Genomic DNA, 65,473 nt, shown 5'->3' with positions numbered 1-65,473 from the left:
CTCCCTCCTCCCCGCTGCCTAGTGTCCCGCTGCCTCTCCCTCCACACCGCTGCCTAGTGTCCCGCTGCCTCTCCCTCCACCCGCTGCCTAGTGTCCTAGTGCCTCTCCCTCCCCCCCGCTTCCTAGTGTCCCGCTTCCTCTCCCTCCACCCCGCTGCCTAGTGTCCCGCTGCCTCTCCCTCCACCCCGCTGCCTAGTGTCCTAGTGCCTCTCCCTCCTCCCCGCTGCCTAGTGTCCCGCTGCCTCTCCCCCCCCCCCCCCCGCTTCCTAGTGTCCCGCTGCCTCTCCCTCCACCCCACTGCCTAGTGTCCCGCTGCCTCTCCCTCCACCCCGCTGCCTAGTGTCCCGCTGCCTCTCCCCCCCCCCCCCGCTTCCTAGTGTCCCGCTGCCTCTCCCTCCACCCCACTGCCTAGTGTCCCGCTGCCTCTCCCTCCACACCGCTGCCTAGTGTCCCGCTGCCTCTCCCTCCACCCCGCTGCCTAGTGTCCCGCTGCCTTTCCCTCCACCCCGCTGCCTAGTGTCCCACTGCCTCTCCCTCCTCCCCGCTGCCTAGTGTCCCGCTGCCTCTCCCTCCTCCCCGCTGCCTAGTGTCCCGCTGCCTCTCCCTCCACCCGCTGCCTAGTGTCCCGCTGCCTCTCCCTCCACCCCGCTGCCTAGTGTCCCGCTGCCTCTCCCTCCACCCGCTGCCTAGTGTCCTAGTGCCTCTCTCCCTGATCGCCGCTGCCTAGTGTCCCGCTGCCTCTCCCTCCTCCCCGCTGCCTAGTGTCCTGCTGCCTCTCCCTCCACACCGCTGCCTAGTGTCCCGCTGCCTCTCCCTCCACCCCGCTGCCTAGTGTCCCGCTGCCTCTCCCTCCACACCGCTGCCTAGTGTCCTAGTGCCTCTCCCTCCACACCGCTGCCTAGTGTCCTAGTGCCTCTCCCCCCCCCCGCTTCCTAGTGTCCCGCTGCCTCTCCCTCCTCCCCGCTGCCTAGTGTCCTAGTGCCTCTCCCCCCCCCCCCCGCTTCCTAGTGTCCCGCTGCCTCTCCCTCCTCCCCGCTGCCTAGTGTCCTAGTGCCTCTCCCCCCCCCCCCCCCCGCTTCCTAGTGTCCCACTGCCTCTCCCTCCTCCCCGCTGCCTAGTGTCCCGCTGCCTCTCCCTCCTCCCCGCTGCCTAGTGTCCCGCTGCCTCTCCCTCCACCCCGCTGCCTAGTGTCCCGCTGCCTTTCCCTCCACCCGCTGCCTAGTGTCCCGCTGCCTCTCCCTCCACCCCGCTGCCTAGTGTCCCGCTGCCTCTCCCTCCACCCGCTGCCTAGTGTCCTAGTGCCTCTCCCCCCCCCGCTTCCTAGTGTCCCGCTGCCTCTCCCTCCTCCCCGCTGCCTAGTGTCCTAGTGCCTCTCCCCCCCCCCCCCCCCCCCCGCTTCCTACTGTCCCACTGCCTCTCCCTCCTCCCCGCTGCCTAGTGTCCCGCTGCCTCTCCCTCCTCCCCGCTGCCTAGTGTCCCGCTGCCTCTCCCTCCACCCCGCTGCCTAGTGTCCCGCTGCCTTTCCCTCCACCCGCTGCCTAGTGTCCCGCTGCCTCTCCCTCCACCCCACTGCCTAGTGTCCCGCTGCCTCTCCCTCCACCCGCTGCCTAGTGTCCCGCTGCCTCTCCCTCCACCCCGCTGCCTAGTGTCCCGCTGCCTCTCCCTCCACCCGCTGCCTAGTGTCCCGCTGCCTCTCCCTCCACCCCGCTGCCTAGTGTCCCGCTGCCTCTCCCTCCACCCCGCTGCCTAGTGTCCTAGTGCCTCTCCCTCCACCCGCTGCCTAGTGTCCCGCTGCCTCTCCCTCCACCCCGCTGCCTAGTGTCCCGCTGCCTCTCCCTCCACCCCGCTGCCTAGTGTCCCGCTGCCTCTCCCTCCACCCCGCTGCCTAGTGTCCCGCTGCCTCTCCCTCCACCCCGCTGCCTAGTGTCCCGCTGCCTCTCCCTCCACCCCGCTGCCTAGTGTCCCGCTGCCTCTCCCTCCACACCGCTGCCTAGTGTCCCGCTGCCTCTCCCTCCACCCCGCTGCCTAGTGTCCCGCTGCCTCTCCCTCCACACCGCTGCCTAGTGTCCTAGTGCCTCTCCCTCCACCCCGCTGCCTAGTGTCCCGCTGCCTCTCCCTCCATCCCGCTGCCTAGTGTCCTAGTGCCTCTCTCCCTGATCGCCGCTGCACCTACAGTACAGTTAAAAATGGTGCACATTTTTTAACATATAAAATTATAAATATAATTTTAAAATGTAAAATAATGCTGCGCCATTTTTAACTGTTCTGTGGGCTGTGGGCACTAACTGGAATCACAACCCATTGCATCATTCTGCATAACATGGGCCTAAGGTCCTTCATGGTAGAGATCATTACAGAATGCAAATACTGCTATTTCAGTAGCATTTTACTAACCCTCGCTATGCTCTGATCTAACCCAAGTAAGGGTGCATACATCTGCCACCAACCTCTGATGGTCTGACTCACAAAGAGGAAATAAATATTGTGTTAGTCGATAACTCCTTCCCTTTTGATTGAAACAGTCTGTGTAGGGTGTGTCAGACACCTAAACAAATGAAAGCAGAATTACAGTTTAGCATAATACACAATTAAAAACCTGTCTTGTAACTCCTCCTTGGCTATATATACTCACCTTGCTGGTTTTTAGTTAAAAAAATGCCTTCTTTTTGTAAAATGTCAATTAATTGCAGCTGGTTATAGCCAGATAGTACTGAGAAAGTCATCTTGGCTAATGTAATGTAATGTCTCTTGCCGTTCTCTTGCCGTTCATGGATGTGTGAGCATGTCCATGATTTCACAGATGAATGCTAGTCTTTGATCCTTTGCAGATTGCGGTCTCATGTCTTCTGAGGGTCGACAGTCGATGTGTGTTTATACTGTGTGCCTCCGAGGAAGTGGTCTTTGACCCTGAAACACGTGTCAGCAGGGCCGGGCCGAGCCATAGGCTGGAGAGGCTCCAGCCTCAGGGTGCAGTGTAGGAGGGGGCGCAGAATTCATTCAGCTGTCATTCCTAATTGTGTATGAAGCAGAAAGAAATAAGTAAAGGGGATACATAGCAGTGACTGCAAGCCAGATAACTAGAGATTAAGGTGTTGGGTAAATTGTGGGCCCTGTGGCACCTCTTAGTCTAATAGCAATTAGTGTGTGATGGCTGGGGTGGGAGGGATGGGGGAGGGGCCTCTTAGTGTAATAGTAATCAGTGTGTGACGGCTGGGGTGGGAGGGATGGGGGAGGGGCCTCTTAGTGTAATAGTAATCAGTGTGTGACGGCTGGGGTGGGAGGGATGGGGGAGGAGCCTCTTAGTGTAATAGCAATCAGTGTGTGATGGCTGGGGTGGGAGGGATGGGGGAGGGGCCTCTTAGTGTAATAGTAATCAGTGTGTGACGGCTGGGGTGGGAGGGATGGGGGAGGGGCCTCTTAGTGTAATAGTAATCAGTGTGTGACGGCTGGGGTGGGAGGGATGGGGGAGGAGCCTCTTAGTGTAATAGCAATCAGTGTGTGACGGCTGGGGTGGGAGGGATGGGGGAGGAGCCTCTTAGTGTAATAGCAATCAGTGTGTGAGGGCTGGGGTGGCAGGGATGGAGGGGCGCACTTTGGTGTCTCAGCCTTGGGTGATGGAGGACCTTGTCCTGGCTCTGCGTGTCAGGCAGTCCTTTTGTGATGTTGAATTCTGGAACTGTATTCACATGTTTGTCCGCAATCTTGAAGAAATTTTAAGAGGAAGAATAAAAGACTAATTGTTCATTCAAGCCCCGTATTTATGTGTATAGGACTATCATTGGGGGTGGAACAACATTACTCTGTTTTAAGTGTCATTGTATTGCTTTGGCTAATGTAATGCCCAGTTCAAGCAGAAAGCACTGCAGTCAGGAAACAGCAGTTTGCTTCTTACAATCAGTTTAGCTTGCTCACAGAAGCTCCCTCCCTGCTAATGAAAACAGTGACCTTAACAAAATGGCCACCAGGTAATCCCCAGTCCCTGGAGGCCACCCACATTACAGTGGCAGAACGAGCGGTTTCCCACACAGATAGGGGGTCGGGGAAGGGATGCTCTGGTACCCCAATCCATGTTGGGAACCACTCATTCTGCCACTCCGGGGATTACCCAGTGGCCATTTTGTTGATGTCACTGCATGCCGAAAATTCTTTTTTTGGAAGCCATATTTCGGGAAGCCACATTTCAGCCTTATTTTATACACAGGGGGTGGGATAAGCAGCCATTTGTTGCTACATTTGTTGCTGGGGCCTGTGATTGGTGAAAACGTTCTACATTCAAATTGTAACACAGAATATGACCACCTGTACCGCCACTGGCCCACAGATTACCAGGCAGGAATATTGTTTGTTCACTACTTGACATCACTGTTTGGCGAAAATTCATGTTCAAGCTAATTTTCACTTTTCCAGGCTATACAATCCCGATTGCAGAGGCAGTCTATGGCCATTCAACGACAGAAGTTCGGCGGGTGCGTGGGACCTCCTCAGAGTATACTTGCACTGAATGGCCTTAGACAGCCTCTCTATTTTGTATTGCATTGGCTGAAAACCTGAAAATTGGCTTCAAAAACAAGTTTTCGGCACACAGTGATGTCAACAAAATGGCCGCGGGGTACTCCCCGGTCCACGGAGGATGTATACATATGTATAATGTAAGCATGTGTGTGATGTATGAATGTGTGTGATGCATGCATATGTGTGATGCATGCATATGTGTGATGTATGCATGTGTATGATTCATGCATGTGTGTGATGTATGCATATGTGTGATGCATGCATGTGTGTGATGTATGCATGTGTGTGATGCATGCATGTGTGTGTGATGCATGCATGTGTGTGATGTATGCATATGTGTGATGCATGCATGTGTGTGATGTATGCATGTGTGTGATGCATGCATGTGTGTGATGCATGCAAGTGTGTGATGCATGCATATGTGTGATGTATGCATATGTGTGATGTATGCATATGTGTGATGTATGCATGTGTGTGATCCATGCATGTGTGTGATGTATGCTAGTGTGTGATGTATGCATGTGTGTGATGCATGCATGTGTGTGATGCATGCATGTGTGTGATGCATGCATATGTGTGATGTATGCATATGTGTGATGTATGTATGTGTGTGATGTATGCATGTGTGTGATGTATGCATGTGTGTGATGTATGCATGTGTGTGATGCATGCATATGTGTGATGTATGCATGTGTGTGATGTATGCATATGTGTGATGTATGCATATGTGTGATGTATGCATATGTGTGATGTATGCATGTGTGTGATGCATGCATATGTGTGATGTATGCATATGTGTGATGTATGCATATGTGTGATATATGCATGTGTGTGATCCATGCATGTGTGTGATGTATGCTAGTGTGTGATGTATGCATGTGTGTGATGCATGCATGTGTGTGATGCATGCATGTGTGTGATGCATGCATATGTGTGATGTATGCATATGTGTGATGTATGCATGTGTGTGATGTATGCATGTGTGTGATGTATGCATGTGTGTGATGCATGCATATGTGTGATGTATGCATGTGTGTGATGTATGCATATGTGTGATGTATGCATATGTGTGATGTATGCATATGTGTGATGTATGCATGTGTGTGATGTATGCATGTGTGTGATGTATGCATGTGTGTGATGTATGCATGTGTGTGATGCATGCATATGTGTGATGTATGCATGTGTGTGATGTATGCATGTGTGTGATGTATGCATATGTGTGATGTATGCATGTGTGTGATGTATGCATATGTGTGATGTATGCATGTGTGTGATGTATGCATGTGTGTGATGTATGCATGTGTGTGATGTATGCATGTGTGTGATGCATGCATATGTGTGATGTATGCATGTGTGTGATGTATGCATATGTGTGATGTATGCATATGTGTGATGTATGCATGTGTGTGATGTATGCATGTGTGTGATGTATGCATGTGTGTGATGCATGCATATGTGTGATGTATGCATGTGTGTGATGTATGCATGTGTGTGATGTATGCATATGTGTGATGTATGCATATGTGTGATGTATGCATGTGTGTGATGTATGCATGTGTGTGATGTATGCATGTGTGTGATGCATGCATATGTGTGATGTATGCATGTGTGTGATGTATGCATATGTGTGATGTATGCATATGTGTGATGTATGCATATGTGTGATGTATGCATGTGTGTGATGTATGCATGTGTGTGATGTATGCATGTGTGTGATGTATGCATGTGTGTGATGCATGCATATGTGTGATGTATGCATGTGTGTGATGTATGCATGTGTGTGATGTATGCATATGTGTGATGTATGCATATGTGTGATGTATGCATATGTGTAATGTATGCATGTGTGTGATGTATGCATGTGTGTGATGTATGCATGTGTGTGATGCATGCATATGTGTGATGTATGCATGTGTGTGATGTATGCATGTGTGTGATGTATGCATATGTGTGATGTATGCATATGTGTGATGTATGCATGTGTGTGATGCATGCATATGTGTGATGTATGCATGTGTGTGATGCATGCATGTGTGTGATGCATGCATGTGTGTGATGTATGCATGTGTGTGATGCATGCATGTGTGTGATGTACGCATGTGCAGGGTCAAAGATACACCATCAGTGACAGGAGGCTGGGGTGGGGCCTAGAGAATTCTAGGGCCCTGCCAGGGGGGTTCTACCATGAAGCACATAAAGACACTTATCAGACACTTGGCCAGAGCTGCAAGCTCTGAGAAGATGCTTGCTGGTATAATCATGTCATTCAATAGCAGCACCAGCTTTCCTTTTCTCACAGAGACCTCTTGACCCCCCTCCTTGTGAATGCATCTTCTCATCATTATTCACTTCAGTCTCCACCCTCCCCACATGGAGACAGTTTGAGTATCCAGAGCAGAGAAAGCTGTAACTGATTTCCTTGCTGGCTGTTTACAAACTTTACAGCTCTGAACAAAGCTGATAACCAGAGTTATGCTAGTATGCTACAAGGAATTCATCATGACAGGGAGACAGTGAGGAATACTGCCTGTGTGGGAGGTATGCATGTAGCATGTCTTTGTATTTAGTGTGCTCTAGTCTATAGACAGTATGTACAGATGGCTGTGTTGGTTTTGGATCTGAGATCTCATGTACACTTATAATGCACATGTGAATGCATTGATCCTCAGTTGTTTTGTCACTGTCTCTGCTCCTCAGCCCAGAAACACAAGAGATTAGCATGTCACAGGGGCGTTTCTAAGGTCCTTGGAGATCGGGGCACCTGTGGGCACTAGGTGGGGAGGTGCGCGTGCCACAGCAAAAAATGGGCGTGGCAATGAGGTGAGTAGGTGGGGCCAAATGTACATGAACTTAGCAGCGGTGTAAGCTACAGATAACGGGCCTGCCCATCGAAATATTGGATGGAGCCCCCTGTCCTTTATTTAGATAATTTACAATTAGTATAGGCATAGATCAAAGATGTATACGCACATACAATTTTGATTGGTCAATCACTGACCAATTTTACCACCCCTGTGCAGTAAGTGGGCCAACAGACAATGAATTTGATGAACAGAGCTAACATTGGCTAATCAAAATTGTATGTGTGTACCAGGCTTTACAGCTAATACTGTACATACTGAAAGTAGCAGGGATCAGCATACAATACAGCTGGTTTACAATCAGTAAAGGCACAGAATAACACCTTACACTGTACACACTGGAGGTAGATCAGCACACAGTGCAGGCACTAGAGAACAGCTTATACTGTACATACTGTAGGCAGCAGAATTCAGCACACTGCAGCTAGCGTGCCAACAATATGAGGATCACGTTGTGCGGCGTGCTTATCGCGCCGCACCGAAAAATGGGTGGGCCATGGACCAGAATGTGGGTGTGGTAACGGGTGGAGACAAATTTACATGAACCTAGCAATGGTGGGACATTAGATTAGGACAGTGGTGGCGAACCTTTTGGAGGCCGAGTGCCCAAACTGCAACCTAAAAGTCATTTATCTATCGCAAAGTGGCAACAGCATTTTAAAATAAATACTGTACAAACGTTTTAATTCATACATGAACATTATGGAAAATCCAAGTTGAAAATAAACTGTGAAGATAAACAATTTCATCCATCCTACTCCTGAAAAATGTATTCAATTTTTTAGAACCTCTCAGTTTTATTTTCTGTTTTAAAAAGCTAAAAAAGTAGGTTTAATGATATTGTCTCATATGATAAGGATTCAGCTTTTCCCATAGTCTCGCAGTTAGCAATCATGTGACCCCCAACAAGACAAATTCAGCAATCATGAGGCCCCTATCAAGACAAATTCAGCAATCGTGAGGCCCCCGACATGACAAATTCAGCAATCGTGAGGCCCCCAACATGACAAATTCAGCAATCGTGAGGCCCCCAACAAGACAAATTCAGCAATCATGAGGCCCCCAAGTTAAGGTAGCGACAGAAGCCCCCCAGTTTAGGTAGTGACAGGCGCCCCCCAGGTTAGGTAGTGAGTGACAGGGACCCCCAGGTTAGCTAGTGAGTGACAGGTGCCCCCCAGGTTAGGTAGTGAGTGACAGGCGCCCCCAGGTTAGATAGTGAGTGACAGGGACCCCCAGGTTAGATAGTGAGTGACAGGGACCCCCAGGTTAGATAGTGAGTGACGGGACCACCAGGTTAGATAGTAAGTGACAGGGACCACCAGGTTAGTGAGTGACAGGGACCCCAGTTAGGTAGTGAGTGACAGGGACCCCTGTTAGATAGTAAGTGACAGGGACCCCGTTAGATAGTGAGTGACAGGGACCCCAGTTAGGTAGTGAGTGACAGGGACCCCCCTCACCTCCCTAGATCAGCGGGTCGACCCGACCAGATAGAGCGGGCGCCGGGCGCACCACGCTGTACATGCGGAAGTGATGTCACTTCCGCATATCAGTGGTGTACGCTAGGTCCTAGCGCCCACTCTATCTGGTCGCCCGCTGATCGAGGTCTGACGCTCTGGCAGCGTGGACAGCCGGGGGGGGGGGGGGCAGTGGCGGCCAGGAGGGGGCAGCGGGCAGTTCCCGGGCACCCCTGGAAAAGAGATCCGGGGCACCCCAGGACAGATTGGGGCATGTGCCCCCCAAAATAGGGCTAGCGACGCCCCTGGCATGTCATCTGTTAAAATACATCCTATTGTGGTTTAAATGAAAGCTTTATATGTCCATGCACATCACAGAGCATGTGAAGTACATGAAAGTTAGCTGGTGTGTGTGTAAAACACACACGCCCTTTTTCCAGTGCATGGACACACCCATTCGTGCGCCGCAGGTCATAAGCTATCCTAGATGTTGGTCTGGCACCTGCATAGCACCCTGGAGCCGCCCCTGCTGTAAGCACTTTGTAGGTGATTGCAGCTGCATTTTCCAGCGATTACACTAGCTCATATACTGTGTATCTGTGTACAAACGCTCACAAAAATCTGCATGTCCTGCGATTATGATTTCCAAAATCGCAATCTTTCTAGTGGGCTCAACACCGCAGCCTGGCATTAGCAAAGCTTTTTAACAAAGCACTGGCAATTCTCAAAACTCTAAAATCATTCCAAAAAGTGCTCTAGTGTGCCCCAGACCTTACAAATGAAAGATGAAAACAGGCATAAGAGCGCCCGTGTGTTCAGGCATTTAAAGAGCGTTTTTTGTAGATTGTGATCGGACATGAGGGAGGCCCAGTTGGTTTTCCTAGTAAGGGGCCCAGAAATTTCTAAAGGTGGCCCTGTGCATGTGTGTGATGTAGGTATGTGTGTGATGTATGCATGTATGGCTTCTAAATGATTTGGTAATTATTTAAATCTAAAAAAACTCAATATAATATTTGGACTATGATAAGTTTAAATACCCCCTGAGGTGCTGTTCTCAAAATGTACCTGTAAGAAAAAAAAAGTGCCCCAAAGGGGTCTTGACCTCAGTAGAGGGCTTCCCCTGCCCCCCTCCCCGGGCCATCTCAGTGCTGCGCCCCCAGAAAGACCTTAGACAAGTTCCTGTGAACAGCTCATGCCTGCGCAGGCAGCAGCATGGACTGGATAGGCATACCTCCCAACTTTTTGAGATGAGAAAAAGGGACACTTAAGCCATGCCCCTGCCACGCCCCTGGCCACGCCCCCACTATGTCCCTAGTCACGCATACCATAAAGATTTCATAAGAAAAATATGTTATTTTATCATTCAAGCCACACTGGTCCTTTCTATCCTGGTTCATTTTCCTTCATAGTAACATTTTAAAATGAGTAATATATCAATTTAAAGGATGTGAATAAAGTTTAGAGTCAATCAAACACATTTTTAGTATAGAAATATATATATATTATATAGAAAGAGGGACAAAGTCCTGAAAGAGGGACAAATGAGAGGGAAAAAGGGACAGAGGGACAGGGATCCCAAAAAGGGACTGTCCCCTCCGAAAAAGGGACAGTTGGGAGCTATGAGGATAGGGCTTCTCTTTTTCTGCTGCTCTGAACAGGTCAGTGCAGCCTGCAAGCTTTCAGGGATCTCAGCGCTGGAATGGCCTGGAGCAGGAGGACAGGGGAGGCTTCTGGAGGAACCAGAGGTAAGTACCCCCCTGGGGTCTGTGTCCCATGTGATGAGAATGTAGGCCATAGGCCATCTCTAACCATCTTACTCCACTAAATCAGCAGAATATTATTCACAGCAAAGTCATATCACTTCATGATTTTTAACCCCCCTGGCAGTAACCCCGACCTGAGCAAAGGCTCCGCTTTGTGAGCGGAGAGAGGTAGGCCCGAGCTCAGGTCTGGCTAGTAAAAACCGCAGCGTGCGCACAGTTTCTGGGTCCCGATCATCGCTGCACAATGGGACTCAGGCTTCTCCCTGTGGCCGTCTACCATTCTTTTTGGTCGCTGGGATCCCCATGTCCCTGCTATTCTTCCAGGGACCCAGTGACATTGGCAGGGGGCAGGACTAATTTTAAAGCTGAATATTTTTTTTAGGCAGAGGAAAAAGAGTGCGCCATGTGTGTTGTATATGTATATTTGTGAATATATATATATATATATATATATGTATATACTGTATATTATATAAATTCTGCTGCCTGCACCGACATCTGCCTGGATTTTGACTACTCTCTTCCTGCCGCCTGCACTGATCTCTGCCTGGATTTTGTCTACTCTCTGCCTGCCGCCTGCACCAACCTCGGCCTGGATTTTGTCTACTCTCTGCCTGCCGCCTGCACTGATCTCTGCCTGGATTTTGTCTACTCTCTGCCTGCCGCCTGCACCAACCTCGGCCTGGATTTTGACTACTCTCCGTCTGACTTATTTGTACAGTTTTACAATTTTTTAAGTTTATTCATTAAATTAAATTAAATCAACAAATTTGTGTTCTATTCTTTTATTTATATGCAGAATGTCTATGTAACGATCGGTAAAACACAGAGAGGGTCTGATTACCGGTGAACTGCAGTATCACCGAGAATACAGAATATACCCGATTATTTATGATCTGCAGTATCACCGATAATCAGATATATCTTCTAACCTCTGGACACCTGAGATAACAAGTGAGTGTTAGGTGCAACAGTAATACTTTGAGTATTGCACAGAAGTATGTTCCTTCCGTTGGCCTAGACACTCCCTTGGGAGGAGCTAGGCTGAGAGTAGGAAGGACAGAGTGTGAGTGACACCAGTGAGAGGGTGTCACTAACAGGTCTGGGAACTGCCTCTAACAGTAAGGTCAGTTCTCGAGGTCGGGCAAGCCAGGTCGTTAACACACAGACAGATAAGGTACAGATTCAGGAGACAGATACGGAATCCAATGAACAGGCAGGATTTGGCAACAGAGTATCAGAATAGCAAGGTACAGAATCAGGAGGCAAATACAGAGTCCAGGAACGAGCAGAGTTTGGCAACAGGATATCAGAAATAGCAAGGTACAGAATCAGAGTTCAGAGGAATAGTCAGGCAGGCAGAAGGTCATAACAAATAATACAGTTCAATTCCTAACGCTAAGGTGTTCCTTGGTTCCTAAGGTTCCTTGATCATCAACACCTTTGGAAACTATGCTAGAACACAGATACAGACAAGGTCTGAATGCTACCACGTAGTGATCGCAACGCCAGACACCAGAGAAATGACCAGCACCCAGTATATATACTATAGTGCTCTCCAAGTGCTGGACCAATGGAAGGTGATGAAAATGTCAGCTGACCAGCTGCTTCTCTGGCTGTCATATAAGCTCTGCCTCTCAGCGCGCGCGCGCGTCCTTCTGAACCTGTGTGGACTAGCAGTCCCAGCCACACCAGACATGTTTTGCAAAGTATCAGCTGATTCGGGCGCGGGAGCCGCCGCACTGCTCTCCAAGCAAGCGGTGGCTTCCCCGCGTCCAACCACAATGTCAGTAGTATTGCTATGCGCGCAATCCGCCGCATCCAACGCGGACTCCACCGCTCTGCCCATGCGGCATGCGGCGGTTTCTTTGCATTGTGCCGCCACGTTGGACGCGGAAACAGCCGCCTCACTCTGAGTACACGGCTTTTCCGCGTTTCCTCACAGTACCCCCCCCTGAGAAGTGGAATCCGGACAGCTCCTACCAGGCTTCTCAGGATGCAACGCGTGGAACTCCCTTCTTAATTTGTCAGCATGCATGCGACATTCAGGTACCCATGATCTCTCCTCAATACCATACCCTTTCCAATGAACCAGATATTGTACTGAGTTCTGAACTATGCGTGAGTCTAAAATCTTCTCTACTTCGTACTCAGGTTGGTCATCTATCATCACAGGAGGAGGAAGAGTGGGACCCACATGGACTGCTGGCTTAAGCAGGGACACATGAAAGGATCTCACGCCACGCATACTGGCAGGAAGATCAATGGCATAAGTAACATTGTTGATCTTTCTAGTTACTGGAAATGGACCCACAAACCTGGGCCCCAACTTGGCTGAGGGCTGTTTCAAGGTCTGGTGACGTGTGGACACCCAGACTAAGTCTCCGGTTGAAACCTCCACTCTAAGGAACGTTTTTTTGTCAGCTTGACCTTTTTGACTTTGAAACGCCTTCTCCAAATTATTTTTCACGATCCACCACGTCTTTAAATGACCTTTGCCAGGCCTCCAGAGCTGGAAACTGAGTGGAGGTGATTGGCAATGGGGAGAATTTAGGCAACTTCCCGGTGACTATCTGAAATGGACAAAATCCCGAGGAAGAACTTTTCAAATTATTGTGCGCAAATTCTGCGAAGGGCAAAAACTTGACCCAATCATTTTGCGCTTCTGCAACGTAACACCTCAAAAACTGTTCCAATGATTGATTGACTCTTTCAGCCTGACCATTGGTCTGTGGGTGGTAGCCCGACGAAAATGACAGTTCCATGCCCATTTGGTGACAAAATGCCCTGCAAAATCTCGAAACAAATTGGACTCCCCGATCTGACACTATGTTTTCTGGAATGCCATGCAATCGGAAAACGTGGCTGATGAACAAATCGGGCAACTCCTGGGCCGAGGGGAGTCCTTTCAAGGGCACAAAATGGGCCATTTTACTAAAGCGGTCGACTACCACCCAAATGACCGACATGCCCTCAGACCTGGGAAGCTCACCCACAAAATCCATGGACAAGTGGGTCCACGGCTCACTCGGGGTGGGCAAGGGCTGCAATGTTCCCACAGGTGCCAGCCGGGAGGGCTTACTCTTCGCACACACCGCACACTCTCTAACATACTCCTTGCAATCTGTTGCCAGAGAAGGCCACCAAGCGCACCTGGCAACAAGATCCTGTGTTCTGGAGGCCCCAGGGTGTCCCGCATTTTTGTGTGAGTGGAACATCTGTAAAATCTGAAGACGGAATGGCAGTGGTATAAACATAACCCCTTTGGGCTTCCCCTCCGGGACGTCCTGCTGAAAGGGACCTAAAGTCTCTGTCCAATCCTCCCAAGTCTCAGTTGTTGCTAGTACCAGTTTCTGTGGGACAATGGTCTCTGGGGCAGAGGGCTGTGCTGTCTCCGGCTCAAAGCATCTGGACAGGGCATCTGCCTTAATGTTTTTGCTACCCGGAGTGTACGTAATTATAAATCTGAACCTCGAGAAGAACAATAACCATCGAGCCTGACGGGGGCTTAATCTCTTAGCTCCCTCGATGTATTCCAAATTTTTGTGATCAGTGTAAACTGTAATCGTATGTTCTGCTCCTTTCAACCAATGACGCCATTCTTCAAAGGCCAATTTGATGGCCAGGAGCTCCCTGTTGCCTATATTGTAGTTTCTCTCTGCCGGAGAGAACCTACGAGAAAAATAGGCACATGGGTGCAATCTACCCTGCAACCCTGACCGCTGGGACAGCACAGCCCCTACCCCGACCTCCAAGGCGTCCACCTCAACAATAAAGGGATAGGAGGTGTCAACGTGTCTTAGGATGGGTGCAGAGCAAAACAAATCTTTCAAAGTGGAGAATGCATGCAGAGCTTCTGGAGACCAGTGGGTAGTATCTGCCCCTTTCTTAGTGAGACTGGTGAGGGGTGCAATGACAGTGGAGTACCCCTTTATGAACCTTCTATAGTAATTGGCAAAGCCTAAAAATCTCTGAAGAGATTTTAACCCCACTGGTTGAGGCCATTCCAACACAGCAGAGACCTTGGCAGGATCCATAGACAGGCCCGAGGTGGAAATTATGTACCCTAAAAAGGTGACAGATGTTACCTCGAAGATGCACTTCTCCAATTTAGCGTAAAGCATGTTTTGCCTTAGTTTGTCCAATACAAACTTGACATGTGTCCTGTGCTCAGAGAGGTTGTTTGAGAAAATAAGTATATCATCTAGGTATACTAACACGAATTTGCCCAACACCTCCCTGAATACCTCATTAATTAGTTCTTGGAAGATGGCCGGGGCGTTACACAGCCCAAAGGGCATCACTAGGTACTCGTAATGGCCGTTGGGCGTGTTAAAGGCCGTCTTCTATTCATCGCCCTTTCTAATCCGCACCAGGTTGTATGCACCCCGTAAATCCAATTTTGAAAAGATCTTAGCGTCGGTAACCTGTGTAAACAAGTCATCTAATTGGGGCAAAGGGTAGCGATTCTTCACTGTGATTTTATTCAGGCCCCGGTAATCAATACATGGCCGCAGGCCTCCGTCTTTTTTCTTAACAAAAAAGAACCCTGCGCCAGCGGGCGACTGGGAAGGATGAATGAACCCCTTGGCTAAATTTTCACGAATGTACTCCTGCATGGCCACTTTCTCTGGCCCAGACACATTGTAGAGATGACCGCTAGGGGGCATACAACCAGATCGGAGATCGATGGGACAATCAAACGGGCGATGTGGAGGTAACTTATCAGCAGCCTTGGGACAGAACACATCTACAGTAATACTCGGAATATGGTACTGGTACACCCTCCAAATGAATCCTGGTCTGGCCCAGGGTCACCCTCCCTAAACACTGCTGAAAACAATGAGTTGACCAGCTAGTTAGCTGACCAGTAGCCCAATTGATCTGTTGGGAGTAAAGGTGCAACCATGGCATGCCAAGGATGACTGTGGAGGTGGTCATGTGTAACACAAAAAAACTGCAGTTTCTCCTGATGTAGCACCCCTATAGTGACTTCCACCTCTGGTGTCTGAGACAGCGGATGATCACTTTGCAGAGGGGAATCATCTACTGCCGTAACCTGAATGGGTGGTTTTACCGGGGTGAGCGGAATACCCAATTTCTTTGCAAATTCGAAATCCATAAAATTAGCTGCAAAGCCTGAATCAACAAAAGCCTCAGAAACCTCAGTTTTATCTTCCCACGTAACAGTACAAGGAAGAAGTAACCGTTTATCTTCTAGGGGTAAAAGTCGCGCGCTTTGGGTGTTACCCCTTACAACTCCTAGGCGGTAGCGTTTCCTGACTTGTTAGGACAATTACGTACTCTATGACCCCCCTCTGCGCAGTAAAGACACAGCTGCTCAGACATCCTACGTCTTCGCTCCACTTGGGATAGTTTCGACCGACCAATTTGCATTGGTTCGGGTGGAAGCGAGACGGGAGGAGGTGGAGTTACTAGAGGCGCAGCATAGGACACCATTCTTACATGACTACTACCCTGGGTCTGTTTCTGATAGTGCAGCCTGCGGTCGACTCGAATGGCCGATGAAATGGCCTCATCGACTGTTTTTGGTTCAGGCAGACTTAACATGAGATCTGAGACCTCATCTGACAACCCTGATAAGAAACAATCTAAGAGGGCATAGGTGTCCCACCTGGCTGAAACTGACCACCTCCTAAATTCGGCTGCGTAATCCTCGACCGGACCCTTGCCTTGACGCAAAAGCTTGAGCTTCCACTCAGAAGTCGCAGCAAGGTCTGGGTCATCGTAAATTACTGCCATAGCTTTAAAAAATTCTTCCACTGATGTGTGGGCTAAGTCTCCGGTGGGCAAACTGTACGCCCGCGTCTGAGAATTGCCTGATAACAAAGTCTTAATAAATGTGACCCTTTGGGCCACAGTTCCAGAAGATCGGGGTCTTAACTCAAAGTAAGATAACACTCTACTATTTCGGAAGTCAGATCTGTGACCAAAATTTCTCAGGTACAGGCAAACGTATGTCAGAGCTAGGAGGGGATCGCACCTCATCCACTGCTGTCTGGAGGGTTTGTAAAGAACCAGACAAGGCGTCAATCATAGTCTGGTGACTACCCAGCACTTGGTTGATGTTTTCCACCGAAGTGGCAAGTGCGCCCAGACGGTCAGTGCGTGCGTCCATTTGCATTTTGGTCTGGCGTTCTGTAACGATCGGTGTAACACAGAGAGGGTCTGATTACCGGTGAACTGCAGTATCACAGAGAATACAGAATATACCCGATTATTGATGATCTGCAGTATCACCGATAATCAGATATATCTTCTAACCTCTGGACACCTGAGATAACAAGTGAGTGTAGGTGCAACAGTAATACTTTGAGTACTGCACAGAAGTATGTTCCTTCCGTTGGCCTAGACTCTCCCGGGGGAGGAGCTAGGCTGAGAGTAGGAAGGACAGAGTGTGAGTGACACCAGTGAGAGGGTGTCACTAACAGGTCTGGGAACTGCCTCTAACAGTAAGGTCAGTTCTCGAGGTCGGGCAAGCCAGGTCGTTAACACACAGACAGATAAGGTACAGATTCAGGAGACAGATACGGAATCCAATGAACAGGCAGGATTTGGCAACAGAGTATCAGAATAGCAAGGTACAGAATCAGGAGGCAAATACAGAGTCCAGGAATGAGCAGAGTTTGGCAACAGGATATTAGAAATAGCAAGGTACAGAATCAGAGTTCAGAGGAATAGTCAGGCAGGCAGAAGGTCATAACAAATAATACAATTCAATATTCCTAATGCTAAGGTGTGAGTTCCTTGATCATCAATACCTTTGGAAACTATGCTAGAACACAGATACAGACAAGGTCTGAGTGCTACCACGTAGTGATCGCAACGCCAGACACCAGAGAAATGACCAGCACCCAGTATATATACTATAGCGCTCTCCAGCACCACCCCTAAGTGCTGGACCAATGGAAAGTGGTGAAAATGTCAGCTGACCAGCTTGGTCAGCTGACTCTTCTCTGGCTGTCATATAAGCTCTGCCTCTCAGCGCGCGCGCGCGTCCTTCTGAACCTGTGTGGACTAGCAGTCCCAGCCACACTAGACAAGTCTTGCAATGTATCCGCTGATTTGGGCGCAGGGGCCGCCGCACCGCTCTCCAAGCAAGCGGCGGCTTCCCCGCGTCCAACCACAATGTCAGTAGTATTGCTATGCGCGCAAATCCGCCGCATCCAACGCGGACTCTACCGCTCTGCCCATGCGGCATGCGGCGGTTTCTTCGCGTTGTGCCGCCATGTTGGACGCGGAAACAGCCGCCTCACTCTGAGTACTTGCGGCGGCTTTTCCGCGTTTCCTCACAGTCTACCAGGCTTTTATTCTGTCATATTTTGGTGAGTTATGACTTAAGAATTGGAGGCCTAAAATGCTTGAAAATATTTTTGCCACTTTTGACTCATAATTCCAGACAGAAATGCACCACCAGGGAGGTTAAACTTCTTTCATGTAATGAAGAAAAGTATTTTATGTTTTGTGTTTTTTTAAAGCAAGCCTTTAACTAACAGAATCTTTATCAATTCAGAGTTCTTTGACTTTTTTCATTTTCCTCCACAGAACTCGACGAGCAGCAGTGACTTATCATACGATCTGGTGGAAGGGGAAGAGGCTGATAGGACGGAACTTGGTGTTCCTGTCAACATCCTCTGCAGCGATGTTCCCATTTACCGGGCCACACAGGTGAGTTACATATTGTGCTGGTGACCAGACAGGCGTGTATAGCAGACATACCTCAGCTCTCTGTACATTTACTGGCCACACAGGTGAATTACATATTGTGCTGGTGACCAGACAGACGTGTATAGCAGACATACCTCAGCTCTCTGTACATTTACTGGCCACACAGGTGAGCTACATTGTGCTGGTGACCAGACAGAAGTGTATAGCAGACATACCTCAGCTCTCTGTACATTTACTGGCCACACAGGTGAGTTACATTGTGCTGGTGACCAGACAGACGTTTATAGCAGACATACCTCAGTTTTCTGTACATTTACTGGCCACACAGGTGAGTTACATTGTGCTGGTGACCAGACAGACGTGTATAGCAGACATGCCTCAGTTCTCTGTACATTTACTGGCCACACAGGTGAGCTACATTGTGCTGGTGACCAGACAGGCGTGTATAGCAGACATACCTCAGTTCTCTGCTCATTTACTGGCCACACAGGTGAGTTACATTGTGCTGGTGACCAGACAGACGTTTATAGCAGACATACCTCAGTTTTCTGTACATTTACTGGCCACACAGGTGAGTTACATTGTGCTGGTGACCAGACAGACGTGTATAGCAGACATGCCTCAGTTCTCTGTACATTTACTGGCCACACAGGTGAGCTACATTGTGCTGGTGACCAGACAGGCGTGTATAGCAGACATACCTCAGTTCTCTGCTCATTTACTGGCCACACAGGTGAGCTACATTGTGCTGGTGACCAGACAGGCGTGTATAGCAGACATACCTCAGCTCTCTGTACATTTACTGGCCACACAGGTGAGTTACATTGTGCTGGTGACCAGACAGGTGTGTATAGCAGACATGCCTCAGCTCTCTGTACATTTACTGGCCACACAGGTGAGTTACATTGTGCTGGTGACCAGACAGGTGTGTATAGCAGACATACCTTAGCTCTCTGTACATTTACTGGCCACACAGGTGAGCTACATTGTGCTGGTGACCAGACAGACGTGTATAGCAGACATGCCTCAGCTCTCTGTACATTTACTGGCCACACAGGTGAGCTACATTGTGCTGGTGACCAGACAGACGTGTATAGCAGACATGCCTCAGCTCTCTGTACATTTACTGGCCACACAGGTGAGCTACATTGTGCTGGTGACCAGACAGACGTGTATAGCAGACATGCCTCAGCTCTCTGTACATTTACTGGCCACACAGGTGAGTTACATTGTGCTGGTGACCAGACAGGTGTGTATAGCAGACATGCCTCAGCTCTCTGTACATTTACTGGCCACACAGGTGAGCTACATTGTGCTGGTGACCAGACAGGTGTGTATAGCAGACATGCCTCAGCTCTCTGTACATTTACTGGCCACACAGGAGAGCTACATTGTGCTGGTGACCAGACAGGCATGTATAGCAGACATGCCTCAGTTCTCTGCTCATTTACTGGCCACACAGGTGAGTTACATTGTGCTGGTGACCAGACAGGTGTGTATAGCAGACATACCTCAGTTCTCTGTACATTTACTGGCCACACAGATGAGCTACATTGTGCTGGTGACCAGACAGGTGTGTATAGCAGACATGCCTCAGCTCTCTGTACATTTACTGGCCACACAGGAGAGCTACATTGTGCTGGTGACCAGACAGGTGTGTATAGCAGACATGCCTCAGCTCTCTGTACATTTACTGGCCACACAGGAGAGCTACATTGTGCTGGTGACCAGACAGGTGTGTATAGCAGACATGCCTCAGCTCTCTGTACATTTACTGGCCACACAGGTGAGCTACATTGTGCTGGTGACCAGACAGGCGTGTATAGCAGACATGCCTCAGTTCTCTGCTCATTTACTGGCCACACAGGTGAGTTACATATTGTGCTGGTGACCAGACAGGTGTGTATAGCAGACATGCCTCAGCTCTCTGTACATTTACTGGCCACACAGGTGAGCTACATTGTGCTGGTGACCAGACAGGTGTGTATAGCAGACATGCCTCAGCTCTCTGTACATTTACTGGCCACACAGGAGAGCTACATTGTGCTGGTGACCAGACAGGCATGTATAGCAGACATGCCTCAGTTCTCTGCTCATTTACTGGCCACACAGGTGAGTTACATTGTGCTGGTGACCAGACAGGTGTGTATAGCAGACATACCTCAGTTCTCTGTACATTTACTGGCCACACAGATGAGCTACATTGTGCTGGTGACCAGACAGGTGTGTATAGCAGACATGCCTCAGCTCTCTGTACATTTACTGGCCACACAGGAGAGCTACATTGTGCTGGTGACCAGACAGGTGTGTATAGCAGACATGCCTCAGCTCTCTGTACATTTACTGGCCACACAGGAGAGCTACATTGTGCTGGTGACCAGACAGGTGTGTATAGCAGACATGCCTCAGCTCTCTGTACATTTACTGGCCACACAGGTGAGCTACATTGTGCTGGTGACCAGACAGGCGTGTATAGCAGACATGCCTCAGTTCTCTGCTCATTTACTGGCCACACAGGTGAGTTACATTGTGCTGGTGACCAGACAGGTGTGTATAGCAGACATGCCTCAGCTCTCTGTACATTTACTGGCCACACAGGTGAGCTACATTGTGCTGGTGACCAGACAGACGTGTATAGCAAAAAACCCCCATCAAAAGAGTTTAAACCAGGCCTCACTTTGTCATATATCAAAAAACTTTATTGTAGAAAAAATGCACAGCAATCACAAACTGTCTCAAGAAGAATCTAATAAAAACCTTAAAAACACATGGATCCCAAGGATTGGCTCAGCAGTCCCTGCATCCACACACACTTCACACACATCCGTCCATGACATTCATCCAGTGAAAATAGCGCTCAATGCATGAAATATGGCCACACAGCTCTGGGATAACTTGATTAATGAAATTGATATTTGGAGAATACTTCTGTCAGCACAGCTTGTCCAAACCATCACCTAAACTAGACTAAACTACCAGTACTTGATTGGTTGAATCGTATACATAGTTCCAGGACAACAATCAATGCAGGCTGTATAGTACTTAGAAGATACAATCCATTGCATATGGGTCCACAAAAGAATCACAGATCAGCCAGTTTAGCAACACTGCACAACGCAGCAGTCCATCAACCATCAGCTGAAAGCGCAGTTAGGAAGTCAGAAGGTTAGCAGGTTGTTAAGGCACAAGCGTGTGTTAGACAGCAAAGCATCAGCAGCATGTCATATATTCCATCTTGTCAAGCGGGGACAGCGCCCCTGTGTCTTACGTGTCCCAGTAGGTTTATGTTGATCTTGAGCTTGACAGAATGCACATGAGCTGTAACATCTCACTGATGATGAAAGAAGCACACACCGCTCAGAGAGCGCTCTCCACCGCCGTCACCGCTGCCATGCGGATGCGCTGATCGAGCGCGAATGACTTCTTTCATCATCAGTGAGATGTTACAGCTCATGTGCATTCTGTCAAGCTCAAGATCAACATAAACCTACTGGGACACGTAAGACACAGGGGCGCTGTCCCCGCTTGACAAGATGGAATATATGACATGCTGCTGATGCTTTGCTGTCTAACACACGCTTGTGCCTTAACAACCTGCTAACCTTCTGACTTCCTAACTGCGCTTTCAGCTGATGGTTGATGGACTGCTGCGTTGTGCAGTGTTGCTAAACTGGCTGATCTGTGATTCTTTTGTGGACCCATATGCAATGGATTGTATCTTCTAAGTACTATACAGCCTGCATTGATTGTTGTCCTGGAACTATGTATACGATTCAACCAATCAAGTACTGGTAGTTTAGTTTAGTTTAGGTGATGGTTTGGACAAGCTGTGCTGACAGAAGTATTCTCCAAATATCAATTTCATTAATCAAGTTATCCCAGAGCTGTGTGGCCATATTTCATGCATTGAGCGCTATTTTCACTGGATGAATGTCATGGACGGATGTGTGTGAAGTGTGTGTGGATGCAGGGACTGCTGAGCCAATCCTTGGGATCCATGTGTTTTTAAGGTTTTTATTAGATTCTTCTTGAGACAGTTTGTGATTGCTGTGCATTTTTTCTACAATAAAGTTTTTTGATATATGACAAAGTGAGGCCTGGTTTAAACTCTTTTGATGGGGTTTTTTTGCAGATCTAGGTATCTGAGTTTAAGGCACGTAAACGGTTGATGCATCTGCGCACACAGTGTGGTTCATGTGGGGCGCAGAGAGATAATCAACTGGTTGGTCATGTGAAGACCTGTGATTAATCTAAAATCTGACGTGTATAGCAGACATGCCTCAGTTCTCTGTACATTTACTGGCCACACAGGTGAGTTACATATTGTGCTGGTGACCAGACAGGTGTTTATAGCAGACATACCTCAGCTCTCTGTACATTTACTGGCCACACAGGTGAGTTACATTGTGCTGGTGACCAGACAGAAGTGTATAGCAGACATACCTCAGCTCTCTGTACATTTACTGGCCACACAGGTGAGTTACATTGTGCTGGTGACCAGACAGGCGTGTATAGCAGACATGCCTCAGCTCTCTGTACATTTACTGGCCACACAGGTGAGCTACATTGTGCTGGTGACCAGACAGACGTGTATAGCAGACATACCTCAGCTCTCTGTACATTTACTGGCCACACAGGTGAGTTACATTGTGCTGGTGACCAGACAGGCGTGTATAGCAGACATACCTCAGCTCTCTGTACATTTACTGGCCACACAGGTGAGCTACATTGTGCTGGTGACCAGACAGGTGTTTATAGCAGACATACCTCAGCTCTCTGTACATTTACTGGCCACACAGGTGAGTTACATTGTGCTGGTGACCAGACAGGTGTGTATAGCAGACATGCCTCAGCTCTCTGTACATTTACTGGCCACACAGGTGAGTTACATTGTGCTGGTGACCAGACAGGTGTGTATAGCAGACATGCCTCAGCTCTCTGTACATTTACTGGCCACACAGGTGAATTACATATTGTGCTGGTGACCAGACAGGCGTGTATAGCAGACATGCCTCAGCTCTCTGTACATTTACTGGCCACACAGGTGAGTTACATTGTGCTGGTGACCAGACAGGCGTGTATAGCAGACATGCCTCAGTTCTCTGCTCATTTACTGGCCACACAGGTGAGTTACATTGTGCTGGTGACCAGACAGGTGTGTATAGCAGACATGCCTCAGTTCTCTGCTCATTTACTGGCCACACAGGTGAGTTACATTGTGCTGGTGACCAGACAGGTGTGTATAGCAGACATACCTCAGCTCTCTGTACATTTACTGGCCACACAGGTGAGCTACATTGTGCTGGTGACCAGACAGGTGTGTATAGCAGACATGCCTCAGCTCTCTGCTCATTTACTGGCCACACAGGTGAGCTACATTGTGCTGGTGACCAGACAGGTGTGTATAGCAGACATGCCTCAGCTCTCTGTACATTTACTGGCCACACAGGTGAATTACATATTGTGCTGGTGACCAGACAGGTGTGTAAAGCAGACATACCTCAGCTCTCTGTACATTTACTGGCCACACAGGTGAGTTACATTGTGCTGGTGACCAGACATGCGTGTATAGCAGACATACCTCAGCTCTCTGTACATTTACTGGCCACACAGGTGAGTTACATTGTGCTGGTGACCAGACATGCGTGTATAGCAGACATGCCTCAGTTCTCTGCTCATTTACTGGCCACACAGGTGAGTTACATTGTGCTGGTGACCAGACAGGTGTGTATAGCAGACATACCTCAGTTCTCTGTACATTTACTGGCCACACAGATGAGCTACATTGTGCTGGTGACCAGACAGGTGTGTATAGCAGACATGCCTCAGCTCTCTGTACATTTACTGGCCACACAGGAGAGCTACATTGTGCTGGTGACCAGACAGGTGTGTATAGCAGACATGCCTCAGCTCTCTGTACATTTACTGGCCACACAGGAGAGCTACATTGTGCTGGTGACCAGACAGGTGTGTATAGCAGACATGCCTCAGCTCTCTGTACATTTACTGGCCACACAGGTGAGCTACATTGTGCTGGTGACCAGACAGGCGTGTATAGCAGACATGCCTCAGTTCTCTGCTCATTTACTGGCCACACAGGTGAGTTACATTGTGCTGGTGACCAGACAGGTGTGTATAGCAGACATGCCTCAGCTCTCTGTACATTTACTGGCCACACAGGTGAGCTACATTGTGCTGGTGACCAGACAGACGTGTATAGCAAAAAACCCCCATCAAAAGAGTTTAAACCAGGCCTCACTTTGTCATATATCAAAAAACTTTATTGTAGAAAAAATGCACAGCAATCACAAACTGTCTCAAGAAGAATCTAATAAAAACCTTAAAAACACATGGATCCCAAGGATTGGCTCAGCAGTCCCTGCATCCACACACACTTCACACACATCCGTCCATGACATTCATCCAGTGAAAATAGCGCTCAATGCATGAAATATGGCCACACAGCTCTGGGATAACTTGATTAATGAAATTGATATTTGGAGAATACTTCTGTCAGCACAGCTTGTCCAAACCATCACCTAAACTAGACTAAACTACCAGTACTTGATTGGTTGAATCGTATACATAGTTCCAGGACAACAATCAATGCAGGCTGTATAGTACTTAGAAGATACAATCCATTGCATATGGGTCCACAAAAGAATCACAGATCAGCCAGTTTAGCAACACTGCACAACGCAGCAGTCCATCAACCATCAGCTGAAAGCGCAGTTAGGAAGTCAGAAGGTTAGCAGGTTGTTAAGGCACAAGCGTGTGTTAGACAGCAAAGCATCAGCAGCATGTCATATATTCCATCTTGTCAAGCGGGGACAGCGCCCCTGTGTCTTACGTGTCCCAGTAGGTTTATGTTGATCTTGAGCTTGACAGAATGCACATGAGCTGTAACATCTCACTGATGATGAAAGAAGCACACACCGCTCAGAGAGCGCTCTCCACCGCCGTCACCGCTGCCATGCGGATGCGCTGATCGAGCGCGAATGACTTCTTTCATCATCAGTGAGATGTTACAGCTCATGTGCATTCTGTCAAGCTCAAGATCAACATAAACCTACTGGGACACGTAAGACACAGGGGCGCTGTCCCCGCTTGACAAGATGGAATATATGACATGCTGCTGATGCTTTGCTGTCTAACACACGCTTGTGCCTTAACAACCTGCTAACCTTCTGACTTCCTAACTGCGCTTTCAGCTGATGGTTGATGGACTGCTGCGTTGTGCAGTGTTGCTAAACTGGCTGATCTGTGATTCTTTTGTGGACCCATATGCAATGGATTGTATCTTCTAAGTACTATACAGCCTGCATTGATTGTTGTCCTGGAACTATGTATACGATTCAACCAATCAAGTACTGGTAGTTTAGTTTAGTTTAGGTGATGGTTTGGACAAGCTGTGCTGACAGAAGTATTCTCCAAATATCAATTTCATTAATCAAGTTATCCCAGAGCTGTGTGGCCATATTTCATGCATTGAGCGCTATTTTCACTGGATGAATGTCATGGACGGATGTGTGTGAAGTGTGTGTGGATGCAGGGACTGCTGAGCCAATCCTTGGGATCCATGTGTTTTTAAGGTTTTTATTAGATTCTTCTTGAGACAGTTTGTGATTGCTGTGCATTTTTTCTACAATAAAGTTTTTTGATATATGACAAAGTGAGGCCTGGTTTAAACTCTTTTGATGGGGTTTTTTTGCAGATCTAGGTATCTGAGTTTAAGGCACGTAAACGGTTGATGCATCTGCGCACACAGTGTGGTTCATGTGGGGCGCAGAGAGATAATCAACTGGTTGGTCATGTGAAGACCTGTGATTAATCTAAAATCTGACGTGTATAGCAGACATGCCTCAGTTCTCTGTACATTTACTGGCCACACAGGTGAGTTACATATTGTGCTGGTGACCAGACAGGTGTTTATAGCAGACATACCTCAGCTCTCTGTACATTTACTGGCCACACAGGTGAGTTACATTGTGCTGGTGACCAGACAGAAGTGTATAGCAGACATACCTCAGCTCTCTGTACATTTACTGGCCACACAGGTGAGTTACATTGTGCTGGTGACCAGACAGGCGTGTATAGCAGACATGCCTCAGCTCTCTGTACATTTACTGGCCACACAGGTGAGCTACATTGTGCTGGTGACCAGACAGACGTGTATAGCAGACATACCTCAGCTCTCTGTACATTTACTGGCCACACAGGTGAGTTACATTGTGCTGGTGACCAGACAGGCGTGTATAGCAGACATACCTCAGCTCTCTGTACATTTACTGGCCACACAGGTGAGCTACATTGTGCTGGTGACCAGACAGACGTGTATAGCAGACATGCCTCAGCTCTCTGTACATTTACTGGCCACACAGGTGAGTTACATTGTGCTGGTGACCAGACAGGTGTGTATAGCAGACATGCCTCAGCTCTCTGTACATTTACTGGCCACACAGGTGAGTTACATTGTGCTGGTGACCAGACAGGTGTGTATAGCAGACATGCCTCAGCTCTCTGTACATTTACTGGCCACACAGGTGAGTTACATTGTGCTGGTGACCAGACAGGTGTGTATAGCAGACATGCCTCAGCTCTCTGTACATTTACTGGCCACACAGGTGAATTACATATTGTGCTGGTGACCAGACAGGCGTGTATAGCAGACATGCCTCAGCTCTCTGTACATTTACTGGCCACACAGGTGAGTTACATTGTGCTGGTGACCAGACAGGCGTGTATAGCAGACATGCCTCAGTTCTCTGCTCATTTACTGGCCACACAGGTGAGTTACATTGTGCTGGTGACCAGACAGGTGTGTATAGCAGACATGCCTCAGTTCTCTGCTCATTTACTGGCCACACAGGTGAGTTACATTGTGCTGGTGACCAGACAGGTGTGTATAGCAGACATACCTCAGCTCTCTGTACATTTACTGGCCACACAGGTGAGCTACATTGTGCTGGTGACCAGACAGGTGTGTATAGCAGACATGCCTCAGCTCTCTGCTCATTTACTGGCCACACAGGTGAGCTACATTGTGCTGGTGACCAGACAGGTGTGTATAGCAGACATGCCTCAGCTCTCTGTACATTTACTGGCCACACAGGTGAATTACATATTGTGCTGGTGACCAGACAGGTGTGTAAAGCAGACATACCTCAGCTCTCTGTACATTTACTGGCCACACAGGTGAGTTACATTGTGCTGGTGACCAGACATGCGTGTATAGCAGACATACCTCAGCTCTCTGTACATTTACTGGCCACACAGGTGAGTTACATTGTGCTGGTGACCAGACATGCGTGTATAGCAGACATGCCTCAGTTCTCTGCTCATTTACTGGCCACACAGGTGAGTTACATTGTGCTGGTGACCAGACAGGTGTGTATAGCAGACATACCTCAGTTCTCTGTACATTTACTGGCCACACAGATGAGCTACATTGTGCTGGTGACCAGACAGGTGTGTATAGCAGACATGCCTCAGCTCTCTGTACATTTACTGGCCACACAGGAGAGCTACATTGTGCTGGTGACCAGACAGGTGTGTATAGCAGACATGCCTCAGCTCTCTGTACATTTACTGGCCACACAGGAGAGCTACATTGTGCTGGTGACCAGACAGGTGTGTATAGCAGACATGCCTCAGCTCTCTGTACATTTACTGGCCACACAGGTGAGCTACATTGTGCTGGTGACCAGACAGGCGTGTATAGCAGACATGCCTCAGTTCTCTGCTCATTTACTGGCCACACAGGTGAGTTACATTGTGCTGGTGACCAGACAGGTGTGTATAGCAGACATGCCTCAGCTCTCTGTACATTTACTGGCCACACAGGTGAGCTACATTGTGCTGGTGACCAGACAGACGTGTATAGCAAAAAAACCCCATCAAAAGAGTTTAAACCAGGCCTCACTTTGTCATATATCAAAAAACTTTATTGTAGAAAAAATGCACAGCAATCACAAACTGTCTCAAGAAGAATCTAATAAAAACCTTAAAAACACATGGATCCCAAGGATTGGCTCAGCAGTCCCTGCATCCACACACACTTCACACACATCCGTCCATGACATTCATCCAGTGAAAATAGCGCTCAATGCATGAAATATGGCCACACAGCTCTGGGATAACTTGATTAATGAAATTGATATTTGGAGAATACTTCTGTCAGCACAGCTTGTCCAAACCATCACCTAAACTAGACTAAACTACCAGTACTTGATTGGTTGAATCGTATACATAGTTCCAGGACAACAATCAATGCAGGCTGTATAGTACTTAGAAGATACAATCCATTGCATATGGGTCCACAAAAGAATCACAGATCAGCCAGTTTAGCAACACTGCACAACGCAGCAGTCCATCAACCATCAGCTGAAAGCGCAGTTAGGAAGTCAGAAGGTTAGCAGGTTGTTAAGGCACAAGCGTGTGTTAGACAGCAAAGCATCAGCAGCATGTCATATATTCCATCTTGTCAAGCGGGGACAGCGCCCCTGTGTCTTACGTGTCCCAGTAGGTTTATGTTGATCTTGAGCTTGACAGAATGCACATGAGCTGTAACATCTCACTGATGATGAAAGAAGCACACACCGCTCAGAGAGCGCTCTCCACCGCCGTCACCGCTGCCATGCGGATGCGCTGATCGAGCGCGAATGACTTCTTTCATCATCAGTGAGATGTTACAGCTCATGTGCATTCTGTCAAGCTCAAGATCAACATAAACCTACTGGGACACGTAAGACACAGGGGCGCTGTCCCCGCTTGACAAGATGGAATATATGACATGCTGCTGATGCTTTGCTGTCTAACACACGCTTGTGCCTTAACAACCTGCTAACCTTCTGACTTCCTAACTGCGCTTTCAGCTGATGGTTGATGGACTGCTGCGTTGTGCAGTGTTGCTAAACTGGCTGATCTGTGATTCTTTTGTGGACCCATATGCAATGGATTGTATCTTCTAAGTACTATACAGCCTGCATTGATTGTTGTCCTGGAACTATGTATACGATTCAACCAATCAAGTACTGGTAGTTTAGTTTAGTTTAGGTGATGGTTTGGACAAGCTGTGCTGACAGAAGTATTCTCCAAATATCAATTTCATTAATCAAGTTATCCCAGAGCTGTGTGGCCATATTTCATGCATTGAGCGCTATTTTCACTGGATGAATGTCATGGACGGATGTGTGTGAAGTGTGTGTGGATGCAGGGACTGCTGAGCCAATCCTTGGGATCCATGTGTTTTTAAGGTTTTTATTAGATTCTTCTTGAGACAGTTTGTGATTGCTGTGCATTTTTTCTACAATAAAGTTTTTTGATATATGACAAAGTGAGGCCTGGTTTAAACTCTTTTGATGGGGTTTTTTTGCAGATCTAGGTATCTGAGTTTAAGGCACGTAAACGGTTGATGCATCTGCGCACACAGTGTGGTTCATGTGGGGCGCAGAGAGATAATCAACTGGTTGGTCATGTGAAGACCTGTGATTAATCTAAAATCTGACGTGTATAGCAGACATGCCTCAGTTCTCTGTACATTTACTGGCCACACAGGTGAGTTACATATTGTGCTGGTGACCAGACAGGTGTTTATAGCAGACATACCTCAGCTCTCTGTACATTTACTGGCCACACAGGTGAGTTACATTGTGCTGGTGACCAGACAGAAGTGTATAGCAGACATACCTCAGCTCTCTGTACATTTACTGGCCACACAGGTGAGTTACATTGTGCTGGTGACCAGACAGGCGTGTATAGCAGACATGCCTCAGCTCTCTGTACATTTACTGGCCACACAGGTGAGCTACATTGTGCTGGTGACCAGACAGACGTGTATAGCAGACATACCTCAGCTCTCTGTACATTTACTGGCCACACAGGTGAGTTACATTGTGCTGGTGACCAGACAGGCGTGTATAGCAGACATACCTCAGCTCTCTGTACATTTACTGGCCACACAGGTGAGCTACATTGTGCTGGTGACCAGACAGGTGTTTATAGCAGACATACCTCAGCTCTCTGTACATTTACTGGCCACACAGGTGAGTTACATTGTGCTGGTGACCAGACAGGTGTGTATAGCAGACATGCCTCAGCTCTCTGTACATTTACTGGCCACACAGGTGAGTTACATTGTGCTGGTGACCAGACAGGTGTGTATAGCAGACATGCCTCAGCTCTCTGTACATTTACTGGCCACACAGGTGAATTACATATTGTGCTGGTGACCAGACAGGCGTGTATAGCAGACATGCCTCAGCTCTCTGTACATTTACTGGCCACACAGGTGAGTTACATTGTGCTGGTGACCAGACAGGCGTGTATAGCAGACATGCCTCAGTTCTCTGCTCATTTACTGGCCACACAGGTGAGTTACATTGTGCTGGTGACCAGACAGGTGTGTATAGCAGACATGCCTCAGTTCTCTGCTCATTTACTGGCCACACAGGTGAGTTACATTGTGCTGGTGACCAGACAGGTGTGTATAGCAGACATACCTCAGCTCTCTGTACATTTACTGGCCACACAGGTGAGCTACATTGTGCTGGTGACCAGACAGGTGTGTATAGCAGACATGCCTCAGCTCTCTGCTCATTTACTGGCCACACAGGTGAGCTACATTGTGCTGGTGACCAGACAGGTGTGTATAGCAGACATGCCTCAGCTCTCTGTACATTTACTGGCCACACAGGTGAATTACATATTGTGCTGGTGACCAGACAGGTGTGTAAAGCAGACATACCTCAGCTCTCTGTACATTTACTGGCCACACAGGTGAGTTACATTGTGCTGGTGACCAGACATGCGTGTATAGCAGACATACCTCAGCTCTCTGTACATTTACTGGCCACACAGGTGAGTTACATTGTGCTGGTGACCAGACATGCGTGTATAGCAGACATGCCTCAGTTCTCTGCTCATTTACTGGCCACACAGGTGAGTTACATTGTGCTGGTGACCAGACATGCGTGTATAGCAGACATACCTCAGCTCTCTGTACATTTACTGGCCACACAGGTGAGCTACATTGTGCTGGTGACCAGACATGCGTGTATAGCAGACATACCTCAGTTCTCTGCTCATTTACTGGCCACACAGGTGAGTTACATTGTGCTGGTGACCAGACATGCGTGTATAGCAGACATACCTCAGCTCTCTGTACATTTACTGGCCACACAGGTGAGTTACATTGTGCTGGTGACCAGACATGCGTGTATAGCAGACATACCTCAGTTCTCTGCTCATTTACTGGCCACACAGGTGAGTTACATTGTGCTGGTGACCAGACATGCGTGTATAGCAGACATACCTCAGCTCTCTGTACATTTACTGGCCACACAGGTGAGTTACATTGTGCTGGTGACCAGACATGCGTGTATAGCAGACATGCCTCAGTTCTCTGCTCATTTACTGGCCACACAGGTGAGTTACATTGTGCTGGTGACCAGACATGCGTGTATAGCAGACATACCTCAGCTCTCTGTACATTTACTGGCCACACAGGTGAGTTACATTGTGCTGGTGACCAGACATGCGTGTATAGCAGACATGCCTCAGTTCTCTGCTCATTTACTGGCCACACAGGTGAGTTACATTGTGCTGGTGACCAGACATGCGTGTATAGCAGACATGCCTCAGCTCTCTGTACATTTACTGGCCACACAGGTGAGTTACATTGTGCTGGTGACCAGACATGCGTGTATAGCAGACATACCTCAGCTCTCTGTACATTTACTGGCCACACAGGTGAGTTACATTGTGCTGGTGACCAGACATGCGTGTATAGCAGACATGCCTCAGTTCTCTGCTCATTTACTGGCCACACAGGTGAGTTACATTGTGCTGGTGACCAGACATGCGTGTATAGCAGACATGCCTCAGCTCTCTGTACATTTACTGGCCACACAGGTGAGTTACATTGTGCTGGTGACCAGACATGCGTGTATAGCAGACATGCCTCAGCTCTCTGTACATTTACTGGCCACACAGGTGAGCTACATTGTGCTGGTGACCAGACATGCGTGTATAGCAGATATAAACTGATAAAGGAAGAGAATTGGCTCTTGGGTGCATAAGAAAATACGAAACAATCTTTATTATTAAGGTATTGACATACAAATAAATACATATACATAATTAGAAACCCCCTTAAAAAACAGTGAATGATCCCCCTGGGCAATACAAGGAATAGTGAGGCTGCAGTCCTCACACTACCTCGCAAGAAAAAAAGAGTTCCACTCCAAGAAAAAACCACAGATGATAAATCAATGTAAAAAATGGCTGATATGAATCCACTTGTAACAAAGAAGCTAAGCCTTAGAAGATCCCGTCACATCACAGTGACGCTGGTTGTTAGACACATGCCAGGCACCCACATCATAAAGGGGTGTATTTATGTTCATATGCTGTGACTTGTAACGATCAAGGAAAAGTACCCATGGAGCAATCCAGCATGAAAATACAGATCCATAGATCCAGGATCAAAGGCGTATGGATCCTGGATCTATGGATCTGTATTTTCACACTGTGATGTGACGGGATCTTCTAAGGCTTAGCTTCTTTGTTACAAGTGGATTCATATCAGCCATTTTTTACATTGATTTATCATCTGTGGTTTTTTCTTGGAGTGGAACTCTTTTTTTCTTGCGAGGTAGTGTGAGGACTGCAGCCTCACTATTCCTTGTATTGCCCAGGGGGATCATTCACTGTTTTTTAAGGGGGTTTCTAATTATGTATATGTATTTATTTGTATGTCAATACCTTAATAATAAAGATTGTTTCGTATTTTCTTATGCACCCAGAGCCAATCCTCTTCCTTTATCAGTTTATATATTTATTTGTTGGCATGATGCATAAGAGAATAATTATTAAGATTATATTTTTCCTCATAACCAATTCCTATCTCATTTGACCACATTCCACATACAATAGAGTCATTACAATTTATAAGTGTATAGCAGACATACCTCAGCTCTCTGTACATTTACTGGCCACACAGGTGAATTACATATTGTGCTGGTGACCAGACAGGCATGTATAGCAGACATACCTCAGCTCTCTGTACATTTACTGGCCACACAGGTGAGTTACATTGTGCTGGTGACCAGACAGGTGTGTATAGCAGACATGCCTCAGTTCTCTGTACATTTACTGGCCACACAGGTGAGTTACATATTGTGCTGGTGACCAGACAGACGTGTATAGCAGACATGCCTCAGCTCTCTGTACATTTACTGGCCACACAGGTGAGTTACATTGTGCTGGTGACCAGACAGGCGTGTATAGCAGACATGCCTCAGCTCTCTGTACATTTACTGGCCACACAGGTGAGTTACATTGTGCTGGTGACCAGACAGGTGTGTATAGCAGACATGCCTCAGCTCTCTGTACATTTACTGGCCACACAGGTGAGCTACATTGTGCTGGTGACCAGACAGGTGTGTATAGCAGACATGCCTCAGCTCTCTGTACATTTACTGGCCACACAGGTGAGCTACATTGTGCTGGTGACCAGACAGACGTGTATAGCAGACATGCCTCAGCTCTCTGTACATTTACTGGCCACACAGGTGAGTTACATTGTGCTGGTGACCAGACAGGCGTGTATAGCAGACATGCCTCAGCTCTCTGTACATTTACTGGCCACACAGGTGAGTTACATTGTGCTGGTGACCAGACAGGCGTGTATAGCAGACATACCTCAGCTCTCTGTACATTTACTGGCCACACAGGTGAGTTACATTGTGCTGGTGACCAGACAGACGTTTATAGCAGACATACCTCAGCTCTCTGTACATTTACTGGCCACACAGGTGAGTTACATTGTGCTGGTGACCAGACAGACGTGTATAGCAGACATACCTCAGCTCTCTGTACATTTACTGGCCACACAGGTGAGTTACATTGTGCTGGTGACCAGACAGACGTGTATAGCAGACATACCTCAGTTCTCTGTACATTTACTGGCCACACAGGTGAGTTACATTGTGCTGGTGACCAGACAGGTGTGTATAGCAGACATGCCTCAGCTCTCTGTACATTTACTGGCCACACAGGTGAATTACATATTGTGCTGGTGACCAGACAGGCGTGTATAGCAGACATACCTCAGCTCTCTGTACATTTACTGGCCACACAGGTGAGTTACATTGTGCTGGTGACCAGACAGGTGTGTATAGCAGACATGCCTCAGCTCTCTGTACATTTACTGGCCACACAGGTGAGCTACATTGTGCTGGTGACCAGACAGAAGTGTATAGCAGACATACCTCAGCTCTCTGTACATTTACTGGCCACACAGGTGAGTTACATTGTGCTGGTGACCAGACAGACGTTTATAGCAGACATACCTCAGTTTTCTGTACATTTACTGGCCACACAGGTGAGTTACATTGTGCTGGTGACCAGACAGACGTGTATAGCAGACATGCCTCAGTTCTCTGCTCATTTACTGGCCACACAGGTGAGTTACATTGTGCTGGTGACCAGACAGGCGTGTATAGCAGACATACCTCAGCTCTCTGTACATTTACTGGCCACACAGGTGAGCTACATTGTGCTGGTGACCAGACAGGTGTGTATAGCAGACATACCTCAGCTCTCTGTACATTTACTGGCCACACAGGAGAGCTACATTGTGCTGGTGACCAGACAGGTGTGTATAGCAGACATGCCTCAGCTCTCTGTACATTTACTGGCCACACAGGTGAGCTACATTGTGCTGGTGACCAGACAGGTGTGTATAGCAGACATGCCTCAGCTCTCTGTACATTTACTGGCCACACAGGTGAGCTACATTGTGCTGGTGACCAGACAGAAGTGTATAGCAGACATACCTCAGCTCTCTGTACATTTACTGGCCACACAGGTGAGTTACATATTGTGCTGGTGACCAGACAGGCGTGTATAGCAGACATACCTCAGCTCTCTGTACATTTACTGGCCACACAGGTGAGTTACATTGTGCTGGTGACCAGACAGGTGTGTATAGCAGACATGCCTCAGCTCTCTGTACATTTACTGGCCACACAGGTGAGTTACATTGTGCTGGTGACCAGACAGGTGTGTATAGCAGACATACCTCAGCTCTCTGTACATTTACTGGCCACACAGGTGAGCTACATTGTGCTGGTGACCAGACAGGCGTGTATAGCAGACATACCTCAGCTCTCTGTACATTTACTGGCCACACAGGTGAGTTACATTGTGCTGGTGACCAGACAGGCGTGTATAGCAGACATACCTCAGCTCTCTGTACATTTACTGGCCACACAGGTGAGTTACATTGTGCTGGTGACCAGACAGAAGTGTATAGCAGACATGCCTCAGTTCTCTGTACATTTACTGACCATACAGGTGAGTTACATTGTGCTGGTGACCAGACAGACGTGTATAGCAGACATGCCTCAGCTCTCTGTACATTTACTGGCCACACAGGTGAGCTACATTGTGCTGGTGACCAGACAGAAGTGTATAGCAGACATACCTCAGCTCTCTGTACATTTACTGGCCACACAGGTGAGTTACATTGTGCTGGTGACCAGACAGACGTGTATAGCAGACATGCCTCAGCTCTCTGTACATTTACTGGCCATACAGGTGAGTTACATTGTGCTGGTGACCAGACAGGCGTGTATAGCAGACATACCTCAGCTCTCTGTACATTTACTGGCCACACAGGTGAGCTACATTGTGCTGGTGACCAGACAGGTGTGTATAGCAGACATGCCTCAGCTCTCTGTACATTTACTGGCCACACAGGTGAGCTACATTGTGCTGGTGACCAGACAGAAGTGTATAGCAGACATACCTCAGCTCTCTGTACATTTACTGGCCACACAGGTGAGTTACATATTGTGCTGGTGACCAGACAGGCGTGTATAGCAGACATACCTCAGTTCTCTGTACATTTACTGGCCATACAGGTGAGTTACATTGTGCTGGTGACCAGACAGGCGTGTATAGCAGACATACCTCAGCTCTCTGTACATTTACTGGCCACACAGGTGAGCTACATTGTGCTGGTGACCAGACAGACGTGTATAGCAGACATGCCTCAGCTCTCTGTACATTTACTGGCCACACAGGTGAATTACATATTGTGCTGGTGACCAGACAGGCGTGTATAGCAGACATACCTCAGCTCTCTGTACATTTACTGGCCACACAGGTGAGTTACATTGTGCTGGTGACCAGACAGGCGTGTATAGCAGACATACCTCAGTTCTCTGCTCATTTACTGGCCACACAGGTGAGCTACATTGTGCTGGTGACCAGACAGGTGTGTATAGCAGACATACCTCAGCTCTCTGTACATTTACTGGCCACACAGGTGAGTTACATTGTGCTGGTGACCAGACAGGTGTGTATAGCAGACATGCCTCAGCTCTCTGTACATTTACTGGCCACACAGGTGAGCTACATTGTGCTGGTGACCAGACAGAAGTGTATAGCAGACATACCTCAGCTCTCTGTACATTTACTGGCCACACAGGTGAGTTACATATTGTGCTGGTGACCAGACAGGTGTGTATAGCAGACATGCCTCAGCTCTCTGTACATTTACTGGCCACACAGATGAGCTACATTGTGCTGGTGACCAGACAGACGTGTATAGCAGACATGCCTCAGCTCTCTGTACATTTACTGGCCACACAGGTGAGTTACATTGTGCTGGTGACCAGACAGGTGTGTATAGCAGACATGCCTCAGCTCTCTGTACATTTACTGGCCACACAGGTGAGTTACATTGTGCTGGTGACCAGACAGGCGTGTATAGCAGACATACCTCAGCTCTCTGTACATTTACTGGCCACACAGGTGAGTTACATATTGTGCTGGTGACCAGACAGACGTGTATAGCAGACATACCTTAGCTCTCTGTACATTTACTGGCCACACAGGTGAGTTACATATTGTGCTGGTGACCAGACAGACGTGTTTAGCAGACATACATGCCCCAGCATTCTGCTTATTTACCTCTTCTAAGTCCCCCAATATTTTGTGGATGAAGCCCATGGTGGTTGGGATTTCTTCTGCTGACTATGTTTGATGTGCTTGTTGTGTTTGGGTCTTTCCCATTCTGCGATTATTTTGAACTTTAATAAAATGATGTGCACAATTGCTGCTGCTTTCTGGCATATGTTGTACAAACTGTAAAATATAGCATCTTGATAAAAATATTGAATAAAATGTTGGTATATAACATATCTCAAGTTTTGTTGAAAAGCAGGATAACACATAAAATAACAGTCTAGAAATAATATTTTGACTGAAAATCTATCAAATCTATCGATTGGGCAGTAGGGAAAATCTCAGCTGATTGGAGGCTGAGTGTGAGCGACCCCTAGCATTGCACTGCGCTGTGATTGATTTCCTGCTGAAAGTAGTGTGTGGAAGGTATTGGTCCCTCACTGATCAGAGAGGAATAATCATTGTGTCACATTGGGTGGCAATCTATTAGTGTGTATATAGCTAAATAATCAGAAACAGGTAGCAATTGTAATACAGCTGCAGTGGTACAATTGATGTTAGACAAAGTTTCTATTGAAATCTTGTTTAACCACTTCCCCTTCCCCAGAACGAGTAACTACATCCCTGCCAAATCCCACATCTCTTTGCAGGGATGCAGCTACTATGCTCCGAACTGACCGATACTTACACGTCCACGCATAATGCATAGGGAAGTAATGGGCGAGGACATCTTGTGACCAAATTGTAAAATTACATCTATAAACATTTTTTTTTATTGAAAGACATACTTTTACATTTAAAATTAATCACTTACTTCCCGCAACTCCCCAATAGTTACCCCCAATTTTTTTTTGTTAAAAAATAAATAAAAAGATAAAAAAACATACAATTTTGTAACAAAAATACATAAACAGTTACCGTAGAGGCAGAACTTTTTTAATATGTATGTCAAGAGGGTATACTACTGTTACTTTTTAAATTCTGGGCTTGTGATGTATGCAATACTGAAAAATTGCACCTTTATTTCCAAATAAAATATTGGCGCCATACTTTGTACTAGGGAAAAATGTTAAATGTTGCAATAACCGGGACAAATGGGCAAATAAAATGTGTGGGTTTTCATTATGGTAGCATGCATTATTTTAAAACTATAATGGTCGAAATCTTTTTTCTTTATCTTCCTGTTAAAACTCATTTATAATAAAATAATTCTTAGCAAAAAGTACCCTCCAAAGAAAGTCTAATTGGTGGCTAAAAAACCAAGATATAGATTGTTTCTTTGTGATAAGTAGTAATAAAGTTATAGGCGAATAAATGGAAGGAGCGCAGACAGGTGAAAATTGCTCTGTTTTTTTAAGAGGAAAAACCCAACCCTTGGAGGTGAAGTGGTTAATATCTACTGGGGAAAAGCTGTAGGACAGGTAAACAAAATATTGATTATTTAGCTGATCTATCATAAACTGTTAATTACACCAGAGAGGAAATGTGTGCATCAACCAAGTGAACCTAAAAAAATCTGGCTTTGCAAATTTGGCCTATTGGCTAATCACGAGACATTGCTCATGCAAATATGCATTTGCTTTCGCATGCCTAAATATGCAGGGTCAAAAACCAACACCGCAAAGCAATCGCCCTGCGGGAATTAGTTCATGCTACATAGCACTATCCAGGGGCGCCACAAGGAGTCTTCCCATTGCCCCCATATAACCGGGGGGGGGGGGCGGGGGTCCCAGGCTCTCTCACCGCCTGGAACCCACACAGCGGCACCCTGGAGGGGGAGGCAGGGGGGTGCAGGCGATCTCCCCAGCGTGGCCAGCGCCGGGAAGAGCCGCCCGCACACACCTCCCAAGATTAAAAACAGGCACTTTTACCTTAACGTCCATTGCGGGGGCAATGGGAAGCCTCCTCGTGGCGCCCCTCGATAGTGCTATGTAGCATGAACTAATTCCCGCAGGGCGATTGTTTTGCGGTCTTTGGTTTTTGACCCTGCATATTTAGGCATGCGAAAGCAAATGCATATTTGCATGAGCAATGTCTCGTGATTAGCCAATAGGCCAAATTAGCAAAGCCAGATTTGTCAGGTTCACTTGGTTGATGCACACATTTTCTCTCTGTTGTAATTAGTCTATCATAAACTGTGCCGTAAATAGCTAGCTTAAAATGACACTTAAGCGTACAAAAAAATGAGTTTTACTCACCTGGGGCTTCCCTAAGCCCCCTGCAGCTGATCGGTGCCCTCGCTGTGTCCCTCCGATCCTCCTGTCCCCGCCGGCAGCTACTTCCGGTTTTGCTGTCACCGGCCATCAGGCTGGGAACGCGCGTGATTCTTCTCGTTCCCAGCCACAATATCGCCCCCTATACTGCTTTTGTGGCAAGGAAAACGAGCTACGAGAACTGGGGTCCCCGCACTGCCGTCAGTCGGAGCCAGTCTAGCATAAGAGAAGTACGCTATTTGCCGCTGGAGAGATACGTAGAGGGCGCACTTTTCCTGCGTAGGCTGGCTTCGATGACATCAGTGATGGAACCCAATTCTCTTAGCTGCGGGCAGCGGAGGACGGCGGAGTGGGAGTGATCCGTGCGTATAGGACTGGAGGAAGCCCCAGGTATGTACACCTTCTCTGGTTCACTTTAAACAACAGATGACCTGGAATAGCCCCTTTCTTGTGATATAATCTGATGACCTCGCACATTTCTCTCCGGTGCTCTGCAGGTGACTTTCACTCCAGCACCTGATGCCATGTGTCATGATCATTTATTCTCTCTTCCTGGATTGGTCACACTAAATTGCAAGTTCTTTTGTTGTGTCAACCTTTGAATTGGGCAATTTTCGGGCGTGTTGTCTTCAGCCCAGTAACGTGAGGCTAATTATATTTATCTCTTCTTCCTAGAATACCAATCCACACCTGCGCTGGAAGATCAACATCACATTCGAAGTCTTTGGGGTCAAAGTGTCCATCAAGTTCCAATCCTGACCTTCATAGCTTCATCCCTAGTCATTGGCCGTGTGCCCGGAGATTTAGCGCAAGAGACGCTTGTTTGGCATATTTAGGCTCCTCCCAAAGTACCTGTTATAAGATTGATGTATAGGGAAAATTCCCATTAGGACAACACGGAGTAAGCAGATATAATAGATACTGCCAACCTGAAAAATCTTTTTTTTTTTGGTAACCAGTCTTTGGATTTATCGCTGTCCTACAAGATCCCTCTGTCTGCTTGGCCTTATATCTGCCCAGTCCCCAGGATTATACAGAGAGGACACAACAGAACGTTTTTGTGTTACTGAACAAGGCGGATCAGAGTGATTGTCCTGACTTGTTTTCATAGCTGTGTATGTTGTCTGAATTTCATAATCCTTTGAACATTTGCTGATCAGCTGATTGGGTGCAACAGCACAGTCTGTACTGAGAAGTGAGGGTGCAGCAACATGTGACAAATCCACTGTGCGAACTGATGCTCTGTCTGCTGGAGAACTACAAGTGCCAGCAGTGCCACACATCTTGAAGAACTACAGGTGCCAGCAGTGCCACACATCTTGAAGAACTACAGGTGCCAGCAGTGCCACACATCTTACAGAACTACATGCCCAAGGAAGGTTCTGTTTGCTACCACATAAAGACAAGCTTATCTAAGTTTTTGCCATGTTTGCTATGCATCTGTGTTAGTGCATCACCCTCCTATCCAGTATCACTTGAAGGCACCATTAAACAACTACTGGGAAGTTGCGCATCAGAGATCTGGGTGCTCCAGGGTGCCAGTGTGGGTGGGCGCAATAGGTGCGGTGGGCGGGGAGGAGAGCGGGAGCCGCAGAAGGGAAATTTAAAGATACTTCTGCTCTAGCTATACTTAGTATAGCTAGAGCTGCACTGGGGTGTGTTGTGGGGCGGCAGGTGCGCAGAGATCTTCAATCAAGTTAACAGAGAATATTGGCGTGGGAACATTTTTCAAAGGTAAGTATTCATGGTTAATTTAGAGTATCAAAATACTTTTTCGTTGTTGTGTTTTTATTTCACGTACCCTTTGTGGAAATTGTTAAGGAGGGGGCATGCCTGGGAAGGGGGTAGTCACCTGAGGGTCTCTTCCTTAAAAGGGACTTCCAGATGCCACCATGAGCACCCCAGGGCATCATCGCCCCCACCTCCTCCTGGGGCACTGGAGGTGGGGAAGAGCCCCTTCTCCATGGATTGGACAAGGGCTCCGGGGGGGGGGGGGGAGTGGGAGGCTTGGCCACCTCTCTCCTGCAGAGTCCCCCTATACCATGGACCATGCGGGCTGGTATAGCTCAGGGTGAGAAGCCCCATGCGGCCGGGGCTCTGTATTCTGCTATCCAAGCCTGTATGGGGGGCAAGGGGTTAAAGAGGCTCAGGAAGGGGACCTCATGTCATTTATTTGTATTATTATTATTACCCACACTTATTATTATAACAAAAAAAATTGTAATGTTCCAAAAAATAGGTAAAGTTTCCAGAGATCCTTATACTGGTTGTCTAAGGATGTATATCGATCCCTGGCCAAAGCGTTGCCACATTTTCCATGGTGGTTCGGATCCCTTGAAACCCCGTCATGAAATTAACTGCTCTTTCTTTTGATATAGGAACATTTACACCGATGGGTTGATGCATTATGTATTTTTTTTTTATTATTATTATTATTATTTTCTTATCGTAAATTTAAAATCGATTTTTCTCTAAAATTACAAGGTCTTTGATTTCTTTTTCCTCTTGTTTCCACTGTCCCCCTCCACATACCCTACAAATGTGGTGTTTCTAGCATGTTCAGGGCCTTTGCTATAACTGCTAAAGGCAGTGGCCATTGAATTTAATGTAAAGAATGCGAACGTGACAGAAAGCTTGCATTAAATGTGAATGGCGAACAACCCAAGTTTGCCGGGAACTGTCTGCCAACAAACTGTTTGGGCCATCACTAGTCACTGCCCTCAGTCTGCCCCAGCAGCCTCTGTCACTGGTTCATTGTCCTCAGTCTGCCCCACCTGCCTCTGTCACTGATTCGCTGCCCTCACTCTGCCCCAGCAGCCTCCATCATGGAGTTACTGTCCTCTGTCTGCCCCAGCAGCCTCTGTCACTGGTTCACTGTCCTCAGTCTGCCCCACCTGCCTCTGTCACTGATTCACTTCCCTCACTCTGCCCCAGCAGCCTCCATCATGGAGTCACTGCCCTCACTCTGCCCCAGCAGCCTCTGTCACTGAGTCACTGCCTTTATTCTGCCCCAGCAGCCTCTGTCACTGAGTCACTACCCTCAGTCTGCCCCAGCTGCCTCTGTCACTGAGTCACTACCCTCAGTCTGCCCCAGCATCCTCTGTCACTGAGTCACTGCTCTCAGTCTGCCCCAGCAGCCTCTGTCACTGAGTCACAACCCTCAGTCTGCCCCAGCTGCCTCTGTCACTGAGTCACTACCCTCAGTCTGCCCCAGCTGCCTCTCTCACTGAGTCACTACCCTCAGTCTGCCCCAGCATCCTCTGTCACTGAGTCTCTACCCTCAGTCTGCCCCAGCATCCTCTGTCACTGAGTCACTGCTCTCAGTCTGCCCCAGCTGCCTCTGTCACTGAGTCACTACCCTCAGTCTGCCCCAGCATCCTCTGTCACTGAGTCACTACCCTCAGTCTGCCCCAGCATCCTCTGTCACTGAGTTGCTGCTCTTAGTCTGCCCCAGCTGCCTCTGTCACGGAGTTACTACCCTCAGTCTGCCCCAGCATCCTCTGTCACTGAGTCACTGCCCTCAGTCTGCCCCAGCTGCCTCTGTCACTGAGTCACTACCCTCAGTCTGCCCCAGCTGCCTCTGTCACTGAGTCACTACCCTCAGTCTGCCCCAGCATCCTCAGTCACTGAGTCACTGCTCTCAGTCTACCCCAACTGCCTCTGTCACTGAGTCACTACCCTCAGTCTGCCCCAGCAGCTTCTGTCATGGAGTCACTGCCCTCAGTCTGCCCCAGCAGCCTCTGTCACAAAGAAACTTCCCTCAGTCTGCCCTAGCAGCTTCTGCCATGGAGTCACTGCCCTCAGTCTGACCCAGAAGCCTCCGTCACAAAGTAACTGCATTCAGTCTGCCCCAGCATCCTCTTCCACTGAGTCACTGTCTGTAGTCTACCCCAGCAGCCTCTGTCACTAAGTCCCTGCCCTCAGTCTACCCCATCAGCCTCCGTCATGGAGTCATTGCCCTCAGTCTCCCTAGCAGCCTCTGTCATGGAGTCACTTCCCTCAGTCTTCCCTAGCAGCCTCCATCATGGAGTCACTGCCCTCAGTCTGCCCCAGAAGCCTCTGTCACAAAGTCCCTGCCCTCAGTCTGCCCCAGCAGCTTCTGTCATGGAGTCACTGCCCTCAGTCTGCCCCAGAAGCCTCTGTCACAAAGTCCCTGCCATCAGTCTGCCCCAGCAGCTTCTGTCATGGAGTCACTGCCCTCAGTCTGCCCCAGCAGCTTCTGTCACAAAGTAGGTGGCTTGAAAAAAAGGCAGAAATGAAACCGAGAGCCCAATATGGTGTAGTATGTCAAAGAAAATGAAAATAAAGTACAAATAAAGTGTAATGTACTCACAAATATGGGTTACCACAAAGGCAACCACTGGAAAGGCAGGTGTTGGGGAGGTTGTAGGCCCTGTGGCGCCTCTTAGTCTAATAGCAATCAGTGTGTGACCGCTGGGGTGGGAGGGATGGAGGGGCGCACTTTGGTGTCTCAGCCTTGGGTGCTGGAGGACCTTGTACCGGCTCTGCTCACAAATATGGGTTACCACAAAGGCAACCACTGGAAAGGCAGGTGTTGGGGAGGTTGTAGGCCCTGTGGCGCCTCTTAGTCTAATAGCAATCAGTGTGTGACAGCTGGGGTGGGAGGGATGGGGGAGGGACCTCTTAGTCTAATAGCAATCAGCGTGTGACGGCTGGGGTGGGAGGGATGGGGAGGGGCCTCTTAGTCTAATAGCAATCAGTGTGTGACGGCTGGGGTGGGAGGGATGGAGGAGGGGCCTCTTAGTGTAATAGCAATCAGTGTGTGACCGCTGGGGTGGCAGGGATGGAGGGGCGCACTTTGGTGTCTCAGCCTTGGGTGCTGGAGGACCTTGTCCCTGCTCTGCTCACAAATATGGGTTACCACAAAGGCAACCACTGGAAAGGCAGGTGTTGAGAATTATGAGCTGACCCCACTCAGGTAATAAAAAGTCGCTCTCTGTAGATAGAAGAAAATGGGGAAACACCCCTCCACCCAGGGTGGACTAGATCAGCAGTAAAACAGAAATAACAGAGGCCCCAACAAGGATAAAATAATTAAAATCCGCTTAAAAGGAGGGACACAGGTGGACTCACCTTCCTCAAGTACAAAAATGACCAGCCACTAAGCCGTTATAAGATAACAGTAATATTTATTGGAAACTCTCCAGGTATGCAACGGGTTTCACGGGTCAAAATCCCGCTTCATCAGGCAATCAAATTTGGAGAAACACAGCAATTGGTCAATCTCTGGGCCAAGCGCCTCTGTCCCAAACAGGGGTGTAACTAGGTCCCACTGGGCCCCCCTGCAGAAATTCTGAACGGGCCCCCCTCCAGCCCCCCGGGGCCGTTTTGGGGGGGCTGAAGGGGTCTCAGCATGAGGGGAAAGCTATGCTGCACTTCAGAGGGGAGGGGGACGGTCCCCCCTCTCCCTCACCTCAGGCTCTCCCCTCTGCGCTCCCCTCCAGCATCAATACGTTTGTCTGTGCAGCGTAGCGGCAGATACATACCTTCCGTGCGCTCCAGCGTGGATGTTTCTCTCTCTAGTGTCTGACGAGTCTTCCTGTTTATACAGGAAGTCGCGTCAGAGGCTAGAGAGAGGAATGTCCACGCTAGAGCGCACAGACGGTATGTATCTGTTGCTGCCCGCTGCTGCACAGACAAACGTATTGATGCTGGAGGGGAGCGCAGAGGGGAGAGCCTGAGGTGAGGGAGGGGGGGACCGTCCCCCCTCCCCGCCGAAGTGCAGCATAGCTTTCCCCTCATGCTGCGACCTCTCCAGACCCCAAAACAGCCCCAAGCAGGCCCCATGGGGGGGCCCAGCCCCCCCCCCCCGCGGGTGCAGGGGCTGCAGGCCCTGTTGTTACGCCAGTGGTCCCAAAGTAACTGCCCTCAGTCTGCCCCAACACCCCCTGTCACTGAGTCACTGCCCTCAGTCTGTCCCAGCAGCCTCTGTCACTGAGTCTCTGCCTTCAGTCTGCCCTAGCAGCCTCTGTCACAAAGTAACTGCCCTCAGTCTGCCCCAGCAGCCTCTCTCACTGAGTCACTGCCCTCTGTCTACCCCAGCAGCCTCTGTCACTGAGTCATTGCCCTCAGTCTGCCCCAGCAGCCTCTGTCACAAAGTAACTGCCCTCAGCCTGCCCCAGCAGCCTCTCTCACTGAGTCACTGCACTCTGTCTACCCCAGCAGCCTCTGTCACTGAGTCATTGCCCTCAGTCTACCCCAGCAGCCTCTGTCATGCAGTCATTGCCCTCAGTCTGCCCCAGCAGCCTCTGTCACAAAGTAACTACCCTCAGTCTGCCCCAGCAGACTTTGTCACTGAGTAATTGCCCACCATCTTCCCCAGCAGCCTCTGTCACTGAGTCACTGCCTGTAGTCTACCCCAGCAGCCTCCGTCATAAAGTCACTGCCCTCAGTCTATACCATCAGCCTCCGTCATGGAGTCACTGCCCTTAGTCTGCCCCAGCAGCCTCTGTTATTGCCCTCACTCTTCCCAGCAGCCTCTGTCACTGAGTCACTGCCCTCACTCTGCCCAAGCAGCCTCTGTCACTGAGTCATTGCCCTCAGTCTGCCCCAGCAGCCTCTGTCACTGAGGCACTGCCTTTAGTCTGCCCTAGCAGCCTCTGTCACAAAGTAACTGCCCTCAGTCTGCCCCAGCAGCCTCTCTCACTGAGTCACTGCCCTCTGTCTTCCCCATCAGCCTCCATCATGGAGTCACTGCCCTTAGTCTGCCCCAGCAGCCTCTGTTATTGCCCTCACTCTTCCCAGCAGCCTGTGTCACTGAGTCATTGACCTCATTCTTACCCAGCAGCCTCTATCACTGAGTCTCTGCACTCGGTCTGCCCCAGCAGCCTCTGTCACAAACTAACTGCCCTCAGTCTGCCCCAGAAGCCTCTGCCACTGAGTCACTGCCCTCCGTCTGCCCCAGCAGTCTCTGTCACTGAGTCACTGCCCTCCGTCTGCCCCAGCAGTCTCTGTCACTGAGTCACTGCCCTCCGTGTGCTCCAGCAGTCTCTGTCACTGAGTCACTGCCCTCAGTTTGCCCCAGCAGTCTCTGTCACTGAGTCATTGCCCTCAGTCTGCCCCAGCAGCCTCTGTCACTGAGTCACTGCTCTCAGTCTACCCCAGCAGCCTCCATCATGAAGTCACTGCCCTCATTCTGCCCCAGAAGCCTCTGTCACTGCTCTCTGTCTGCCCCAGCAGCCTCTGTCACTGCTCTTAGTCTGCCCCAGCAGCCTCCATCATGGAGTCACTGCCCTCCGTCTGCCCCAGCAGCCTCCATCATGGAGTCACTGCCCTCTGTCTGCCCCAGCAGCCTCTTTCACTGAGTCACTGCTCTCAGTCTACCCCAGCAGCCTCCTCATGGAGTCACTGGCCTCTGTCTGCCACAGAAGCCTTTATCATGGAGTCACTGGCCTCTGTCTTCCCCAGCAGCCTCTGTCTCTGAGTCCCTGCCCTCCGTCTGCCCCAGCAGCCTCTGTCACTGAGTCACTGCCCTCCGTCTGCCCCAGCAGTCTCTGTCACTGAGTCACTGCCCTCCGTGTGCTCCAGCAGTCTCTGTCACTGAGTCACTGCCCTCCGTGTGCTCCAGCAGTCTCTGTCACTGAGTCACTGCCCTCAGTCTGCCCCATCAGCCTCTGTCACTGAGTCACTGCTCTCAGTCTACCCCAGCAGCCTCTGCCACTGAATCACTGCCCTCCAACTGCCCCAGCAGCCTCTGTCACTGAGTCACTGCTCTCAGTCTACCCCAGCAGCCTCCATCATGGAGTCACTGCCCTCTGTCTGCCCCAGCAGCCTCTGTCATGGAGTCACTGCTCTCAGTCTACCCCAGCAGCCTCCATCATGGAGTCACTGCCCTCTGTCTGCCCCAGCAGCCTCTGTCATGGAGTCACTGCTCTCAGTCTACCCCAGCAGACTCCATCATGGAGTCACTGGCCTCTGTCTGCCCAAGCAGCCTCTGTCACTGAGTCACTGCTCTCCGTCTGCCCCATCAGCCTCTGTCACTGAGTCACTGTCTTCTGTCTGTCCCAGCAGCCTCTGCCACTGAGTCACTGCCCTCCAACTGCCCCAGCAGCCTCTGTCACTGAGTCACTGCTCTCAGTCTACCACAGCAGCCTCCATCATGGAGTCACTGCCCTCTGTCTGCCCCAACAGTCTCTGTCATGGAGTCACTGCTCTCAGTCTACCCCAGCAGCCTCCATCATGGAGTCACTGCCCTCTGTCTGCCCCAGCAGCCTCTGTCATGGAGTCACTGGCCTCTGTCTGCCCAAGCAGCCTCTGTCACTGAGTCACTGCTCTCCGTCTGCCCCATCAGCCTCTGTCACTGAGTCACTGCTCTCAGTCTACCACAGCAGCCTCCATCATGGAGTCACTGCCCTCTGTCTGCCCCAACAGCCTCTGTCATGGAGTCACTGCTCTCAGTCTACCCCAGCAGCCTCCATCATGGAGTCACTGCCCTCTGTCTGCCCCAGCAGCCTCTGTCATGGAGTCACTGCTCTCAGTCTGCCCCAGCAGACTCCATCATGGAGTCACTGGCCTCTGTCTGCCCAAGCAGCCTCTGTCACTGAGTCACTGCTCTCCGTCTGCCCCATCAGCCTCTGTCACTGAGTCACTGCTCTCAGTCTGCCCCAGCAGCCTCTGTCACTGAGTCACTGCTCTCAGTCTGCCCCAGCAGCCTCTGTCACTGAGTCACTGCTCTCAGTCTGCCCCAGCAGCCTCTGTCACTGAGTCACTGCTCTCAGTCTGCCCCAGCAGCCTCCATCATGGAGTCACTGCCCTCCGTCTACCCAGCAACCTCCATCATGGAGTCACTGCCCTCCGTCTGCCCAGCAACCTCTGTCACTGAGTCACGGCCCTCCATCTGTCCCAGCAACCTCTGTTACTGAGTCACTGCTCTCTGTCTGCCCCGGCAGCCTCTGTCACTGAGTCACTGCTCTCAGTCTGCCCCAGCAGCCTCCATCATGGAGTCACTGCCCTCCGTCTACCCAGCAACCTCCATCATGGAGTCACTGCCCTCCGTCTGCCCAGCAACCTCTGTCACTGAGTCACGGCCCTCCATCTGTCCCAGCAACCTCTGTTACTGAGTCACTGCTCTCAGTCTGCCACAGCAGCCTCCATCATGGAGTCACTGCCCTCCATCTGCCCCAGCATCCTCTGTCACTGAGTCACGGACCTCCATCTGCCCAGCAGCCTCTGTCACTGAGTCACTGCCCTCCATCTGCCCCAGCATCCTCTGATTGGGTTAGGATGAATAAACATACATCAGTTACAAGACGCGTTACAGTCAGTGTGTCACAGATGAAAGCACTGAGTCACCCTCTATACGGTCGCATTACACGACACATCTTTGTATTGTAGTGTATAATAAAGGGGCTTAACATCAACACTTTAACCATGAATGCTTTTATTGCTGTTAGTGTCTAGTAAATCAAAGGAATAGTCTTATTTCTTTTTTATTATTGTGTACACAGCATTCTTTTCTAATGACCAGGATAATGTTTTATGAGCAGTTTGATCATTTAACAGTGTAAAATTCTCTTTCTATCCAGTCTGTAAATAAACATTACAAATATACCACATTTGTCATTTTCTTGCCATAAACACATTTCCCTTTATGAGATCTCTAGCTAAATGTTTAATGTGTGCATCATACTTACTTTTATGGCTCCCAACTGTTTATTTTTCAAATAGAGAGTCCTTCTTTGGTATCCCAATCCCCCTGTCCATCTTTCCTCCTCATTTGTCCCTCTTTCAGGACTGATGGACAGATCTGTGTAATATGTGTATACATAGCTCCCCCTGTCCAGAGCCGGATTAAGGCTAAATGGGGCCCTAAGCAAAGTAACTGATTTGGGCCCCCCATCATGTCGTATTAGAATCAGAAGATGCAGCTGCACAGCAACACGCCGCACACACCGGGGCAGCCGAGCTACTGGTTGCTATGGGCAACAGCCCGCTTTCCTCTGTGGGTGCACAATGCAGGGAATAGCTGCGGCAAATTGCAGAGTGAGAGATGAATGGCTGGGACATTTGCACTCAGGGGCTGGGGCATCCCTGTGAAGAGGGCGCCAGATATCACAGCGGCAGCACTTTCCCCCTGCATCTCCAGCCTGGCAATAGCAGAAAGCTCTGGACACCGCCAACCCGGAAGCCGTTCCCCAGACAGAATTACATAGCCACCCCCACCACCTAACAACCGATTTCCTCCCAAACTAGACAGCCACCATGCAGCCTCCATCCCAGTGAATACGATAGTCCAGCAGAGAAGGCAGCCGCAGCGGGGGAGAATGACAGCACCAGATGACTCACATTCACCTATTGTGATCCAAGCAATATAGGTCCCGTCATCCGGAACCCATCTGTCTCCTCTAGAGTGCTGCCGCTCTGTTACTACTACTATTACTACTTCCTACTTCCTGTCTGATCTGAGAATCAGGAAGTTCAGAGCGAGCGGCTGCACTGTAGAAGAGACAGATGGGTTTCAGATGACGGGATCTCTATCGCTTGGATCATGGATAGGTGAGTGAGTGTTTGCCATCTGCTGCTATCATTCTTGCTGCAGCTGTGGTTCTCTGTGGGAAGGGAGGGAGGGGTGGGCAGCGGCAGAGCGCACAGTAGCAGGAGGGGGACCTAGGAGGAGAACCTGGCTCTGAAGACAATCAGCAGCGCACGGCATCATTTGACAAGACAAGACAAATAACATGTAGATCACGCTTTTCTCCTGGCGGACTCAAAGCGCCAGAGCTGCAGCCACTAGGACGTGCCCTATAGGCAGTAGCAGTGTTAGAGAGACTTGCCTAAGGTCTCCTACTGAATAGGTGCTGGCATACTGAACAGGCAGAGCCGAGATTCGAACCCTGGTCTCCTGTGTCAGAGGCAGAGCCCTTAAAGGGACTCCGAGCAGTGCCTGTGGGTATGCCTTTAAGCATACCCACAACTAATTAATTACATCCTCACACCTACCAGCATGATGTTTGTAATTAAATCCCCCTGAGTTCCTTATATTTCATTGCATTGTGCTGAATCGAGCTGCCGACTTTGGAGAAAAGTCGTTCTGTGTAATACAATGTAACTATGGAAAGATGCATATCACTTTGAAGCTCTCTTTCTCCTCTTTCCAATGATAGATACACTGCCACCCTACGCCTTTTAGTTTTCGCTATTTTCGCAAAATTGCCATGGCAGCGATTTTGATCGCGAAAATAGCGAAAACTAAAAGGAATAGGGCGGCGGTTTATATATCATTGGAAAGAGGAGAAAGAGAGCTTTAAAATGTTATGCATATTTCCATAGATACTGCACTGCTTAGATTCCCTTTAACCATTATACCATCCAGCCACCGCTGACAGGATGGCGAGCGCTGGTTTATGTGCTGATGGGGCCCCTTTGACTCTGAATGGGGCCCCAAGCGACTGCTTTTGTTGCCTGGTCGGTAATCCGGGCCTGCCCCTGTCCATCTTTCCTCCTCATTTGTCCCTCTTTCAGGACTGATGGACAGATCTGTGTAATATGTGTATACATAGCTCCCCCTGTCCATCTTTCCTCCTCATTTGTCCCTCTTTCAGGACTGATGTACAGATCTGTGTAATATGTGTATACATAGCTCCCCCTGTCCATCTTTCCTCCTCATTTGTCCCTCTTTCAGGACTGATGTATAGATCTGTGTAATATGTGTATACATAGCTCCCCCTGTCCATCTTTCCTCCTCATGTGTCCCTCTTTCAGGACTGATGGACAGATCTGTGTAATATGTGTATACATAGCTCCCCCTGTCCCTCTTTCCTCCTCATGTGTCCCTCTTTCAGGACTGATGGACAGATCGGTGTAATATGTGTATACATAGCTCCCTCTGTCCCGCTTTCCTCCTCATGTGTCCCTCTTTCAGGACTGATGGACAGATCGGTGTAATATGTGTATACATAGCTCCCCCTGTCCCTCTTTCCCCCTCATGTGTCCCTCTTTCAGGACTGATGGACAAATCTGTGTAATATGTGTATACATAGCTCCCCCTGTCCCTTTTTCCTCCTCATGTGTCCCTCTATCAGGACTGATGGACAGATCTGTGTAATATGTGTATACATAGCTCCCCCTGTCCCTCTTTCCTCCTCATGTGTCCCTCTTTCAGGACTGATGGACAGATCGGTGTAATATGTGTATACATAGCTCCCCCTGTCCCTCTTTCCTCCTCATGTGTCCCTCTTTCAGGACTGATGGACAGATCTGTGTAATATGTGTATACAGAGCTCCACCTATCCCTCTTTCCCCCCTCATGTGTCCCTCTTTCAGGACTGATGTACAGATCTGTGTAATATGTGTATACATAGCTCCCTCTGTCTCTCTTTCCCCCTCATGTGTCTCTCTTTCAGGACTGATAACCAGATCTGTCTAATATGTGTATACACAGGGCCCCCAACTGTCCCGTTTTCGGCGGGATGGTCCCGATTTTGGGGGGCCGTCCCGCTGTCCCGCGCAGCCCCCCCCCCCTGGTCCCGGTCGCTGGGGAGTGAGGGGGAAAAAAGCAGATCGAGGCACCAGCCCGCCCGGTATGCGGCATGGATGGCCGCCGCCGCCATTTTCCTTCTCCCTCCTAATATGTCCCCCAGTCAGAGCAGGGACAAGATCCTCCAGCACCCAAGGCTGAGACACCAAAGTGCGCCCCTCCATCCCTCCCACCCCAGCTGTCACACACTGATTGCTATTAGACTAAGAGGGCCACAGGGCCCACAACCTCCCCAACACCTTAATCTCTAGTTATCTGGCTGTATCCCCATTTCTTATTTCTTTCTGCTTCATACACAATTAGGAATGACAGCTGAATGAATTGTGCGCCCCCTCCTACACTGCGCCCTGAGGCTGGAGCCTCTCCAGCCTATGCCCCGGCCCGGCCCTGCCCCCAGTGTCCCCTTCCCCCTGCACAGTAAAATGTGCAGCGGAGCAGCCTGTAACTCTTAGCACTGCCGTACCGGGATCCCATCTGGTCTTCTCGCTTCCTGCTTCCTGTGACGTCACAGGAAGCGAGAAGACCAGATGGGATCCCGGTACGGCAATGGTAAGAGTTACAGGCCGCTCCGCTGCCCATTTTACTGTGCGGGGGGAAGGGGACACTGGGGGACATATTAGGAGGGAGAAGGATAATGGCGGCGGTGGCTATCCATGCCGCATACCGGGCGGGCTGGTGCCTCGATCGGCTTTTTTCCCCCTCTCTCTGCCTCCCCACCCACAGCCACCCTCACCCTCCTCCTCCCCACCCACCGGCACCCTCCCAGCACCTCCCATTTGTGGGTAATTAAACAAAATTATTTAAAAAAAACAACTTTTTTATCTGGGGTGGGAGTGAATAGGGGGTTGGGGTGTGGCCAGGGGTGTGGCCTAATTGTCCCGTTTTGGGACATTGAAATCAGGGCCGGCCTTTGACCTGAGCGACCGGTGCGATCGCTCAGGGCGCCGGCTTCCAGGGGGTGCTCCTGCCGCCTGGCCGCATGTGTTTTAATTTGGAAGCTGGCAAGCTGCGCCCCGGCTGTGTCCGTCTCGCTCCGCCCCCCGGTGCCGCTGCTGGGGGTGATAAGGGGCAAACATGAATGATGCCCGTGCGGCCACCGTGATGGAGGGGGGAGCCGCGGGGAGGGCAGCCCGTCCTCTCCCTCCCTCCTCGCCGGGCGCTCTCCGTGCTCCCCCCCTGCAGACTGCAGCAGAGAGAACAACTCACCTCCCTGGTTCCGATCTCCGGCGCCTCTCACTTGCCGCTGGTCTCCTCTTGTAAATTGTCACTGATACACACTAAACTTCCTGCTTAACAGGAAGTTTAGTGTGCATCAGTAACTATGTACAAGAGGAGACCAGCGGCAAGTGAGACACCGTGAGAGGCGCCGGCGATCGGAACCAGGGAGGTGAGTTGTTCTCTCTGGCTCTGCTGCATCGGAGGGGGGAGCACGGAGGGTGGCCCGAAGAGGAAGGGAGGGAGAGGTCGGGCTGCCCTCCCCGCGGCTCCCCCTCCAGTATGAGAGGAGAGGGGGCACCTACCTACCTACCTAATCTATACTGGGGGCACCTACCTATCTAACCTATACTGGGGGGCAGCTACCTATCTAATCTATACTAGGGGGCAGCTACCTATCTAATATATACTGGGAGCACCTACCTATCTAATCTATACTGGGGGCACCTACCTATCTAACCTATACTGGGGGGGGCATCTACCTATCTAATCTATACTGGGGGCACCTACCTATTTAACCTATACTGGGGGGGCAGCTACCTATCTAATCTATACTGGGGGGCAGCTACCTATCTAATATATACTGGGAGCACCTACCTATCTAATCTATACTGGGGGCACCTACCTATCTAACCTATACTGGGGGGGCATCTACCTATCTAATCTATACTGGGGGCACCTACCTATTTAACCTATACTGGGGGGGGGGGCAGCTACCTATCTAATCTATACTGGGGGGCAGCTACCTATCTAATCTATACTGGGGGGCAGCTACCTATCTAATCTATACTGGGGGCACCTACCTATCTAACCTATACTGGGGGGGCAGCTACCTATCTAATCTATACTGGGGACAGCTACCTATCTAATCTATACTGGGGGCACCTACCTATCTAACCTATACTGGGGGGGCAGCTACCTATCTAATCTATACTGGGGACAGCTACCTATCTAAACTATACTGGGGGAAGCTACCTATCTAACCTATACTGGGGGCAGCTACCTATCTAACCGATACTGGGGGCAGCTACCTATCTAACCTACTTCAATCGTATCCTTGGCTGGTTCAGTTATCGCTCACCTGATAAGGTAGCTGGAGCCGGTGCTCTTTCCCAGCAGGTCCACCACTCCTGCAAACTGTAAACTGTGAACTCCAATGATTTGAGAAAGGCACTCCACAGGCTTCAAACTTGCGTTTGTTTATTGAGCAAAAGACACATACATGTTACGGGTCACCTGACCCTTCCTCAAGTGTAACACCCTCACAATCCACATCCCCTTATATAGGACCGCCCTAAACAGGAAGTCCCACCCAAGTGCAACCATTTTCATTATAACATATACATTAAAATCTTCTTTCCTATACAGGGAACTACTATACCGTCTACCCTGTAATGATTAGTGGAGGGGTCATCAAAATTTCCCGCAGCATTGCTTCCCCAACATTTATTCTTTCCTGTAATAAATCACAAAAAACATTTGTAACTAACATGTTCATTCAGGCCTCTCGAGCTCACGCAATCCAATGCTCTTATCCACTCCACTTCTTTACGGAGTAATATCTTTTCTCTGTCACCCCCTCTTCGCAGGGGGGGGACAGAGTCTAGAACCATCCACCTCAACTGAGATGCAGAATGTCCGGCCTGAACAAAATGTCGGCCCACAGGGACATTCTGCTTCTCAATCCCCTTTTCCATGCATTTGCGCACCTCTGCTATACTGCGCTTGTGTTCTTGAATCCGAACCTTCACATACATATGTGTCTTTTGCTCAACAAACAAACACAAGTTTGAAGCCTGTGGAGTGCCTTTCTCAAATCATTGGACCTATCTAACCTATACTGGGGGCAGCTACCTATCTAATCTATACTGGGGGGGCAGCTGCCTATCTAATCTATACTGGGGGCAGCTACCTATCTAATCTATACTGGGGGCAACTACCTATCTAGCCTATACTGGGGGGGCAGCTACCTATCTAATATATACTGGGGGCAGCTACCTATCTAATCTATACTGGGGACAGCTACCTATCTAGCCTATACTGGGGGGGCAGCTACCTATCTAGCCTATACTGGGGGGGCAGCTACCTATCTAATCTATACTGGGGGCACCTACCTATCTAATCTATACTGGGGGCAGCTACCTATCTAATCTATACTGGGGGCAGCTACCTATCTAATCTATACTGGGGGCAGCTACCTATCTAATCTATACTGGGGGCAGCTACCTATCTAATCTATACTGGGGGCACCTACCTATCTAACCTATACTGGGGGCAGCTACCTATCTAACCTATACTGGGGGCAGCTACCTATCTAACCTATACTGGGGGCAGCTACCTATCTAATATATACTGGGAGCACCTACCTATCTAATCTATACTGGGGGCACCTACCTATCTAACCTATACTGGGGGCAGCTACCTATCTAACCGATACTGGGGGCAGCTACCTATCTATCCTATACTGGGGGGCAGCTACCTATCTAACCTACACTGGGGGGCAGCTACCTATCTAACCTACACTGGGGGGCAGCTACCTATCTAACCTATACTGGGGGCAGCTACCTGTCTATCCTATACTGGGGGGCACCTACCTAATCTAACCTGTACTGGGGGCAGCTACCTATCTATCCTATACTGGGGGGCACCTACCTAATCTAACCTGTACTGGGGGGCAGCTACCTATCTAACCTATACTGGGGGGCAGCTACCTATCTAACCTATGCTGGGGGGCAGCTACCTGTCTAACCTATGCTGGGGGCAGCTACCTATCTAATCTATACTGGGGGCACCTACCTAATCTAACCTGTACTGGGGGCAGCTACCTATCTATCCTATACTGGGGGCACCTACCTAATCTAACCTGTACTGGGGGGCAGCTACCTATCTAACCTATACTGGTGGCAGCTACCTATCTAACCTGTACTGGGGGCAGCTACCTATCTATCCTATACTGGGGGGCACCTACCTAATCTAACCTGTACTGGGGGGCAGCTACCTATCTAACCTATACTGGGGGCAGCTACCTATCTAACCGATACTGGGGGCAGCTACCTATCTATCCTATACTGGGGGGCAGCTACCTATCTAACCTATACTGGGGGGGAAATTGTGTATAGTACCTCAGCGCAAAAAGGGGTGTGGAACTTGCCCCGGGCTATGCAAGCCCACTCGAGATGTAAGCAGATGACAGTACAGTACCTTAATAGAGGTTACATCTAGCTGCCCAAATACTTGCTGTAATCCCGATCTCTGTATTTCAAGTAATCCCGATATCACAGCGGCGGGGGATAAGAGCTAGCTCGCTCTACCACTTCTTGTTTCCGGTCCGTCAAGCCCTACTGCCAGTAGGGTGCGTGCTGCACTGCAATGTAGTTCCGTGCGCCAATAAAGTCGCACCGGACAGCTACCTATCTAATCTATACTGGGGGCAGCTACCTATCTAAACTATACTGGGGGCAACTACCTATCTAACCTATACTGGGAGGCGTAGGGAGGTGGGGGCAGGATGGGACATCTGCCCCCCCTGCACAGCATCTGGGGGGCGCAGTGAAGCTGATATTAATTTTGTTTTTCCTATTTAAGCCAGAAGCCAGGGCTGTCTCTGCAATAGATAAGCAGCGGCAGAGCAGGCACTTGGCTGCCCCGCCCCCTCATGTCTCTCCCGGCTGTGTCTCACACACAGCGGAAGATATTAACCAACAAGACAGCTGCTGCTCTCAAAGTGCCCAATACTAGACGGTTTTCAGCAGAGCAGGAAGACGCAGCCTTGCTCCGCCCCTTCACTGTGCACAGCGCACAGTTTGAATGAAGAGCGGCAGCTGCATGATCTTGAGCAGCAGGACAGTCGAGGGGGAAAAAGAGGCAAGAATAAGGTGACAACTCATCTGAAGTGCAGCTCCGTGATGCAGAGACTCCAAGCAGGGACAGGGTGAGTCTGTCTGCTGCTGGAGATCTGCTGCTAACAAGCCAGCGTTTTTCTGCTGTGATTAGATGAGCTCCAAAGGCCAGTGGTACTTGTTGTTAGCTGCCTGCTCTTTCCCCCTCTTGTCTCCATACACTGTCCAGCGTTTCTTTTCAGGCAGTAGTCAGAGTGTCAGAGAATGTTTTTTAATGATATATTTCCTGTGACTGCTTGAACTTTCTGGGCTGCTTTATAAATCAGTGCAGTAGAGTGGACACAATCAGGTTTTACTACTTTTGCCAGAGCCCAAGCAGCTACTGCGAATTCTGTGTAGGTAGGGGAGGAAACCACTAGATACCAGTGAATTCTATAGGGGTGGGAGAGGGGAATGTGTCACATGTAAAACTGGGGCAGGAGGGGAATGCTCTGTGAGAGGTCTGGCTAGCAGCTGCAATTAAGAAGCTTGCTACTCCTGTATGTGTGATTTCTGGTGTACTATCTGTCTCTTCTCTCCCTCATTTGCCATACAGGACAGCCAAAAAAGACTGCAATCCTGAAGCAAATACTGTATCTCCTTTCCTTCTCTCCCTTTCTGCTTCCCTATCCTTTACTTAACTCCCCATCACACTCTCTCTTTGCTTTCCCCACTGTTTCATTTCCTTCTCTCTCCCTCTCCTTTCATCTTCTCCCCCCCCCCCCCCCCCCCTCCCAAAAAAAATAAATAAAAAAATCTTCCTCTCACAATTTAATCACCCTAATTTCGTGATCTGTAACCCCAAAGGTGCCCATACATCAGAAGATGTATGGGCAGATCGACCAAGAGACCGATCTCTATCTGATCCTATCTGATCGAAGTGAGATCTGTGCCAGCCCAAACACTGCAGGCCAACTCCTGATCTATTTCAGCATGGAACTTCTCGGGAATCTGCCTTATGACGCTGCATCCGCCACCTTGCTGGTCCCCCCTAATGTTAAACATTCTCCCTGGAGCAATGTAATTTACCTGTCCGTGTCTGCCACTGGCTTCATTCACGTGCCCCACGTGGTTGCCGGCGTATAGATGGGTAATTTGTGTGAAGTCACAAACACATCCACGTTAAGCTGGCAACCACGTGGGGCACATGGATGAATGACGGAGCCTCATCTTGTGTATCTTGCAGCACGCCCGACTGATATGTGACCAATTTCAACCTGAAATTGAGGCATCGTCAAACGGGCATGCTTGTGGCAGCACCGATTTTCATCCAATTCGATAATTATCGAATTGGATAGTCGATTGGTCGCCAAATCATCTGATGTATGGCCACCTTAAAGAGGAACTCCAGTAAAAATAATGTAATAAAAAAAGTGCTTCATTTTTACAATAATTATGTAGAAATGATTTGGTCAGTGTTTGCCTATTGTAAAATATTTTAAGTCCCTGATTTACATTCTGACATTTATCACATGGTTTTTACTGCTGGCAGGTGATGTAGCTGCTTCTTGCTGTTTTGGCAGTTGGAAACAGCTGTAAACCGCTATTTCCCACAATGCAACAAGATTCACAGACAGGAAACTGCCAAGAGTACGTACTCAGAGTTTCTTGTGGGAGAGATTTGACCACAATATCAGTCATACAGCGCCCCCTGATGGTCTGTTTGTGAAAAGGAATAGATTTCTCATGTAAAAGGGGGTATCAGCTACTGATTGGGATAAAGTTCAATTCTTGATCGGAGTTTCTCTTTAACCAACCCAAAGGCTGGTACACGGGATGCTATTTCCTTTCCAGTCTACTCCTGATTGAGTACAGGAACAATTTTCAGATCGCTACTTCACAAAATCCTGTTCTCTATCGAGAACAGGTTGGACATACCGGAAATTATCGATTTGACCATTGATCTGACGGGAGTTAGCATCATATGTACCAGGCATAATGTTTTCCCTTAATTTTAACTATATCCCTATAATCCTAATCCCTCTTCTAAACCTGTTTTGTCCAAATGCCTAGAGCTAATTTCCCCTAACCTCTTGGGCAGGCTTCTTATACCACTGCTAAGTTTATCTACATGTAGCTACACTAATGGCCTTTCCCACATTCTGTTGCATGGCCATGCCCTTTTTGGCACAGTGCACATTGCACTGTGCAGGCATCCCCACAGGGGCGCAAAAATTGCCTTTGTCCCCGGGTGCTGAAAACCCTAGCTACGCCTCTGTGGGGGCAGCTACCTATCCAACCTATGCTGGGTGCAGCTACCTATCTAATCTATACTGGGGGCAGCTACCTATCTAATCTATACTGGGCGCAGCTACCTATCTAACCTATACTGTAGGCAGATCCCCCTTTAGTGTATATAGGCTTAGGCTACTAGTCTTACAGTCGCAGATCCCCTTTTAGTGTATTTAGGCAGCAGACCCCCCCCCCCCCCCATTAGTGTATGTGTGTGGTGCGCTCACACGCGAAGGGAATTAATTGGGGGGGCACCAAAATCTGGTTACGCTCAGGGCGCTGTTAAACCTAAGGCAGGCCCTGATTGAAATGTTGGGAGGTATGGTATACATAGCTCCCCCTGTCCCTCTTTCCTCCTCATGTGTCCCTCTTTCAGGACTGATGGACAGATCTGTGTAATATGTGTGTACATAGCTCCCTCTGTCCCTCTTTCCTCCACATGTGTCCCTCTTTCAGGGCTGATGGACAGATCTGTGTAATATGTGTATACATAGCTCCCTCTGTCCCTCTTTCCTCCTCATGTGTCCCTCTTTCAGGACTGATGTACAGATCTGTGTAATATATGTATACATAGCTCCCTCTGTCCCTCTTTCCTCCTCATGTGTCCCTCTTTCAGGACTGATGGACAGATCTGTGTAATATGTGTATACATAGCTCCCCCAGTCCCTCTTTCCTCCTCATGTGTCCCTCTTTCAGGGATGATGGACAGATCTGTGTAATATGTGAATACATAGCTGGAGCTGGGAAAAAAGGGCGCATGCCGCTAGTGGACAAAAAGGGCGCCGCCATTCACTCCCATAATAAATAGCGTTTAATGGGCGCCGAGTAGGAAAAAAGGGCGCCGGAGCTAAATAAAGTTTATAAACGGCGCCAGGAGCTAAATAAAGTTTACAAACGGCGCCCGGCGATGTTTAATGATTTATAACTGAACTTGTGGTGATTTACGTTTATAAAATGCACCCGTGCCGAATAACGTTTATGAAAATAATAAACATATTTATCTTATTTAAATAATTAAAACATTATTTAAAGTTTTATCTCTTACTGTTTGTAAAACATTATTATTCACAAAATAAAGCGATCAGTACGTAATGTAAATTGCAAAATTTTTTTTGAATCCACAATTAGTAAAACATTATTATCCACATAATAAAGGGGGGTCTTAGGTTTAGGCACCAACAGGGGGGTCTTAGGTTTAGGCACCAATAGGGGGGTCTAGGGGTTAGGGGTAGGTACAGGGAGGGGTACTTAGGCAACAACAGGGGGGGGTCTTAGGTTTAGGCACTAACAGGGGGGTCTTAGGTTTAGGCACCAACAGGGGGGTTTTAGGTTTAGGCATTAACAGGGGGGTCTTAGGTTTAGGCACCAACAGGGGGGTCCTAGGTTTAGGCACCAAGAGGGGGGTCTAGGGGTTAGGGGTAGGTACAGGGAGGGTTACTTAGGCACCAACAGGGGGGGTCTTAGGTTTAGGCACCAACAGGGGGGTCTTAGGTTTAGGCACCAACAGGGGGGTCTTAGGTTTAGGCACCAACAGGGGGGTCTTAGGTTTAGGCACCAACAGGGGGGTCTTAGGTTTAGGCACCAACAGGGGGGTCTTAGGGTTAGGCACTAACAGGGGGGTCTTAGGTTTAGGCACCAACAGGGGGTCCTAGGTTTAGGCACCAAGAGGGGGGTCTAGGGGTTAGGGGTAGGTACAGGGAGGGTTACTTAGGCACCAACAGGGGGGGTCTTAGGTTTAGGCACCAACAGGGGGGTCTTAGGTTTAGGCACCAACAGGGGGGGTCTTAGGTTTAGGCACCAACAGGGGGGTCTTAGGTTTAGGCACCAACAGGGGGGTCTTAGGTTTAGGCACCAACAGGGGGGTCTTAGGTTTAGGCACCAACAGGGGGGTCTTAGGTTTAGGCACCAACAGGGGGGTCTTAGGTTTAGGCACCAACAGGGGGGTCTTAGGTTTAGGCACCAACAGGGGGGTCTTAGGTTTAGGCACCAACAGGGGGGTCTAGGGGTTAGGGATAGGTACAGGTAGGGTTCTGTGTAAGAGTAGGCTTAGGTATAGTTTTAGTAAAATTTTAGTAATAATTACTAATGTATTACAACATTTATTACGAACGTAGTTATATTTATATCATCTTTATAAACAATATTTTCAAATTTTATTATAACAACAAACCATAAATGACGGTTATTCACAATAATATACAATTATAACAATTAAACATATATTATTGGTTTTTTTATAAACGTAATTATAAGTTTAACTTTTGAAACAGGGAAGATTAACGTTTTCACAATTTCCGATTTCATAAACATTATTTAATGATTTATAATTTTGTTAAACATTATTTGTAAACGAAATATAGCACACTATATTTATAAACCCTATTAATGATTAATTATTATTTTGAGTTTACACCCCGCGCCCTTTTTGTCCAGGCGCCCTTTTTGTACGTACGCTACATAGCTCCCCCGTCCCTCTTTTCTCCTCATGTGTCCCTCTTTAAGGACTGATGGACAGATCTGTGTAATATGTGAATACATAGCTCCCCCTGTCCCTCTTTGCTCCTCATGTGTCCCTCTTTAAGGACTGATGGACAGATCTGTGTAATATTAACAACGAATAACACGCGCTAGATATTCCAAATACTGTTTTATTCATAAACCCACATGAAGCGTTTTTCTTTAAAATTGCAAATTATCCCACATATGCCCTTAGTGGGTTAGTCACTCATTCATACACCACACACCCAAATTGAAGGGCCCTTCAATATTCGCAAAGCTATAAGATCAGAATGGGTATTCTCCTTATGAGTAGAAAAAACTGCATAATCTTTAAAAAACAAATGTTCAAGATATCCAGAAAAAAGTCCACTTCACCACATAATCAGTGGTGCTTCCTTATAGACAATAACACTTCCTTAACCCACGCCTTCATAAGCGGTATATGCTTAGGCTATAGAGACTCACGTGTCCTTATGTCAGCTTTAGGTAGCGTCTCCACATGAAGTGATGTTAGTAATGGTTCAAATAGTTCTCCTCAGTGCTCCCCCCTTGAGGAATCCATCTACCTTATTCCCGCAATCAGAATATAGTGATGCGATGAAAGCTTTTGAACATTTGGTAGAGAAGGATATCAGACGTATGAAGGTTAGCAAATTTGGAATCGACAATCTGACGCTTGGTGAGAGACAAGCAATGAAAGAGTTGCGGAGGGATCCTGCGATTATAATACGTCTGGCTGATAAAGGGGGGGGAGAATAGTAATACAAGACACTGATGCTTACCAGGCCGAGGCATTAAGGCTGTTAAGTGACTCAGAGACAGATTGTGTCTTGAGCCATGATCCTACAGCAGAATTTGCTAAAGAACTGGACATTTTATTGGACAAGGGGTTGGAGAATGGAATCCTGAATCAGAAAGAGTACGATTTTCTCAATGTAAAATTTCCTAGGAGGCCATTGTTCTACCATCTGCCAAAGGTACATAAGGACTAGTGTTGGGCGAACATCTGGATGTTCGGGTTCGGTGTAGTTCAGCCGAACATGCCCCTGATGTTCGGCATGTTCGAGCCGAACCCTGAACCCAACCCGAACATGTCCCTTTGGGGCCCCTATAGGGTCCCAGCATAAAAGGAGTGCATGCCCCGAGCACGGGGGGGAGGGGGTCGGAAATGCCCCTCACCCCTCCCCGCTAAGCTCTCCCTTTTGCCAGTTCCCTATAATGTTAAATTTAAGCCCCCCAAAAGTACCTGAGGAGGAGGGCAGGAAGCGGGCAGCCAGAGATGCTAGGCGCTAGTACCATCTGGTACTTCCGCCCTCTCTTGACGCACTTCCTGTTTACATTTGAAGTCGCGTCAAGAGAGCGCAGAAGTACCGCGATGACGCGTACGAGGGTACGTGTCATCATGTAGATGACGCGTACCCTCGTTCGCGTCATCGCGGTACTTCTGCGCTCTCTTGACGCGACTTCAAATGTAAACAGGAAGTGCGTCAAGAGAGGGCGGAAGTACCAGATCGTACTAGCGCCTAGCATCTCCGGCTGTCCGCTTCCTGCCCTCCTCCTCAGGTACTTTTGGGGGGCTTACATTTAACAATATAGGGAACCGGCAAAAGGGAGAGCTTAGCAGGGAGGGGTGGGGGGCATTTCCGACCCCCCCCCCCCCCGCGCTCGGGGCATGCTCTCCCTTTATGCTGGGACCCTATAGGGGGCTATGTTCGGCCGGACACGGCTGTGTTCGGCCGAACAAAGAAGGCCTGTTCAGGTTCGGGCAGCGTGCCCGAACACCCTCCCGAACACCATGAGGTGTTCGGGGGGTGCCGAACCAAACCCGAACAGGCCAAAATCCGGGCGAACCCGAACAGTGGCGAACACTGTTCGCCCATCACTAATAAGGACCTAAACCCACTGGGTCGACCGATAGTGTCGGGTGTGGATTCCCTCCCCGCAAACCTCTAAAGATATGTGGATGCATTTTTACAAAAATCAGTCAGAATGACGAAGGCATACATAGAGGATACGAAGCATATATTGAATGCCTTGGAAGGTTTGCGGTGGGAAGAGAATTGGATTCTCTGTACTATGGATGTAGCATCCTTGTATACTATTATTGATCATGATAGAGGATTGGAAGCAGTGGATTACTATTTAAGTAAGGATGAGGAGATTGACCCATTACAAAAAGAATTTATCCTGAAATCAATATGATACATATTGGAACATAACTATTTTCAGTTTAGCGATGTGTGGTATCTACAGGTCGGTGGAATGGCGATGGGGTCCAGGTTCGCACCGGCTTATTCTAATTTGTTCATGTCCTATTGAGAGGAGGGTCACGTGTATGGAGAACGTGGCCCCGGTGCAGACCTGGTCCTCTGGCGTCATTTTATCGACGACATATTGATGGTGTGGAGGGGGAATGCTATGTCATTAGAAAGTTATACTAAGGACTTGAATAATAACAACTGGAGAATTTTACTATGGATATCAGTAAACAGAAGGTGAATTTTTTGGACCTAGAGTTGTATGAGGAAAATAACCTTTTGAACTCCAAAACCTTCCAGAAGAGTGTAGATGTCAACAGCAATATTCTTGTATACCAGTTGCCATCTGCCACGATGGCTGAATAACATCCCCAAGGGGCAGTTCACTAGGCTTCGACGCAACTGCACGAATATAATGGATTATGATGAGGAGGCTGGGAGGCTTGTGGACTGCTTCTTGGAAAAAGTATACCCTCAGGAACAAGTACATCACTCATGTGAGGAATTAAGACAGAGGGAACGTAATCAACTATTGGGTCGGAGGGATGTACAGGATTGGAAAAGTAAGGACTCAAATGAGTTCAATGTGGTACTACAATACACCGCGCAATCAAAGAGGATTGTAAATATTGTCCAGAAACATTGGGAGGTCTTAAAAGAAGATAAAATTGTAACTATCGGTGTCTGCACACAGAGAGCATCGGATTATTGGTGATCTGCAGTATCACCAAGAATGCAGATATACCTGATTATTGATGACCTGCAGAATCACTGATAATCCAAGTATAACTAAGCTCTGGACACCTAGATAATGTGAGTGTTTGGTGCAACAGTAATAACTTTGAGTAAACCACACAAGGAGCAGGTGGTCTTTGGCAGTATGGGCAATACTGCCCTTTGAGAAGTACAAACGCCTTCCAGCAGCCTGAGACCTCCAAAGGGGTGGAGTCCCAGGCTGAAGGTAGGAGGGACCTGTGCGTGAGTGACACTTGAAGGTGGATGTCACTAGCAGGTCAGGAGGCTATCTCTTAAAGGAGAGAGATAGCTCTCGAGGTCGGGCAAGCCAGGTCGACAACACACGGACAGATAAGGTACAGAGACAGTAGACTGATTCGGTATCCAAGGCAGGCAGGGTTGGCAACAGATAATCAGATAAGCATAGGAACCAAATCAGAGATCAGAGGGATAGTCAGGAAAGCAGAAGGTCATAACAGATATCAAACAATGCCTAGTCTTGGGTGTAAGGTCCGTGGTCTCGACACCCTGGAACTAGTCTGAATAATAACACAATAATAAACAGAAGTAATCTGGCTCAGTGTGAATTCCCAGGTCCTCCTGGTTCAAACACACTGTAGGATCTGACTAAGGTCTGAGTGTTTCCACGTAGTGTTCGTAACGGCAGACAACTTGAGACTGAGCAGAAGT

The 65,473-nt window shown here is 48.7% G+C and overlaps 1 long non-coding RNA gene across 1 annotated transcript; it reads left to right on the top strand.

The window, feature by feature from the left end:
* Positions 1 to 18,162: 18,162 nt before the first annotated feature.
* LOC137504548 (uncharacterized) lies at positions 18,163 to 44,846 on the top strand. The gene is made up of 3 exons (XR_011019504.1): positions 18,163 to 18,282; positions 40,146 to 43,842; positions 44,379 to 44,846. It is a non-coding gene; the product is annotated as an uncharacterized lncRNA (long non-coding RNA).
* Positions 44,847 to 65,473: the final 20,627 nt, after the last annotated feature.

Source organism: Hyperolius riggenbachi, chromosome 4, assembly GCF_040937935.1.
Source record: "Hyperolius riggenbachi isolate aHypRig1 chromosome 4, aHypRig1.pri, whole genome shotgun sequence".
NCBI lineage: Eukaryota > Metazoa > Chordata > Amphibia > Anura > Hyperoliidae > Hyperolius > Hyperolius riggenbachi.
Note: the sequence above shows the minus strand (reverse complement) of the source record. Positions and strands in the feature narration are given on the sequence as shown.